Source organism: Aquarana catesbeiana, linkage group LG02 (genome assembly GCF_042186555.1).
Source record: "Aquarana catesbeiana isolate 2022-GZ linkage group LG02, ASM4218655v1, whole genome shotgun sequence".
In the NCBI taxonomy this organism is placed as follows: Eukaryota; Metazoa; Chordata; class Amphibia; order Anura; family Ranidae; genus Aquarana; species Aquarana catesbeiana.
In genome coordinates, this window is record NC_133325.1 from 323,278,959 (window position 1) to 323,351,047 (window position 72,089).

Genomic DNA, 72,089 nt, shown 5'->3' on the forward strand with positions numbered 1-72,089 from the left:
AGCGCAACAGTTTATGCAGTGCTTTACAATGTATAGGGGGGACAACACAATTACAGTACAGTTCAATACAAAAGGTACAGGAGGGCCCTGCTCATAGAGCTTACATTCTAAAGGGAGGGGGTGGTGGTACAAAAGGTAATAGCTGCAGAGAATGATTTGATGGGGGTGGCTCAGGGACAGTTAGGTGGGTGTGGGATAGGCTTCCCTGAATAAATGAGTTTTCAGGGATCTCCTAAAGGTGGACAGGGTAGGGGCTGATCGGACATACTGGGGCAGGGAGTTCCAGAGGATGGGAGAGGCTCTTGAGAAGTCCTGAAGGCGAGCAAGGGAGGTGATAACAAGGGAGCTAGAGAGCAGGAGGTCCTGGGAGGAGTGGAGGGGACGATTTGGGCGATATCTGCAGATAAGGTTGGTGATGTAGATGGGGGCGATGTTGTGAATGGCCTTGTAGGTTATGGTTAGCATTTTGAATTTTACGTGGTGGGGTAGGGGAAGCCAGTGAAGGGATTGGCAGAGAGGAGCAGCAGACATGATTTGGTTAGTGAGGTGTATAAGTCTAGCAGCAGAATTCATAATAGACTGAAGGGGGGATAGCTTGCTTAAGGGTAGGCCATTAAGGAGAGTGTTGCAGTAGTCAAGGCGGGAAATAATCAAGGAGTGAATAAGTTGCTTTGTGGTGTCATTAGTCAGGAAGGGTCGAATTCTGGAGATGTTGCGGAGGTTAAGGCAGCAGGATTTAGCCAGTGATTGGATATGGGGGCTGAAGGAGAGGTCAGAGTCAAGGATTACACCCAGCACCCTGGCATGTGTGGAGGAACCAATGGTTGTGCTGTTGATATTAATGGTGAAGTCACAGGGGGGGACCGTGAAGGAGGAAATATAACAAGCTCAGTTTTGGAAAGATTGAGTTTGAGGAAGTGGTGTGACATCCATATCGATATGTCATTTAGTAAGTTTGAGTTTTTGCAGCTACATCTCACTGCAAGCCAATAGTATGTCTGGAAGGCCAACAAGGAGAGGCAGACAGTCACAAGCCAATAAAAGAGGGCAAGTAGGCTCTGTGTCTAGAGGCAACAGTACTGGTCATGGACACGGTGCATCATAATCAACACATGGCCGTGGGACACGCTTGGCCTTTTTTCGGCAGCTGGCCATGTTGAGCCGCAATATGCGGAAGACTTGGTGGAGTGAATGACTAAGCCGTCCTCATCCTCCTCATTCTCTCTCACCCAGGCTCAGGGTACGTTGTCTGGCAAAGCAGCTGCTAATGCGGCCTCTTCCCTCGGCTCAATGGCATCAGTCACTCCTTCCCTAGCCCCACCCTGTCCTCCTGAGGAGTCCCCCGAACTGTTTGACCACAGTGTTGGGTACATGCTCCAGGAGGATGCCCAGCGTTTTGAAGGCTCCAATGATGGTACTTAGCTAGAGGAAGGTAGTAACATGAGCCCAGACAGAGGGGGTGCCCAAGAAGGACAACAATCTGGCAGTCATGTTCCCCCTGCTGCAGCATACTGCCAGGTTTGCTCCAGTGATGAGGAGGGAGGGGATGATGAAGTCACTGACTCCACGTGGGTGCCTGATAGAGGGGAGGAGGAGGCACATCACCAATAAGGCAGGATGCCCTCCAGGGGCCAGCCTAAGGGCAGCACATTGACTGCATCACACCGCAGAGCTCCGCATGTGCAAGGCGCTGCTGTCTCTGCACGTTATTCCAAAAGTTCTTTGGTGTGGGCCTTTTTTGAGACGAGTGCATTAGATCACACCGCTGCTATTTGCAACGTATGTCTCAAGCGTATCTTGCGTGGCCAAAACATCTCCCACTTGGGCACCACACGCTTGACCAGACATATGTTGACCTGCCATGCAGTTCGTTGGCAAGCGTACCTAAAAGACCCACACCAAAGAACAAAGAGGACCTCTTCTTGCTCCTCATCAGCTGGGATCTCCAACCCCACTATACCTTCAGTCCTCTCTGAGACCTGCACTGAGAGGAATTAAGGTGTAGAATTAGGTGTGTCACAGCCAAGTACTTGCGGGCAATTTGCTATCGGTACACCGATGTCAGATTGTACCAGGCAAATTTCCCTGCCCCAGCTGCTGCACCGCAGAAAGAAGTTCTCTCCCACCCATCCACATGCCCAGCGGTTGAATGCTAGCTTGGCAAAATTTCTAGCACTTCAACTGCTACCTTTTCAGTTGGTAGACTCTGCCCCCTTCCGTGAGTTTGTGGAATGTGCGGTTCCTCAGTGGCAGGTTCCCAAAGGCCACTTTTTCTCATGGAAGGCAAATCCGGCTCTCTACTGGCATGTGGAAGGCAATGTCTTGGCCTTGCTGGACAGGGCGGTCTGCGGTAAGGTGCATATTACCGCTGAATTATGGTCCAGCAGGCATGGACAGGGACGTTACCTAAGTTTCACGGCGCATTGGTGACTCTGCTGGCAGCTGGGAAGGATGAAGGACAAGGCGCAGTAGTGTTGGAGGTTGTTCCGCCACCACGCCTCCAAAATTCCACTACTGGTGATTCTAACACACCTCTCTCCTCCACCCCCTCCTCTTCTTCTTCCTCCATGGCCTCTTCCTGTGCTTTGTCCTGGGAACCAGCAGTGCTCCGTAGGCATTCAAGGGGCTACGCAACTACGCAGGCCAAAAGATGCCATGCGGTGCTTGAGCTGGTGTGCTTGGGGGACAGGAGCCACACTGGGGCAGAGATTCTGTCAGCTCTGCAGTGGCAGGTTCAGAAGTGGTTGGTAATCTGTGACATGCCCACCAGGTGGAACTCAATGTTGGCCATGCTGCAGCAGCTGCACAGGCAGCAGAGGGCCATCAATGAGTACCTGTCCTGGCACCAGGACAGGGTCAGGAGAGCTTGTTTTTTTCCCCCATGTCAGTGGGCCATGATCAGGGATTCATGCACTGTCCTGTCACCATTTGAGGAGGCCACGAGGATGGTGAGCAGTTACAGTGCATGCATCGGTGACACTGTCCCCCTTGTCCACCTGTTGGAGCACACGCTGTGTGGAATAATGGACAGGGCACTTGAGGTAGAACAGAGACAGGAAGAGGAGGACCTCCTTAGCTCTCAAGGCCCCCTTTATCCAGACAGTGTTCCTGAGTGCCCGCCGATCACACAGGAAGAGGACGAGGAGCAGGAAGAGGGGGGGAGAATTGTGTCAGCATGGAGGTGGAGCCTGGCACTTAGCATCAACGGCAGTCTTTAAGGGATCATTTACAGTCCCAAGAAACCCATGGACTTGTACGTGGCTGGGAGGAGGTGGCTGCGGATCATGTCGTCCTTAGTGAAAGAGAGGACTCTGGACCGAATGCCTCAGCAAACCTATGCTGCATGGCCTCCCTGATCCTGCAAAGCCTGCGGAAGGATCTCGTATTCGTGGTATCAAGGAGGGGGATCATTACTGGCTGGCAACCCTGCTTGATCCATGTTACAAGGGTAAGGTTGCGGACCTTATCTTGCCGCCGCAGAGGGAGCAGAGGATGAAACATCTTCGGGAGGCCTTGCAGAAAGGTCTGTGCAGTGTGTTCCCAGAGACTGGGAGGTTACAAACTCCTGTTCCTGGATAATGTGTTGCTGAGGCTTCGGCCAATCAAAGAAGGAGCGGTGGAGAAGGTGGCCATCTGACTGATGCAGTCAGACAATTTTTTAGTCCACAGCCCCAAGGTATGTTCGGTTCTAGCGTCTGTTTTACATGGTGCAGGATTACCTGGGGCAAGATCTGACTTGGACACCTTTCTCACCGAAAATCCTCTGGGTTACAGGGTCTTGAGGATGGATCACTGGCCAGAGCTTGCACAATATGCAATTGTTCTTTCGGAACGCACATTCAGTGCTGCTGGAGGCTTTGTAACCGATCACAGGATGCACCTGTCCACCGACTCGGTCAATCGACTGACCTTCATAAAAATGAATCAGCCTTGGATCACCACCAGATACCAAGCACCTGATGCTGATGTAACCGAATACATTTTTTTGAAATGTCAGATCCCTTCAAGACTGCCTATACTGATGCTGAGTGACTATCCTGTTATGCTGAGTGACTATCCTCTTCCTCCTCAATGACCATGCTGATAGCTTATAAGAATATTTTTGTTTCTGAGAGCCGCCACCAGTGGCTAAGGCCCAATTTTTCAGCCCCTGTTTAACAGTGGGCGTGTAATTACAATTTTTGATGCAATTCTTTGCAGCAGGGCTCGTTCCTGCGCTCCAGCTAGAGTATCTGTGAAGGGTTGCAGTGTTGTGGCACCAACACCAGTGCCTAAGGCCCAATTTGTCTGCCCCTGTTCAGCAGATGCACGTAATTAAAATTCTTGATCTAATACTTCACAGCAGGGCCCTGTGAGGGCTTACAGTGTTTTGGTAACACCAACACCTAAGGCCACAATTTCTGCAGAGTATATAGGGCAGGCCACTACTTTCAAACATCCAACTTACAAACGACTCCTACTTGCAAACGGAAGGAGACAACAGGAAGTGAGATGAAATTTACCCCTAGGAAGGGAAATTCTCTCCTGTAAGAGTCAATATGGGAAAAACGTTTCTCCTTTCCACTGATGCTTTATCACCAATCCTTGTTTCACTAATACCCCCAAATTTTCTAAAAACATTTGTCATTGGGACAGAAAGTGAGGTGAAATCTTCTGAAGAGGAGCACAGACAGCAAAACAAATGTCACAGGGGTGATAACCCTTCCCTATGTTTTCCAAAAAAGCTTAAAATAGATTTTTTTGGCTGGAGCTAAACACGTTAAAAATGTACCAGTTCAAAATTACAAACAGATTCTACTTAACAACAAACCAACAGTCCCTGTTTTGTTTGCACCGCCTGTATACTGCTGTTCAGAGTGTATAGGGCCTGGGGGCCCCACGCCTTTCTTTTTTTAAATTCGGGGTTCCCCTTAATATCCATACAAGACCCAAAGGGCGTGGTAATGGACAGGGGGGTACCCATGCCGTTTGTCTCTCTGATTTTCATCCCTATTACTGGGACCCGACATTACATTAAAGCCGTAAGCAATTTTAAATGACTTTTATTCCTTTAAAAATGTAATTTTGTTGCAGGGACTGTACTAAGTACAGGAAACACGCGCCACTTTACAGACATACAATAGACACCCCCCAGTTACGATATTTAAAGGAATATTTCACTTTTTTTTTTCAGTTGAAGCAACATTAAAATCACTGCTCCCGAAAAAACTGCCATTTTTAAAACTTTTTTTTGCATTGATACATGTCCCCTGGGGCAGAACCCGAGTCCCCAAACCCTTTTTAGGACAATACCATGCAAATTAGCCTTTAAAATGAGCACTTTTGATTTCGAACGTTCGAGTCCCATAGACTTCAATGGGGTTCTAACGTTCGTGCGAATTTTCGGTCCGTTTGCAGGTTCTGGTGCGAACCGAACCAAGGGGTGTTCGGCTTATCCCTACTAAGGACATAGATTACTGGAACCATGTCCTGTGGTCTGAAGAGATCAAGATAAACGTATTTGGTTCAGATGGTGTCCAGCGTGTGTGGCGGCAACCAGGTGAGGAGTAAAAAGACAGGTGTGTCTTGCCTACAGTCAAGCATGGTGGTGGGAGTGTCATGAGTGCTGCATGAGTGCTGCCGGCACTGGGGAGCTACAGTTCATTGAGGGAACCATGAATGCCAATATGTACTGTGACATACTGAAGCAGAGCAGGATCCCCTCCCTTCGTAGACTGGGCCGCAGGGCAGTATTCCAACATAACGACCCCAAACACACCTCCAAGACAACTACTGCCTTGCTAAAGAAGCTGAGGGTAAAGGTTATGGACTGGCCAAGCATGTCTCCAGGCCTAAACCCTATTGAGCATATTTGGGGCATCCTCAAACAGAAGATGGCGGAGCGCAAGGTCTCTAACATCCACCAGCTTCGTGATGTCATCATGGAGGAGTGAAAGAGGACTCCAGTGGCAACCTGTGAAGCTCAGGTGAACTCCATGTCCAAGAGGGTTAAGGCAGTGCTGGAAAATAATGGTGGCTACACAAAATATTGATGATTTTCACTTAGGGGTGTACTAACTTTTGTTGCCAGTGGTTTAGACATTAATGGCTGTGTGTAGAGTTATTTTGAGGGGACAGCAAATTTACACTGTTATACAAGCTGTACACTCACTACTTTACATTATAGCAAAGTGTTATTTCTTCAATGTTGTTAGATGAAAAGATATAATAAAATATTTACAAAAATGTGAGGGGTGTACTCACTTTTGTGAGATACTGTGTGTGTGTGTATATATATATATATATATATATATATATATATATATATATATATATATATATATATTCTACTAAATGGTGTATGTTGCTCATTTGTCACAGCAATTTGCGGGTCAAGGGGTCTTTGGGGAGTCAGTAATTACATGGTTACAAAAGTGTGGGGCCCATCTAAGGTATGGCACTCCCAGGAGCGAGGTCCCCTAGGGGAGAGGAATATGGAAGTATGTGTAATGTCGGAACGTCTTCGAGCTGATTGGGGCGTGGCTGAGGACATGGACGATTCCAGTTAAAATTGTGCCTTAAGAACACCCAAAGACCTCTTGTTGTTGGGCATTATATTGTTGAAATTACATTTATTAGTATGTTTTAATGTTATGTTATTTTATTCTTTGGTTAACAAAATTGGCTGCTGTGGCCGTATAAAACCCATGTCACTCAGTCCATGTCTTTATTCTATATTTGTAAGGACCTAGGTTGACGAATCGTTTAGTCATGTATTTTTTAGTAATACTAAAGTAACACTACAGTAATAAAACTAAAACATTACTTTTATTTGTTTTGTTATTTATTTTTTTTATTTTTGATTGAATTGGATAAGGATGGATCGCATAAAGTATAAATCTTTTTTGCAAGACACCATAACCAAAAGAATGCATTGTTTGTCCTAAAAAAGCAATATATGCATTACTTTGCACTTTACACTGCAGGGGAGTGTGCATTTGTTGAAGCTGAACTGGTAATATTGTTCGAGCTTCACTTTGCAAAGAATACCCAATTACATTGAAGAGTGTTTTTTCTGGCACATGATTAAATGATGGATGTCAGAAGAGCGTCCCCTCATTTATTAAGCTCTGGAGAAATTGCACTTGCAAAGTGCACAGCCCATTTGCCTTTAGTAAATCCACCTCAATGTGTAACCATATAAATTAACAACTTCACATCCAGGCCAATTCTGACATTTCTCTCCTTTTTTTAGCAAAGACCCTAGAGAATAGGCGGTCGTTGCAACTTTTTATCTCGCACGGTATTTGCGCAGCATTTTTTCAAACACTTTTTTAAAAAAAAAACCCAAAACTTTAAAGTTAGCCCAATTTTTTTGCATAATGTGAAAGATGAAGTTATGCCGAGCAATTAGATACCTAACATGTCACGCTTAAAAACTGCACACGTTCGTGGAATGGCGCCAAACTCCGGTACTTAAAAATCCCCCTAGGCGATGCTTTAAAATGTTTTACTGGTTACATGTTTTGAGTTATAGAGGAGTTTTAGGGCTAGAATTATTGCTCTTGCTCTAACGTTCATGGCGATACCTCAAATGTGTGGTTTGAACATCGGTTTCATATGTGGGTGGGACTTACATATGCGTTCGCTTCTGCGTGCGAGCACACGGAGACAGGGGCATTTAAAAAAAATTTTTTACTGTTATTTTACTTTTCTTTTTTTAGTTTGACACTTTTTAAAATAATTAAAAAATGTGATCACATTTACTCCTATTACAAGGAATGTAAACATCCCTTGTAATAGGAATATGGCATGATCGGTCCCCTTTACAGTGAAATATGGGGTCAATAAGACCTCACATCTCACCTCTAGGCTGGGAAGCCTGAAATCAAAAAAATAAATAAAATGATCTTGGCTTACCAGCTGAGGCGGTGCCATTTGTTTGAATGCAGAGGCTGGGCGTGACGTCATAACATCGCACCCGGCCTCCGAATGATCATAGAGACTCCAGCAACCATCATGTCCTTTGGAAATATCTATGATCACCATTTGGGGCCAGTGGATCCTGTCTCCAACTCACCGATGGAAGCGGTGAGTCGGTAGAAGCACCGAAGGGCGGTGGGAGGGGGGGCATCCCCTCTCGCCGCCCGTAAGAATGATCAAGCGGCAGAACAGCCGATATGATCATTCTTACGGTGTAGGGAATCGCTGGCTGAAAAAGCCGATATTTGAATGATGTCTGTAGCTGCAGGCATCAATTCAGATATACCTGCACAAATTCAAGGACGTCATATGACGTACCTTGTTTGGGAAGAGGTTAATTAACAGTATTAGATGACTGAATTCTCTGATAAAAGCATGCATGGCTGATAAAAGTACAAGGAAAAGTCACTCCTTTGCCTGCTGACCCTGACCCTGCTTTCACATGCATAGCTAAAAAAAACAGTAAAAAAACTCTGTCATTATCTGTTTTTAATAAAACTAAAACTACCCTATAAAAGAAGAGAACACATACTTGCCAGCTGATTGTATTCATCACTTACTAATTTCATGAAATACCTGATCCTGGCTGTGTGCTGTGATTTTTTTCCTCCAGTCCCCATGCCTATACAAATTGGAGAGGAGATTTGCTTTCATTTACTGTAATGGAAATGCAACAGTAAGCAAAAGAAAATCTCTACAAAATGAGGTGCATTCCCCCTTAGACAGTTGTCATTAGAACAGGAGTCCCAGCTGGAAGGTCCCCCCACCTCTTGTTGATGGCATCTGTACACTTATGGATTTCCTACTACCTTCTGTCTTTGTGACAATGGTCACTAGGACAAAATGAGAGAGTGAATCTACCAAGTGGGGGCACAGACAACAATGCAAACCTGACAGTGGTTTAATCCTTCCCTGCTCCATCCAAAATTAAAGAAAGATATTTTAGCTTTACTCACACTTTAACTACAGTTATTACTAGACTAAGAAAGAAAGCATGTTACATTGTATCATACCTCTTTGCACCATGTTGCCAAATACCCACCTAGTATACAGTAGATGTACTATTTTATAATATTAAGAAGTTCTGACATGTTGTCAATGTTTAGCTCTTCCTGGTTAACATATTTATTGTGCATTATGGGGCTAGAGGCTTCAGTCACTTTCCCCAATTATTTTTTCACAGGGATCTAGGTTAGTAAACAAGAACCTGATTAAATTGGCAACTAAGTGCTTTTGGTCTGTAATGAATCCTCTTAGAAAGGCTAATATTAATCCCAAGCATTCCTTGCTTATAGAAAAGTGTTTTGTTAACTACAGATTGATTTATCAAGTGATTTTAGTATCCGTTTTGAAAGTAATCTTACTTCATCTGCCAGTTAAACAAATGCTACTTTTATTATCAGTACAGCAGAAACATTCCAATGAATATGATTGACAATGCGTTACTTAAGTAATATTACTTTCTGTTAATGAGTAGATTATGACTTTCATAGAGTGCAGATTTGATTAGAAAGTGCCATATGTCCTTTAATCTAGTAGTCTGTATACAGACTCATTAACCACTTCAGCCCCTGAAGAATTTACCCCCTTAATGACCAGAGCATTTTTTGCGATACGGCACTGCGTCGCTTTAACTGACAATTGCGCGGTCCTGCGATGTTGCACCCAAACAATGCAAGGTAACAGGTGGGGCAGGATAGGGATCTGGATAGGGAGACAGGATCAGGTTCAGGGCACAGGATCAGATCGCTAGCAGGTCAGGAGGCAATGAAGAAATCAAGGCAAACATATGAATGCTTGCCGGGTATTTATAGGCCTGTGATTGGCCTCAAGTGACACCTGATTGTAGGAGGTACTGTCTGCTCCACACTGCCAGGATCCATCCACTGGTGGACGCCAGTACTGCGGCCCAAAGATGATATAATATTAACAGGGAAAAGCTCTCCTGACAGTTCCAAACTGCCAGGAGACACCTGCTGGTGGACCTCAGTACTGCATGCCAAATAACAGGTATTACCAGCGGATGGAACATTTCCTGACAGCAGGAGCATTCGTTTTTCTTTTACGGGTAAAATAGAGGCTTTATACACATCCAGTGGGTCCCTTGTGTGCATGCAGTAGAACCATAACAGCTGAAATATGGCCACATTTTCTTAATCAATATAACTTGTAAGTGAAATACAAATTTGCTAGCCATGCAAGAGTTTTAAAAACCAGTATTCCACCATGATTCCACAAGTATTCTAACCATAGATGAAGGTTCCACAGCCTAGATAGCAATTATGGCAATGCGTACATCATTTGGGACTGTGTATCCTTGCCACTCAGTAAGAAGATACAGATGCCATGCATAATATCAAGGTTTACACTTCACCCTTTGCTGGAAATATAAACAACTAGGAAGCTCCATATCCAATATTCAATTTAAAGAGTTCACTGTATTCCAAAAGTAGAAAGTAAACCATAACAAAACACAAAAATAAATGAAAACATGCCAAAAACCAGAGGGGTTGTGTTTGTTTTTGTTTTTATCATTTCCATTTGTTTTCGTTTTGTGTTTTTTATGCTTGTTGTTGCTTGTGTTTTGGTTTTCATTTTGTTCCTTTTTCTTGTTTGTTGGGAGTGTGTTTGGTTACATGGGTTGTTTCAAATGTGGAGGTGGGGGTCACTTTCTCCACGGCCTCCTCTTATATTTCAGAGGGTGGTGGGCGCACATTTGTGCTCGTCACTTCTGGCACACTGCTGGTCCAGATGTGTGGTTGCAGGATGTTGGAACTCCATCCCGCCATTTCCAGACATGCACGCCCCTGGGTTGGGCCACACATGCCCGGAGACATACCCTGCCCATGCTCCTGCCGGGACCGCACACTGGTGTGGCAGGCACGGGGAGGAGCCCCATGATGGTGGCCATTTTACTTTCCCCTACAAATAGGGATGATTTGTGATGCTCTGAGAAAGCATTTTTTTCTCATGGGGGCCATGGAGAAACACAACTGGACCGGCTGTTAAGACCTTTTCATTTTTCAAAGTTAGTAAGGAGATTTGTTACCCCGCGAGTATGGACATTGGTCTCTGTCTTTTGTGCTGCTTGTTCAGGACCAAAGTCCCTGTAATCAGGGTTTGGAGGTTCTTTTACACCCGAAGTCTCTCCGAACCTCCAAATTTTGGGTCCCAAATGAGAACTCACCAATCCTAAGAGAACTGTAAATCAGCCATCTTCTCTCCAACTGGACTTCCCTAGAAACCCCTCAACCTGCATGGGTGAGAACACCTGACTACTCAAAAATGCACACAAGTCTCCCCCTTCTTGAAGGGACCTCAACCCAAATAGCTAGGAAACATATCTCCTGTTCAGGGCCCATTCCTGGCATCCTGTACCATATATATAAGAAAAAAAACGTACATTTATAAAATATAAGACTACATTTTTCAATTACATTCTATTTAAAAACCTTGTAATGTTTTCCTTTTATTTATTTTTCTTTTTAGAAAAAGATAAATATATAATAAACTATGTTTATTAAAGTAAGATTATTTACAGAAAGTTTTGTGTTTTCTGTGAAATTAGAAGTCACTCTTGGAGGTAGCTAATTATCTTCCTAATCCCCTAAAGCTTATTTCTTATTCAGTAAAACTGCAGATATTTTGACATCAGTTTTTACTCTATCAGTGTACCTGGTTTTGGGCTTTGTCAAAATCTCCTACCTAGGGAGCTTAGTTGCCATTATCCTCTTCCTAATTAGGTGATATTTTAGAATTAAAAAAAAAAAGCCTATTTCAAAGTAAACGCTGACTGTAAAAGAAAACTGTCTATTTCAATGTCAGGTAATGTTATAGGAAATTGCATGGCAGCCTTTTAAATTGTGTTGGTTTCAACTGAACTAGAATTGGAACTGAATGTAAGAAATTTAAGCTGGTAACGTAAGGCAATGTAGGACTAGTGAAATAACTCATCACTTCTTTCTTCATAGGAAAGTTACAACATATCTACTCTGGTCTGAGCTGCATCAGCTTAGCATAGTATTAGTGGAAATCACTCCATAAATATGAGAATGGGGGTAGAAGTATTTAGCCCCTAACACACTTAATGAAGCATGTCAGATAATCTTTCAAACAATGCCTTACTAAAGGACTTTTCATTTCACAAATTCAGTTAGTTTAACCATTCACTTGCAGAGCCATTTTTTTCATTTTGCACACACATACTAAAATGCACATTCTGTACATGAAAATATACTTAAACATCCCAGACAGTAAATATTTTCTGAAAGCAGAACCCTGGAAGTATAAACTGGCTGAGCTTTTTATGTCACACAATATTTTTGTTACTGTTTTTCAAATCTTTATGTTATGGATAAATGGATATCAAATATGTTAAAGTTTTAAAACAGACTGAGAGTAGGCAGGCTAATATTGCAGAAGAGACACACAATGCCTCTTATGTGATAAAATGCACTGACCTGCCTGCTCACAGTCTTTTACGGGACATAAACTGAGCTGTGCATATACAGCTCAGCCTATATCACTGGCATGGACCCTGTATGTGTGCAGGATGACTGACTCCTGCACACATGCAGGAGTTACTGTATTATCCCACGCCAGCCAATGAAGAGGCCTGAAGACGGGCACTTGGGGAGAAGGTGTCAGCACCAGCAAAGGACACCTTGAGGACTTTGGATGTTAGAGAGGAGTTGAGTATACTGACTTTAATTCCACTTTAAGCTTCAAAATTGCATTATGACTGACTCAAACAGCAAAAAAAACTATGGTACTCAAATTTGTTTTAAAAACCTTTATACCTCATCATTTACTCATGAATGATGGCTCTAGAATTATTGGTTTAATGCCGGCGTGCATGGCAAAACCTAACATGTGTGATGCAAATGACGTTTTCACATGTGTGTGTACCCTACATGTGTTTGCATTTATATATATGTGCACCTGGATGCGGGGGTGTTTAAAAATATTTTTTTTTCTTATTTGCTTTTATTAAACTTACATTTTAAGCTAGTTTTTTTTTCTTTAACTTAACTTTATTGCTATGATGTTTCCCTGCTATCTGTTGTTTGTGGCTGCCTGACATGTTGATTTCAGGCAGCCACAGTTTTCTTTACAGGCTTGAAGAGGGTGGCCTTAAGCAGGGCAAAGCCAATCATTGCGTTACTCCTCTCAGCACCGCCACCCACAAGCTTTCCCATCGGTAAGAGCAGTTTAAGGGGCAGCCAACCATGTCACAATCTGTGCTGACTTATGAAGGCACTCTTCACTTGATGTCCATTGACACTGAACTTTAAGTTATTGTTCATATACTGTATACCTATTTGCAAATGGGTGCTTATTTTATTATTTTTCTTTTTTTTAAAAGGCACCAAACTCTGGAAGCTGTGCCCCAAAAAGGCAGAAAGAGGGCAAAGGACAGTGTTGCCAACCTACGAGATTGAAATTAACTGACAACACCCAACATTTACTGGCACAGCAAAATTTTTACTGGCATTTCCAAAATTTACAAAATTACAGTTTTAAGTGCAAACTTCAGTATTTAGACTACAAACAAGTACAATATGCAATTAGAAATGTGATTTAAGGTGGATATTAAGGCAAAAAAAATATTTAATATTTTATTTTCGAAATAGTAAGTAAGTAGCTTAAGGACAGGACAAGAATTTAGAATGGGCAGGGACTGTGAGCTGACCATATTTTTACTGGCAATCCTTTCCTTTTACTGGCAATTACTGGCAGGAGAAAAATGCCTGTATTTTACTGGCTGCCAGTAAAAATACTGGCGGTTGGCAACACTGGCAAAGGAGCAGTTTCACCTGTGGTCTCCCTGCTGCTGACCTTTCCCCCAGTAATGACTTACCATACCTAGTTTTGCATGATGTGTCTGTGTTGGGAATGTGGCCATCTTAGCAGGTAGGGCCTTTCTTCCTTAGGTCAGAGCCTCCCGCCAGGGGAACAGTGAGCAGCACAAATCACACGAGACTAGCAATCAGGTCAGCAGTGACTTAGACCTCACACTGCAGATATAAAGCTCTGAGGCTGAGGACATCCTAAGCACACTCACATACCAGGAATAACATTGCTATTTTTAAAGGGTTAGTTCACCTCTGTTGATATCTGCCACAAAAATCTTGATGGATTACAGCTCCCTCAGTACATTTATGTTTTGTAAAGAAAGCTTACTTTTTAAGCTACCTATTTAATATCACTCCTCTCTCGATCCTGCCTAGGTGGCAAGATGTACCAAATATTGGATATGTGGCCCTGGCAACTCATAAACGAGTACCCAGCTTTGTTCCCGATCCACTCCATTTAACTTTTGCAGAATGCTGAGCTAAACGAGGGAGAGCAGACTGCACATGAATGGAGAGAGGATAAGCCAAGCTTTTGTGAGTTGCCTGGGTTGTGAATTTAACGCTTGGTACGTCTTTCCAGCTAGGCAGGACTGAGAGAGATGTTATGAGCAGCATGAAAAGTAAGCATTCTTTTACCAAATAGAGGATTGTCTACTAATGTACTGAGGAAGCTGTAATGCATAGGGAGGTTTTTGGAAAATGTCATTAAAGGTGAACTAACCCTTTAAGGAGGAATTCAAAAGAAAAGGTAATTGTTTTAGGGTACTGCTTAAGGTTAATCAACATTTCTAAATATTCTCTACAACATAAAAAAGTTCAGGTCCAATTTAAAGACTTGACCTCTGGAAGATTTACCCCTCTTCATGACCAGGCCATTTTTTTTTTTATATGGCACTGCGTTACTTCAACTGACGATTGTGTGGTCGTGCAACGCTATACACAAATAAAATTGATGTAAATAGCGGTTTCTTTTGGTAGGTATGATCACCTCTGCGTTTTTTATTTTTTGCGCTATAAACAAAAAAATACTGACAATTTAAAAAAAAAAAAAACCAATATTTTTTTCTTTCTGTTATAAAACATATCCAATACAAAAATGTAAAAAATCAAATTTCTTCATCAGTTTAGGCCAATAGGTATTCTGCTACATAATTTTGGTAAAGAAAATCCCAATAAGCGTATATTGATTGGTTTGCGCAAAAGTTATAGCACCTACAAACTATGGGATGTATTTTTTTACTAGTAATGGCGGTGATCAGTGACTTATAGTGGGACTGTGATATTGCGGCAGACAGTTGGACACTGACACTTTTTGGGGGACAAGTGACACTAGTGATCAGTGCTAAAAATATGCACTGTCACTGTACTAATTACACTGTCTGGGAAGGGATTAAACATCAGGGGCGATCAAAGGTTTAAATGTGTTCCTAGCTAGTGATTTTGTGTCTTGTGGGGGAGGTGCACTTTCCAGGGGGAGGCATGGATCTGTGTCCCTGCTTTACAGGACCAGAGGATCCATGCTTTGCAGGATTACAGGATCCATGCCTTCCCTACTGTCAAAACTGCAATCTGCCTTGTTTACATAGGCAGATTGCCGTTTTGCCTGTGTACTGAAGGATCGGCAGGTGCCAAGTCCGCAGTACCCACAGATCAGCTCCTGCTGTGTATAATTACAGTGGGAGTGGGTTGCCGGTGGCGCGCATGCACGCCCCAGACCCAGAAGTTCAGGGTCACTTATATATACCTGATCCTGCACACAACGGCCGCCCTGTAGCAGTAAAACTGCTACAGGGCTGTCGGAAACTGGTTAATACTATGCTGAACGATTATTACCTAGAAATTACAGCACAAAATATAGTAAAAATACAAATTTAGGCCCCTTTCACACGATTGGACCGTTCAGGTCCGCCTGTCAGTTTTGACGGCGGACCTGAACGGGCGCTCCATGTTAGCCTATGGAGCGATGGATGTCAGCGGAGACATGTCTGCTGACATCCGACCCCGTCCGATCTGCTAAAAGCAGACGGATGACCCTACGTCCAGATCCGTCGCTGGCAGATCGGATCGGGTGAGATCTGACGAAAACGGACATGCTGTCCGTTTTCATCCGATCCCTCCATAGGCAGCAGCGGCGCCTGACAAGCCCCTCCCCGCTCAGTGAGCAGAGAGGGACCTGTCATCAGCAAGGATCAACGGAGAGATTTCCCGCTGAGACGGCGGACCGAGGCGGGCTCCGTGGAAACGGAGTCTGCCTCGTGTAAATGAGGCCTAAGTTGGTACAACAACTTACTTTATATTTTCATGAAGGTGGAGTGTTTGTTGCAGTGGGTCAAGTAGTACAATTTCTGTGTGCATAGACTATGAAAATAAAGTGTTTTTTTCTGTGAGGCAGAGCGGAGATGGAGTGCGATGATAAGGTACTGATTGCTGGTACTGTGTACCATAGGCCAGAAGTTATCATATCTGTGGTACAAAGATGTCCTGGAAGATGGGAGAGCAACTTTATGAATTAAGAATTCAATTAACTTTATGAACTTTATAAATTAAGGATTTTATGAAACAATAAGCACCCATGTAGTAAGTGGTTTAGAAAAATGTTGGTACAATTTTAGGAAACTCTAAGCATCCAGTAGTGTCATTTTTTTAAAGCGGAAGTAAACCCATCGATTTGATAGTTTAAAAAAACAGTTAACATTCCCGGCATGCCAGAAATGCTAGCTGTCACATTGGTTGTGCTCTCAACCAAACTGTCAAACCAGTGTCTGGTGTCATAAAGGATCACATGTGCAGCATCATGGCAGATTAAATAGAGGTCAAGATGGCAACTTCCTTGGCTGAAAAATATAGGAGGGTTTACTTCCACTTTAAATGCCTTTTTTGTGAGTAAGGATGATTCCAAAATATCATCTGCTGCATGGTAGCTCTTACTGTCAAGGATATGTAATCAACTGTAACCGCTTCCCGACCGCCTCACGCAGATATACTGCGGCAGAAGGGCACGCCCGCCGGGAGCTTCGCGAGCGTGATTGCGGGTCCCGCGGACTAGATGTCTGAGGGAATACCCGCGATCGTCTCACGGAGAGGAAGAATGGGGGAAATGCTAATGTAAACAAGCATTTCCCCGTTCTGCCTAAGGACACTGACACTGATCACTGCTCCCTGTAATTGGGAGCGGTGATCAGTGTCGTGTCACACATAGCCCATCCCCCCACAGTTAGAATCACTCCCTAGGGCACACTTAACCCCTACAGCACCACCTAGTGGTTAACCCCTTCACTGCCAGTCACATTTACACAGTAATCAATGCATTTTTAATCGCACTGATCGCTGTATAAATGTGAATGGTCCCAAAATAGTGCCAAAAGTGTCCGATCTGTTCGCCATAATGTTGCAGTCATGATAAAAATCACTGATCGCCACCATTACTAGTAAAAAATAATTATTAATAAAAATGCCATAAAACTATCCCCTATTTTGTAGAAGCTATAACTATTGCGCAAACCAATAATGAACACTTATTGTGATTTTTTTTACCAAAAATATGTAGAAGAATACGTATCGGCCTAAAATGAGAAAAAAAAAATGTTTTTTTTTTAATATATTTTTTAGGGATATTTATTATAGCAAAAAGTAAAAAATATAGCTTTTTTTTCAAAATTGTCGCTCTTTTTTGTTTATAGTGCAAAAAATAAAAAATGCAGAGGTGATCAAATACCACCAAAAGAAAGCTCTATTTGTCGGGAAAAAAAGGACGTCAATTTTGTTTGGGAGCCACGTCGCACAACCGCGCAATTGTCAGTTAAAGCGACGCAGTGCCGAATCGCAAAAAGTGCTCTGGTCTGGTCTGCCCTTTGGCCAGCCAAATGGTCTGGGGCTTAAGCGGGTAAGGTACAGAAGTTTAAAAAAAAAATAAAAAAGCCCACAGACTATGACATCAAGTAATATGCACTCTTATCAGGCGCCCAGGCTTTTTGTTCCTGAATCAATTCAACGAGAGGATCAGAAAGATTCTCCTTCCTGAATTCTGCAACAGAATCTGAGAATTATGATATTGTATTATTGTATAGTCCAAGAAGAGTAACTTCTCATTTATTGTGTAGAATAGCTTGATCTTGAAAACTACATTACAATTTTTTTTTTTATATTAGGAATGCTGCTGATTGGGCTGAAGCCTGTTTTTAATGTGAAAAGAGACCCTAACAATCAGGATGCTTCTCTCTCTGTACTCTCAGCATAGAGACAATACGAGCTGTCAAAAACATTTACTTCCTTCCTAATTCTTTTATTTTTTACAGCAGTTGATGCTGGTTTACTTGGCTTTGAAGAAGTGATGTGGGTGTCATCTCCACTGAGGAACAATGAACACACATCTTAAGCTCCTTTCCATACTCTAATAATTTCTCCTGTGCCACTTGATCAGGCTTATCAGTCAAGTGGTGTCACAACTTTCACGTTTTCTTTAGCATTCATTAAAGCAGGACTTGCTGTCTTTAAATCTTTATTATCCAGAGTTTTTTTTTTTTAGTAGCTGGTGTCTTTTGTTATAATTGCTTTAGCTGCAGCAATAAAATGAAGCTGGATTGTGCCTTGATTGAATGCTCATGTTTAGATTGCTCTCACAAAGTATGTTTCAACAGTGTCATCAATGTTGCTTTGTATGCTGCCAATATAAAAAAAAACTCTGTATAATCCCTAATTTGGAAGTAAGCCCTTTGTAAATTAATATTATAGTCCATATTCTCTTAACTATTGGGTTGTAGAAAATCCAATAAAATGTAGTGGCTATAAAGAACACTCTTCACAGGCTCTGATCCATTTTTAATTTCTTTTCTTTCCACTGTTTCCATTTATAATCCTTCATGTTCCTCCACCCTGTTTTCCAAATCTTAAGTGGTAAAAAATCAGATTATAAATATTTTTTCTTCCCATAGGTTTCTTGCTTCAGCTACTACTACTACATATCACAAACTTTGAATTTAATTTGCAGTTATAAGTAAAATGGTTTGGCTAATGGTAATCTGGAAAAGCCTCACATTTATAACCTGTATTGGGTAGGTCTTCCCATGTCTACAGTGATAAATATACAATATAGCATGTTTTTGTTTGAAATTGGGTCTGGCACTGTTTCCAGTAAAGACTTGCAGGAGTTAGAGTTTTTAAAATGCAGCGAGTGATTTTCTCTGGGGTCAGTGATCTATTTTCAGTAAGGTTCAGTATGTGGGCACTGCCATCAAATGTGGGAGAGGGTACCAGGTTCCAGTCCATATCTCTTCACATTGGAGAAACTCAAGTTTCCCACTTACTCGCACTGGGTCCCTGTTTCAAAGAACTCTGAGTTTAGAGTTGCTCTTTGATATATTGATAGAGGAAGTATGAGGTAAAATGATTTTGGAACAGTTTGATCAGAGAAGGTGTTAGATAATTCCTGCCCCCAGAGGGCCAAGAAGGACAGATAATTTAAATGTACAACTTCTAGAAGTACAACAGCAAAATGCTGTGAGAGGGACCTGGTGTAGTCAAGAATATTTTTTTTAATCAGATTAAGGGTGTCTAGATGTTATAATAGTTTTAAGAGGCTCTTCACAAATTTATAGAGTTGAAAAATTTGCCCAAAAGTCTAGGGGTGTGCATACCTATCTATTTCATTCTTTTGGGGGATATCAATCGTGTGGTAACATTTTAAACTGTAGTTGCAGCAGGCTGCTATAGACTAGTTTTTGAAAGCTCTCTCGTCTAGATCTGTAGGAAATTGGGGGTTGTCTAATAGTGGCTTGGGGGGGGGGTTTGGTTGCCAAATCTTAAATTCTAATGCCGCGTACACATGAGCGGACTTTACGGCAGACTTGGTCCGGCATACTGGATTTCGTCGGACAATTCAATCGTGTGTGGGCTCCAGCAGACTTTGTTTGCTCAAAAGTTGGACGGACTTAGATTTGAAACATGTTTAAAATCTATCCGACGGACTCTTCTTTCTAGCGGACAAACCGGTCGTCTGTGTGCTAGTCCGACGAACTCAAACTGATGCATGCTCTGAAGCAATTACAAGACGGAAGCGCTCGGTCTGGTAAAACTAGCCTTCGTATTGAAGCTAACACATTCCTCTTCTGTGATCTTTTAATACAGCGCTTTTTTTTTCTTTATAATGCGAGAGGAATGAAGTTGTTTTTCTGCTTTATATTCACACAGAGTTTTCACAAACAACTTTCTTCATGATTTATCCTCATGCCATGACTAATATGATATTTTGAAAAAGCCAGATCTCCATAAATAAAGTATTACATTACATTTTGGACTCATCTTTTTTTTTTTATTGATTTCAACACTTATCTATTTTACAATGTGTGCTAAATTATACAAACATTCTTTTTGTTTTATTTTATTTTTGTATTTTCAAGTTACCACAATAACCTTAATATTTTGTGTTGTTTTAATGAACCTTAATGAGGTTGGTGTCCCTTGTTAATTAGACATAGGGGGGTTTATTTTCCAAAGGCAAATTCATTTTTCACTACAAGTGCAAATTCTACTTGGAATTGCACAGAAAGAGCATTTTAAAGTGCCTTCGCTGTGGATCCGAGGGGCACATGCAAGGAACCCCCCCCCCCCCAAAAAAAAAAAATTTTCTTGCACATGATTGTATGATAAAATCTGCAGAGCTTCCCCTCATTTCAGCTCTTCACCTCAGATTTACAGCGACTGCACTTCCAACAAGTGCACTTGCTGTGCAATTTCTAAAGTTCACTTTTCACTAGTACTTTTCACTTGATTTTAGAAATGATTTAGCCTTTTGGCAAAAACACACATAGGGGTTGATTTACTAAAGGGAAAAAGACTGTGCACTTTGCAAAGTGCAGTTGCCCTCTGCAAGAGCAGTTGCTCCAGAGCTTAGTAAATGAGCAGAAGCTCTGCTGACTTCCATCATCCAATCATGTGCAAGCAAAAATGCTGTTTTTTTAATTTTCCTTGCACAGGATTGGGTACTCTTTGCAAAGTCAAGCCTTACCTCATTTACTAAGCTCTGGAGTAATTGCACTTGCAGAGGGCAACTGCCCTCTGCAAAGTGCACAGTCTATTTGCTTTTATTAAATCAACCCCATAGTCTTTTTGACCTGTACCTGCCTACTCCCAAACAAAATGTCTTTTTGGAATCAAAACACATAGACAATAATGTAAGATAACCCAAAAATCCATTTATTTTGTTAAAAAAAAAATTAGGAAGGCAACACTGGAGACACTTTTAGAATCTGTGAAGCCTTTCGTCCCCCAGGACACACATCAAGTTTTAGGACAAGAAAATTGATATCTTGCGACTAGGGAGCACAGGGAGCACAGTCAGACCAGACAGAAGCCAGGCAATCACTTTCGACTCTTCCGTGGAGCCTTCCCTGCGCGCTTCTCTGCAGCCTTCCCTCCACGCTTCGCTGCAGCCTTCCTCGGAGGCTGGGCCTCTGGTGGTGTACTTGGGGCAGGAGGAGGAGGAGGAGGAGTGGCTTCATCGGCCCAGATACGTGGTAGCAGTAAGCTCCCCTCTCAAGCCCTTCTGATAGGCCTGAAAAATCAAACCCTCACAGAGGAGGCTTTGACCCTTTTCCAATTCCAGCAATCTGGTGGCCATATATGTCCCATACGCCTCCTCTGCATTGGGTGGTGTACTCAGGATTTGGCTTGCTTCACGTATGAGGGCTAGGGATTCCTCCTCAGTTTGGGTCATTCTCCTGGGCATTTTGGTGAGAATGCGGAGGGGAGGCACCTGACACTCCGTGTGGCTTCTACTGGGCCCAGCCACAGCCTCCTCCTCTCTCCCACTGGGCAAAGCCTCCTCCTCTCTCCCACTGGTCAAGGCCTCCTCCTGGCTGAGGTCATCCTGTGTCAAAAAAAGGTACATAGTTGTAATTTTGTGTTACGCAATCACACACAATTTTCAGCTCATGACTTGCAAATATAATTCTCCACAAATAGTAAAGGCTATCTATTTGACACCACCATTATTTCAGGTGATCAACAATATCTGAAGTACATAGGCGTACCCACAGGGTGTGCCAGGTGTGCCTGAGCACACCCTAATCGCCTTGTGTGGTGCATATTCCCCCCTGTTTAGACCACTGATATTTCATCCCCCAAAAAAATGTTACAAAAGAAAATTATTTTTTCGCAAAGAAAATAAACAAAATTACACTGTCCACTGCCCTACTGACACCATCAGTACATATACACATGCATATGTATTTGAGCTTTGGGGTGCACACCCTAATGCAAGAGGCTGCGCACACCTATGCAGAAGTATATTTTTGGCCACTACTGTCTAGTGATATGTCTACATATTAATATTTGTGATAAAGTCATTTTTTATTAAGCACTTCAAAATTTAACACGTTAACATCATTAATAACATTTATACAATCACAAATTCAACAAAAAAGGATACCTGGCTGAAGCTGGGCGCATCCACTTCATCAGGGATGAAAAGGCCCAGTTCTTCCTGGGACTCTTCAGCTGGGGTGGAGGTGGATGGAAGGCTGGAGGGAAGAGTGGGGGGAAGGCTGGAGGAAAGGATGGGGGGGAGAGGTGGGGGGAAGGGTCGAAAGTGATTGCCTGGCTTCTGTCTGGTCATCCAGGAATCGCATTTTGTGGTAGTACCACAACTTGGGTACATAAACTTGGTCGGCTGCTGCACCGGATCTGAGCGACTCCTGGATTTTATTGTGTTCCCGCTTGTACATGTTTCGCAAGATACCAATTTTCTTGTCCACAAACTTGAGGTCTGCCTGGGGGACTCGAGACTTCACAAATTCTAAAAGTGTGCCCAGTGTTGCCTTCCTTACATCTTTATTGTAATATAGTGTGTGTTTGACCTCCCACAGGTTATTCTTTTCCTGATATAGGTCAATAAATCGCGACAAAAAATCTGCCTCTTTAAAGGGATTCATTGTTGCTGAAAGACAAGAAGCAAGATCAAAACTGTAATGTCAGTCAGAACTCCCAGGATTATTTGGTGAAGAATCTAGGGGACACATATACACACACACACCCCCACGTTTAATCTTACCTTCGTTTCTGACGCTCGCTACTTCCGCACGGACATACGTAGGCCATCGTAACAGCTTTATATACACTGCGCATGTGTCATGCTCCGCCTGCGTCGCCCACCCCTGACGTTCTTTAGTACGATTTGTCCCCGCCGCTTCACTCTTCGTTGCGCAGTGGGAGTATATCGAGAAAGATGGCGGAGAGAATTAGTGGAAGTAGCGCGGAGGAAAGCCCGGAGCCACAACCATCCACATCCCGGAGGAGATATAAGGCCACCAAAGTGGCTTTTCAAGAGATGGTGGAGATGGTGTCCATATTGAGAAGGGAGGACTACGATGGGAAAAAAAGACCGTACACACGACCGAATATGCGCAAGGACAAAATAATGTCCTCACCGCTCTAGAAGCTAAATTTGGCACAAAACGGTCTAAAGAACAATTGAGGAAGCGGTGGTCTGACATCAAAAGTCAGGAGCCAGAACAATATTTGCGAATAAAGAAGCTGCTTAAAAAAAGTAAGTACTTGTTGTGTTTTCCTATTGAGATACTTAACTTGCATGCTCATCCATATTTTTTTCCTTTATACAGCATCGTTCATAAAGACCGTTCTTTGTAAAAGACATATGATACAAAAGAAACTGACGGTTTTTTTTCGACAAATATGATGGTACAGGGTTGGACATATACATTTATGTCTTGTTAATTTTTAGTATTCAAATAACTTGTGGATGTGGTGTAGATGTGTTGGAAAATATAATGCTTCTTCAAAAATGATTCAGTGTAATGTAAGGACAGGACACAGCAGCTGGTTCCACATGTGGACTCACGAGCACTAGTGTACTATGTGACCATAAAGAAATTTTAGAGGGGTAATACACATAGGAGATCATTGAGGTATCTTCATCTGTGAAACTTGCATGAAAATGTGTATTTTTTAGAATTGTTGTTCAGAGGAAATGTTCATCCTGTCTTCTAATTTTTGGAGGACAAAAAAAGGCAATTGTCCATAACTCCTAACCAACGTTTCAGATTATTTTGAAAAATCTAAAATAACACTGTGTATGGATTGAAAAAAAAATAAAATTAATATAAGGAATTTAAAACATAACTTGGATATCAGATTACACAAAAACATTAGTGAACAACAGCAGTCAAACATTATTAATATGTGTGTTTGTTATTTAAATTAGAAAAAACATAAGGCCCACTTATAAGATTAATCACCCCCTCTGATGGCCCATTGATCAATTCTAATGTGGGGGGAGGGGTTATAATTAGGTTAAGAAACACACCTGACATTTTAAAACATGTGAGGGGTGGGGGAGGGGGTCTAATTAGGGAGAAAAAAACACCTGACATTTTAAAACATGTGAGGGGTGGGGGAGGGGGTCTAATTAGGGTGAAAAACACACCTGACATTTTTAAACATGTGAGGGGTGAGGGAGGGGGAGGGGGTCTAATTAGGGAGAAAAACACACCTGACATTTTTAAACATTTGAGGGGTGGGGGAGGGTCAAACAGTACAATGGAGCTGACAATATACATTGTTCAAGGGACTATAGGCTAGAGATATAAATGGACCCAGGATTGCATGGTGGGGAGGTTATTGAATGTAAATATGCATGTAGGGCAATAAATGATTAATGTCCAAAAATAGGCATTCATGAAGATAAAGGGACATTCACAGCATATTCAAAGCATGGTAGTTAGGTAAGGAGGACATTTAGACTATACATTAGCAAACATTTAATACATATCATGTAATGTTAAAGGATAAAACTTACCTTCATATAGTCCTTCTGCAGGACCTGAATGATGGCAGAACAAGTCTCTGGGATTATTATCCCCAGAGCCTGGGGGGAGTTGCCTGTCAAGTCCTGAAGACTTCTCCCAGTCGCCAAGTAACGTAACGTGGCAACTAGCCTCTGCTCTGCACTGATGGCTTGCCTCATGCAGGTATCCTGCCTGCTGATATAGGGGGTCAGCATAGCCAGCAGACGCTCAAAAACGGGGTCCGTCATCGGGAGATAATTCCTGAAATCCTCAGGATTATTCTCACGGAGCTCACGGAGCAAAGGCATATGCGAGAATTGGTCACGCTGGCGCAACCAATTCTTCATCCATGAACTCCTCCTCGCCCTGTTCATGGACTGGACTTGGGTCAAAGTATTAACCCCAACACCAAGTCCCCACGCAGCATGAACTCGAGAACGAGTACGTCCACGCGACATGGCTTTAAAACGGTCGGCTGGTCAAACAAACAAACTTATAACAAACGCACTGAAGAACAGCAAGGCCTATGAAGAACGACCTGAAAATCAGGAACGAGCGGACCAGAACGTCCTGCAAGGCAGGTTACGAACTGACCAACACGAACTGAAAAGCAGATACAAACCGCACAAACTGAACCGCAGAAAACAATCGAAATAAGCTGAAGTGTGAAAAGCGCGAATTGTCTCTAACCAAACTTCTACTAACACGAGATAAATACGAGATTAGCAGAAGGAGCCCAAAGGGTGCCGTAGTGGGGCTTGAACTTCCTTTTTATAGTCCCGTCGTACGTGCTGTACGTCACCGCGTTCCAAACCAGCGGACTTTTGCAGTGATCGTGTGTGTCCAAGTCCGTCCCTTTTTAAGTCCGGCGCAAGGAGCCGACAAAGTCCGGCGAAAAGTCCGCAGAGCAAAGTCTGCCGTAAAGTCCAATCGTGTGTACGCGGCATAAGTGTAGTGATAGTTGTGGGGGCAGTTATGATAGGTAGATTTCAGTGTGACTTATACAACCAGAGCATTATGCTAAGTTTTTGGTCTGCGTGAGCTTCTTTAATAACCACCTATTGCTTTTGAGATTTATGATATGTCCAGTCTAAAGTCTTGTGCAGTAATGAGGCCCTGTAATATTTTGCAATATTTGGGAGGCCCAGGACTCCATTAGCTTTATTTCTAGTTATCACTTGGAACTGAATTCTGGGCAAAAAAAAAAGTTGAGTAATAACTGTTTTTTAAGTGCATTACTGTTTGTTCTTGTAAAACCCCTATAATAAAAAAACTTTTGGAAATAAAAACCTTTTTTCTATTTTAGAGAATAAAAAAAATGTATCTAAAAAAAAAAAGTTGGGTGGACCCACTCTGGAGATCCTTGGTGTGCTGGTAAAAATTATTTTCTTTTTTTTTGCTTTCACTTGAGGCTAGTGACTTCTCTGGGTATATTTAAGGGTTTATAACCACTTTAAGGGCCTCTTGGGGCATAACATATGCTGTATATGATGATTATATGATGTATAACTTTGCAATACATATGACCAGGGCTTTTTTCCAGCGGGAAAGTGGGGGAACGCAGTTCTGGCACCTCTCGCACTGAATGTATGCAGTGGCAGTGGATAGTGGTGTGTGCTGAAGGGTCCAATGATGCTAGCTGCCAGGGGACCTATTGTAACAATAGACCCCCCCACCAATAATTGACCCACTAGCAACATAAGACTGTTGCTAGTGGGTCAATTGTTGCTGGGAGGGATCTACTGTTGAGGGAAGGGTCTATTGTTGCTTGCTGCTGGAGGGTCTATTAATGCTGGCTGCCGAGGGATCTATTGCTGCTGGCTGCTAGGGGATATATTGTTGCTGGGGGCTTTATTGCCGAGGGAGGGATCTTATGTTGCTTGTGGTCAATTGTTTCTGGGAGCGATCTACTGTTGAGGAGAGGTATATTGTTGCTGGCGGCTGGGAGATCTATTGTTGCTGGTGGGGTCTATTGTTCCTGGGGTGGGTCTGTTGTTGTGAGGCGGTATTTTATTGCAAGCAGTCTATTGTTGCTGGGGGGATCTATTATTGCGAGGGGATCTATTTTTGCTTGGGGGGAGGGGCTATTGTTGCTGGCTGCAAGGGATCCATTTTACTGCTTTACTTATTTTAATTATACCAAATTCCATACAGATTACTTAGCACCAAATAACAATACGTTTTATCTAAAGGAGGTGGTACTTGGAGGTGGGTAGGGGGTAAAAACAAGGGACCGTGGATGGATTTGGGTAGGGGGTGGAGACAAGGGGTGACTTGGGAGAGGGGAGTTCCTGCTCATATTCTCTGAGGAAAAAAAACCCTGCATATGACCCTATATAATGCAATCACTATTATGAAGGCAGGATTTGTTCTCCATAACGAGAAAAAGACAGGTACAATTATGACCATACAACGTACCATTCTTCAAATGAAGCAGAGTGAATTGTAATGGGAGGGCAATTGAGATAAGCACCTTAGATTTTAGGCTCCTTGGTAGCAGGGACTGATGTGAATGTACAGTATAGAAAGCTGTCAGAAACCAAGAATCAGACTGAGACAGAAGTGCAGTAAAAAACACACTATTCAATAAAATGGTAAAATGGTATTAGCAGAGCAAACGTAGTCAAAACATAGCCAGAGTTCAGTAACCAGGACAGGACGGGTAGTCAGAACAAGCCAGAGAAACAGGAATCTAGAGATCAGCGAAGTTACAGGATCAGAAACCAGAAGGGAAGTCAGACAAGCAAAAGACTTTCACAGAAAAACACACCAGAGAGAGTCCGGATAAGTTGACCAAGGCAAAGGCACTGAAGATCTGATCCAAAGAGTTTATATAACCAGCAGCTATAGCTGACCAGCAGGAAATGAAGAACAGGTGAGTCACTGTGGAAGGAAGAGACTTATTTAACTTAATTAGGCAATTAACTGACAGCTGAGCACAGAGCTCTGAGAAGGACAGGCTGAGTCCAGTCCTGACAGTAGCTCCTCCTCAACTACCCCCCCCCCTCGAAAGACCACCTCGTTTAAGGGGGAAAACATCTATGGAAGGCACAGAGGAGGACAGGAGCATGTACGTCCCAGGATGAGACCCAAGAGGGTTCCTCCGGACTATACCCCTTCCAATGAACCAGGTACTGTATACGCCCACGGAAGCTACGGGAATCAATCAAAGATTGTATCTAATATTTTTCATGGGTAAAAGCCTTGTGAGCTGCCACGCTAAGCCTAAATTAACCTAAAATAAACACAGGTGATATAACTATAATCAGCTGCCCGCACTTCCCACACTTCCCCAGATGGTGATAATGCAATCTATATAACACACTGTGCAGCGCTGATAAATATAGAAACAATACTATATAAATATATGAATCAAGTAAATACTATATGTAGCCAAGGTTTTGCTACTATAGTTATTATAGTTGAACAGTTTGTTGTTGTTTCAAATGAGTTTGGCTCCCTCTAGTGTCCGCTGAACTCTGTTAGGATTTTCTTTACTCCTTGAGAAGGAATGCAGCAAAGTATTGTGGGAGATGAAGTTTGGAGGAGAAATTGACTCTGTTAGCTGAATCAGCTCTGAACTACATGACAGCCAATGCAAAGCACGCAGAACTGCCTGCTGGGAGGAGGGATAAAAGGACAGGCGCGGCTTGCTTTCAGCCTCTCTGGACGCCATTCAACACCTTCCAGCAGGAGGTCTGTGTGTGACCAGGAGTGAGAGACTGCGGCCTATACAGCGGAGAGCCGGATCGCCCGCCTCTGAGGGATCTCGGAGTACAGCCTTGCTGTCCTAGCAAGTGGACCGGCTTGCGCTTCAGAGCAACTGGAAGCCCCTGCACTTCAGCCCATCGAGAGTTGTAGTACGGCACGGCAGCGTCATCTTCACCAGAGGAGACACCAGGAGGGGATTCCACACGAAGCCTCACAGCCATTGGAATACATTGTGGTGAGAGGGCACCTGCCCATTCCAGTATTGAGTACAGTATTGCTGAGTGAGTTCTTTTACAGACTGCTGGTGAGACTTGTAGTTCCACGGAGGTGAATCTACTTCTTCACAGGCATCATACTGCTGGACTTTGGGGCCTTGTCTTTTACCCCTGCGCTGTAAGGTCAGTACTGTATTGCACTCACATGAAAGGAGAAATCTACAAGTGGTGATATTTCTTCACTTAAGCAGTCATCAGCATATCGTTTGTTCTACAGTCATTTCTTTCCCTTTGTCTTTGTGGTTTAAACATCAGGCTAGCTGAAGATATCCGGAGTTGAAAGAACTTTCATCATCTTACTCTTTTACCAAGCATTTCTGCTCTACTTATAAGTTTAACTCTGAAATATAGCCTAGGGGGAGCTATTGAGTATATGCTAGACTATACATTGTGTTTTTGAATGTAAAGAATACATACTGCATTTTGGTCTGTGTGTTGAGGCCTCAGTGGGAAGGTATTTAATATATGTCTTGAAGATATTCAGTACCTATCTTTCTGTGCTCCTGTTCACATATACCCCCTTCAGGTGAATATAAGGTTACATGTTCTATATATGTGTGTTAAGTGATAACTGTTGCCAATCATAACTTGTGTTCATTCATGCTTTTCATTGTGTTCCATTACTTATCTCAGTAAATCTTTCTGAGTGGTTCAGTGATATCGTGTGAGTTTCTTATTGCTAACACCACATTGCAGAATGGAACCCAAGGTGTCAGAGGGAAGAGAGGATCTGCAGAGTCGTGGTAGCCAGTGGGGTATAACGTCAATCAGCAGCGCCCATGAGGGTACTGCTACATATATATATAACATAAATGTCTAAAGCATAGCAACATATAAACAGTATAAATAAAGTGCTTGTGCTCCGTGATACTGCACTCAGTCCTCAATGAGGTTATTAAACTAAACAACAACAGTCCATATATATGAAAATAAAGTGCTCGTGGTCCGTGACTTTTAATTAATCCTTGATGAGTGTTTAAACTAAACAGCAAAAGTCCATATTAACATCAACCATGTGATAATTGTGTCTTCGTGCATTGTGCACACACATCCCCTACCAGGTGATAGCAATAGCCTGGAGAGATCTTTCTTTGCTTCCTTTATCCTATGCAGGTTTATGGGACACTTGTATGGAACACAGGCCACCTGCTACTTCTGATAATAACCCAGCTCAGAGGTCACTATTTTCTCCTGGTATGTTCAGAGACTCTCCTCATATACATCACATACGGTAAATGACAGAGGCATGCAATAGCGTGATAATGTTTAAAACATTTTTTAATTGCAAACAGAACTCCACATATATACAACTCACATTTCAAATAGATAAAAAACGCCTTTTAAGGTGCTATAGTGCTGAGGGGTGATAGAGTCACCTGTGGTCCGGTTCTGCAGCCCCGGTTTACATGGCGTTCCCCCTGTCCTATGCCAGCTCTGCAACACTTCCTGGTACCTCTCTTGTCAGTTGATCAAGCTCCTCCTACTGATTTCATCACTGTCTTGTGACTTCATCTGGGAATACTTTTTTTTTTTCTGGTCATATCAGTCAGGGGTTTGACCAGAGATGAGAAGTTAAGAATAAACTTCCGATGGAGACTAACCATCTGGTTGTAAACCCACGAGAAGGAAAAAAAAACCTGCAAGACAAAGGCATAATGAGATAGTATGCTATGCATACTAGCTCATTATGAAATACCTACGAAGCCCCTGCAGCGGTCCCAGCACACTGTTGTGGCCGGCAAGCCGTTTCTTCAGTGCGCATGTGCCGATGACGTTGGCACATGCCGATGCAATGAATATCTCCTAAATAGTGCAAGTTTAGGAGATATTCACGGTATCTACAGGTAAGCCTTATTATAGGCTTACCTGTAGGTAAATGTGGTGCGTAAGGGTTTACAACCACTTTAAGGCCTGGCTAGTAGCTCAGGACTTGAAATTTTGAGCCCTGATTTGGGGTATATTTCATATTTATTATACATACACATTCTTCCTCAATAAAATTCTATAAACTACCTTTCTTCTTTGATTTTTTTCTGTTCCTTCTAAAAACACATTTGTATATTAAGTAATTGAGTTGCCATGTGACTAGAGAACCTGCATCTTCTAAGGTGGATACTGATGATAAAAAGCTTCCATTGCAAAGCTGTAATGTGTCCTGCACTCACTGTGTTTTCTCATTGAGTACTACCAATCCCTAATTAGAGCCTATGTTGTAGAGATGAGGAAGTAGGGATGGACAACCAACGCTATTCAATTCCCAAAACTGTTGTGTGTTGTCAGCAAAACTGAGTGCATTTTTGTAACATGAACAGGTATTTTTTTTGTACTTGCAGGATCTTTAAAAGGATACAACATGGGGAAATGTGTACATAATCCAGTACACAGATCTCTTGCACTTTTTTTTTCTTTTAATTTTGCTGTGACATACACTTTACAACCATATTCAAGCTTAGCAAAACTGAATAAAATCCAGGGTAATTTTTTCATTTATTCAGAATAATGTGTAACAAATAAATGATTCAAATGAAGCATTTTAGCGGCAATTTTGCAGAAATAATACATTGCTATGATATACAGTAGGTCATGTATGCATTGAATGTTTTGACTGAAAATGTCTGATGAATAATTTATATTATTGTAATTTAGTTTTGGTACCTGCAATGTTCTGGGAGGATGAAGTTTTGAGTGCCATCCAGTGTACTTAGAGTGAAGAAGAAAAGAAGATTGGGAGACAGTGACAGATACAAGCTTGTGTTCCTTAATTAGTTAAGTGCAATTTCTCCTTTTTTTTCCAAGCAACATATTATAGATCTCACAAAGAACCATGTAAGCACCATGTAAGCTTTTCTAACAAAAGCAAAGCTTTCATAAGATTAAAATACCAGAGACATCAGTTTGGGCTGTGTGTTGTGTTTTTCTTTCTAAAACGCACAAGGGGGGGTATTTACGAAAAGCAAATCCAATTTGCACTACAAGTGCACTTTCAAGTGCAGTCACTGTAAATCTGAGGGGGACATGCAAGGAAAATAAAAAACAGCATTTTAGCTTACACATGATTGGATAACAAAATCAGCAGAGCTTCACCTCATTTCAGATCTTCCCCTCAGATCTACAGTGACTGCACTTCCACGTGTACTTGTAGTGCAAAGTGGATTTGCCTTTCGTAAATAGCCCCCAATATCTTCGTTTGTTCAGCTACCAGTTTTGTAAAATATTGATTCAGGGAGGCATGAACATATTCAATAAAACACAAAAGTACTAGGTATAGTAGTTCTTGACAATTCATCATAATTCCATTAAAAATATAAATAAATATAATAGATATAAAAATCTGATTTGAATATGAATTGCAAGGTGGTCATCATAAATTAGTGCACCTTGCATTTCAACTTTGTCCTTTGTATTGCCTTAAAATAACCCATGCACGCAGGACCTCCCCATGGATGAGTTAGCTGATGCAGTCATGCAAGCGCTTCACAACTTCCACAGTCCTGCAATGAAAGATTTACTTTTAGCAGGGAGGAGAGTGTCTAATCCCAGTGACCTATTAGGTTTGAAAATGGAGAGAAGAGAATTAGATTAGATACTGGCCATGTCACTTTTCAAGTATAAATCACATTGTGATTTGATCCCACAGTGGACAATATTTTGGTTGATTGCAGATTTTCATTGCAGTTACTTTCAAAATGATTAACCTAAGTACGGATGTGGAACTCCCTTCCACAGTTGGTGGTGTTAGTGATTGCAGATAAATAATAAAACCTTTTAGATGTGCTTCTTTGCAAGTGCAATGTAAAGGGATATGGAAAATGGTAGTGACACACACACAGCTGTGTTTAACTGGTTGGACTGGTGTCCTTATTCAATCTTGCCAACAATTTAAAGTCTTACTAAACCCACAACAGTAAAATCAGTCTGTATATCCAGTACATCATGCTTTTTATACTCACAGTGGAACCTATGGGGTTAATCCTCTGCATTGTGTAAAAAGGCTTTTCGATCCTGTCTTCCCTGATTCCCTCTTTCACTGTCCAAAATCCATCTCCTGATAGTACAGTGTCTTGGGGGCACTCTGCACATGCTCAGTTAGGTATGTGTTGCTAGAGATTTTTTTTTCTTGGGAGGGTGCGTGTGATCAGCACAGGGCCAATCCGCACTGTCTCCAGAGAGAGGACCAGGGGTCCAGTAGCTTCATAGGACAATCAGAGTAGATTGAAAACTCCTCCTACAAGCTTTAACCAGACTCTCACATAAGACTGTTGTATACTGCTGGTGAGAAAAGGTATTTAGCAGTTTAAATTCACTAAAATAATTGCATTTCCATGTTCTGTGTACTGTGGGAGACCAGATATAGTGAATGCAGGGTCCTGGGTTTAGTAACACTTTAAAGTGATTGTAAAGTCTCCTTTAAAAAACAAAATAAAAAATATAAGAAAAATGTTATACTTACCTCCTCTGTGCAGTTGGTTTTGCACAGAGCAGCCTGGATCCTCCTCTTCTTGGGTCCCTCTTCGTTGCTCCTGGCCCCTCCCTCCTGTCAAGTGCCCCCACAGCCAGCAGCCTGCTATGGGGGCACCCAAGCCAAGTCACAGCTCCATTCAGACACAGAGCTCCAACCCCTCTCTCCCCTGATTGGCTAACTGACTTTCATTGACAGCTCCGGGAGCCAATGGCACCGCTGCTGTGTCTCAGCCAATCAGGAGGAGAGTCCTGGACGGCTAAGATACTCGTGGACATCGCTGGAGAGAGATGGGTCTCAGGTAAGTAATTAGGGGGTGCTGGGGAGGCTGCTACACACAAAAGGTTTTTTATCTTAATGCAAAGAATGCATTAAGATAAAAAAACCTGCCTTTACAACTCCTTTAACTATATGCAACTATGTAATTAAAATGGAAGTAGAATGAATGGCAATATTTAGCAGCTTATGAGTTGGCAGGCTTTTTATTGCAGAAGACATGCAATCTTCTGTGGCATGTACATGCTTGTGCATGCATGCAGCACGGTCCTTTTGTGTCATGACAACAGACTCCTACACATGCAGAGAAGTTATTTAATTCCATGCTAGCCAATCAAGATGACTGAATACTGGCACCCAGAAAGAAGTGGGGAGAAGAAGCCCCTTGTAAACAAACCTTTGGAAAGGAGGTAAGTATTGTGACTTTAGTTCTGCATTACAGCATCCAATACAACTTCTACACACATATATAAGTGAATGCTTCTGATTTTCTGTCCATCACTAACAATAGATTTCTCTGTGTAGATAGAGGATAAGGCCATAACAATTAAAATAAAGCTTGAAGATTACAGAGAAAGCCAGTCTAATTACAAAACTGCCCTAATCAAAGTTTGCTACTATACGGGATTGAAATTCTTATTATTTGCTGGTTTTCTTCGCATCAAAGGTGACGGTGTCACGTCAAATATATCAAAACATTATCTTTTCACAGAGCTATAGGATTACTGGTACAATGAGCATAGAAAAACACATGCTCTGGTCTTACCTTTCTTATATCATACCTCAATTATGCTGTATCCTATTTATCAAGGTGTCTATAGGATCTAATGATCTTCCTGTCATTTTCCAAGTGTGGTAAAGTAAAATGAAAGTGAGAATCTGAATATGTGTGTTATCCTATTATGATTGATATAGCAACAAGAACAATGATTCCTGATACCCTTTGCTAAAAAAAAAAAAAAAAACTGTACATGGATTATTATAGTGCCATGAAGTTATAAAATTCCAAGTAATGTAATTCATTTTTATGTAATTCATTTTTATGTTAAAAGAATTCTAAATCAAATAAAATGAATTTACTTTACCTAACTCTTTAAGCTGGTGTAAAGACACATGTTGCCAAAAAGAATGTCTGGGATAAAAAAAAATAAATAAATATATATATCTAGCTATATAGATAGATATATCTATATATATATATATATATGTATACACACAGTATATATGAAAAATGTTTTATAAATAAACATAAAATGTATGAAAAAGGATTGTCAGAGCTCCATGGGTTAGCTATAGAGCAGAGGCTGCAGCCTTCTTACAGGCTTGAGTTTTGTAAACAGCGTTTTTTTTTTAAAGTCTGTAATGACATACATAGAAATCTGTGAAAAGATATCAAAATCTGAAAAAAATTATTCTACAACAATGATATTATTATTTCATGTTTACTTGATTAAAATAAAAATGAAAGCTGTTAAGGAATTTCAAATACGTTTTTAGAAACAGACCTTGCTTACTTAATCAGCTGATCACACTCATACAGACTTTTTTTGTGGCTTATCTGGCTTTAACAGTAATGGAAGCAAATCTTTATGAATTAATGTCTTAGAGCAAATAAAATCTGCAATGTTAAGAGAGAATTTATTCCAGCATGCTTTAAACTTTGTGTTGTCTGAAAATCCCAAGCCACTGAAATCCATGGATGTACATAACAATTAGTCAAGTTGCTAAGAAAAAATCTTTTTTTTTTTTTTTTTTTTTTGTGCAAGCACATATCATTTTTAAACTAAAAGGCATTTTGATATTGAATTTGACCACAAATGTATAATTACAGCAACTTCTCAACTATTTTAGGACTTGTTTACATTTGCAGGAAGGACTGCCGCCCCTTTCAAAAGCTATCCACACTCGGATCTCCTTTTAGAGGCACCTGACAGGGGGTGTATTACCAGTGTGGCCCAGTAATGCCTGCCGCACGTGACATTGTGTACTGTATAATTCCCGCTGAAAAGCATAGCAACTGCAGCATGAGTACACCCTTCTCTGCTACTTTTAGGGGCAGCAGTAAAAATGTAGCTCAACTGCATGTTCTTACCTCCTCCCAACTGAAAATGTAAACAAGCTCTAATGCTGATGTCACAATCTGCTGTTTCTGCAATAAAGAATTCTCATGGAAAAAGCAACTTCTCCCTCACTGCTGCATGTCCGTGTTGTTAGTAGCATTTTTATGATCTCGTAAAGTCTAAATATTTAAAGCAGTACTAAGCTCCCCCATGTTTTTTTTTTTTTGTTTGTTTTGTTTTTTTTTTTACTCCTCTTATCTGTATTGCTGGATTATCTTCAAAATCTGCAATGCCAACTTGGTTCTCTTCAGCTGGCTGCCTCTTTGAGGCTCAGGAAGCCGCTCTCATACCTCCCAACATTTTGAGATAGGAATGAGGGACACCTACTAGCAAACGTATGTAGGCATAGGACACACCCCCTGCCACACCCCCCTTAAAGGAGAATTAACCAAAAAACAAAAAGGTTCATTAAATCCACAAGTGCTTTTTTAACCACTACTATTATATTGGCTTTTAAAATTTACAAATGCAGCAATTTAGAATTTGAACGAAAGGTTTAGCGCTGGGAAACACTTTTTGAAACATAAAAAGTGCATTTTATATCCAACTATATAGATCAGACCAAAATGAGGGACAAATGAGGAAGAAAGAGGGACAGAGGGACATTGCTCCAAATCAGGGAGAGTCCCTCAAAATCAGGGACAGTTGGGAGCTATGCGCTCTGGATGATATGTCGGACCCGCTCTCCAGCTGCCCTGTTTCCCTGGTCCTGCAGCCTCCTAGGAAATGTGATGTTAGTATCCCTGGAGGCTGCAAGACCAGGGACATGCCTAGGCCAGAATCACGGTAGGGAGCAGGGTCAGAAACAACAACAGCAAAAAAAAAAAACAGCACATTTGCGACTGCTGATATTACATTTGACACTAGAATAATTGTGCACATTAGATTTGGCATCACCTATGTTCATACTTTAAACTTCCCATTGTTGATAAGCTGCCATTGCTCCCCCATGCTAAGATGATTGGTGACAGGATAGCCTAACTAAGAAATGTAAAACAAGGGCCCTTGCACTAAAGACACACATAAACATAAGCCATTTAAATAAGCTGGTGCCTCAGCTTTCTTGCCTACCAGACCAGAGGAAGCCGTTCAGGTGCTGGTCTTCTGCTGATACCCTTACCTCTGTGACTGGTTGTTGCTGAGGGGTGATGCTGGGCTGGACCCCTTGGTGTCCATCGGGCTCATTTTAGGAAGTAATGCTGCTGCTATGAAACTGACACTAGATGGAACCCAACATAGGACTAATGTGTGCGCTGCTATGGCCTCTGGGTGCCATTTTGAGGATGCCTGTGTCTAATTTATATAAAGAAAAATTGTGAGATTTCTGTGGCCATGTGCAGATGTGTTATAAATAAAGAAATCTGAACCATAAGGTTCCCCTTTAGTAGGAATTTACTTAGGGATAGGGTCACTTTTAGAACAGCTTTGCCAACCTGCTGGGCTGTATTGGGAAAGCCAGCTAGCCCATCAAATGCACATCTGTCCAGCTTCCTTCACTACAACAAAATTCTAAATTCTGCAGCACTCTCCCATTCTGAGTAACCTGTTATTTTTGGATCACCACAAAGGGAAATATTACAGGAGAACTGCAGGTAATAGGGAACTCTGAGCTTAAGGCTGGGTTCACACCTATGAGAATTGGATGTGGCTTACACCAAATCCAATTCGCAGAACATTTTATAATCTATTAGTTTGAATCAGTCTGGTTCACATATGTGCGTTGCATTCGCACTCCGCATTGCCCATAAAACATGTGTGAATTACAGCCACATAATCTTCGCAGATGCGTTCCGTTCTGAACACAAATTCTCTTCCCCTCCTCACTACACCTCCCCCTCTCCCTGCTCAGCTGATCCTCAGCTACAACGGAGAAGAATTGCTGAACAGCTGCTTTTTCTCTTCGCACAGAGAACGGAGCTGGAATTCGCACCGGACTAGTGTGAACCCAGCCTTAAGAAATCATTTTTGGGTCAATTTGGTTTGTATTCAACAATTAAAATATACTGCTGTTTTAACCTTTTTTGTTAACCTGCTAAACATTTTGATAAAAGTGGCAAAGTGTTGTAAGAAGAACTATCACTTGTTCTGTTTTCCATGTTTTCCTTGCTGATGAAAGATTCCCTTGGCAATCGGATCCATTTGAATTAACAGTGTATTGATTTATGCCTCCAGGAGTGATATCAACTTTAGACATGACAAACCACCTATTTAGCCTTCGTGCACTGAAGATGAACTGATTGCTAGTAAAGTCGTGAATGAAAAAAAAAACATAACTTTTCCCCTGAAAGTTAAAGGAGAAGTCCAGCCTGAGTTTTTTAGGCTGGGCTTCTCCTAAGGGTCACAGGAGTGCAATTAGTATTGCACTTCCATGACCCATCGGGATGACGTCACTGCAATCAGTCGAGGCGCCGCGTCATCCTGACTTAGGAAGTCTGGATCCACCAGCTGCCTTGACTGATGGCAGTCTCAGCCTCTCAGCGAGCCGCTGAGAGGCTGAGACGGCCGCTCCCCCCCCCCGCTCCACAGCTCAGCGCTCCAATGAGCATGGAGGAACAGAGCAGGAGAGATGCTGACTCAGCAGCTCTCCGCTCAGGGAGGAGTGAGAACCGAGCCATCGGCGGTGTTTAGTGGCTCTGTTCTCAGTTCAGAGATGCCGGGGGACAGCTGCAGCATCGGTCTGATGCTGCATCCACCTAGGTAAGTATGCACAGCATGCTTAAACGATGAGCTATTTCTTGTACTTACAGGTAAGCTTTATTATAAACTTACCTGTAGATACTAGTGTCCAAGCAGTGTTTACTACCGCTTTAAGCCTGCATTCCTTAAAGTTATTGTAAAGTTATTCCTAAAAGAGCAAACAAATGTTATACTTACCTCCTCTGTGCACAGAGCGGCCCGATCCTCCTTTTATGGGGTCCCCTGGCGGCGCTCTTGGCTCCTCCTCTACATCAAGTGCCCCCGCGGAGAGCTGCATTCCATGGGAACACTCATGTGGGCGTGCTGACGAGTCCTGCTGCTGTGTCCATTGACAAAGACAGCAGGACTTGGCCCAGCCACCGGCTCCCGTGTCACTGGATTTGATTGACAGCAGCGGGAGCCAATGGCTCCCGCTGCTATCAGTCTATCCAATGAGTACCACGGCTGAAGCTTCTGGGCTCATTCTCATTGCTGGAAAGATTGGGTTCAGGTAAGTCAAAGGGGGGCTCTGGGGGGGCAGCTGCACCACAAAAGGTTTTTCACCTTAATGCATAGAATGCTTTTAAGGTGAAAAACCTCAAGACGTTACAACTCCTTTAAACACTTCAGCCCCAGCAGGATTTACCCCCTTCCTGACCAGAGAACTTTTTGCGAAACAGCACTGCGTCACTTTAACTGACAATTGCGCGGTCGTGCGACGTTGCACCCAAACAAAATTGACGTCCTTTTTACCCACAAATAGAGCTTTCTTTTGGTGGTATTTGATCACCTCTGCGGTTTTTATTTTTTGCGCTATAAACAAAAAAAGAGCAACAATTTTGAAAAAAATGCAATATTTTTTACTTTTTGTTAAAATAAATATCCCAAATAAATGATAAAAAAAAACAAACGAATTTCTTCCTCAGTTTAGGCCGATATGTATTCTTCTACATATTTTTGGTCAAAAAATTGCAATAAGCTTATATTGATTGGTTTGCGCAAAAGTTATAGCATATACAAAATAGGGGATAGATTTATAGCATTTTTATTATGATTTTTTTTTTATTAGTAATGGCGGCGATCTGTGATTTTTATCATGACTGCAACATTATGGCGGACACATCGGACACTTTTGACACAATTTTGGTACCATTGTCATTTATACAGTGATCAGTGCTATAAAAATGGACTGATTACTGTGTAAATGACACTGGCAGGGAAGGGGTTAAACACTATGGGGCGATCAAGGGGTTAAGTGTGTCCTAGGGAGGTGTTCTAACTGTGGGGGGGATGGGCTACCACTGACATGACAGTGATCACTGCTCTCAATGACAGTTTCAGGTCGCTCTTCACAGGCCTTGCTGCTCTTCAGTGCGTTCTGTTACTTCGTTCTGAGCAGCCGACCGTTTTCTAGCCATGTTGCGTATACGTACTCCTCGTAGAGTTCGTGCTGTGCGGGGGCTTGGTGTTGGGGTCCTGACCTTGACACAAGCCCAGTCCATGAACAGGGTGGGGAGGAGTTCATGGACCAAGAATTGGTTGCTTCAGCGTGACCAGTTCTGTCACATGCCTTTGCTCCGTGAGATCCGTGAGAATAATTCTGATGATTTCAGGAACTTTCTCCGGATGACGGACCCCGTATTTCACCGTTTGTTGGCTTTGCTGACCCCCTATATCAGCAGGCAGGATACCTGCATGAGGCAAGCCATCACTCCGGAGCAGAGGCTCGTCGCCACCCTGCAGTACTTGGCGATGGGGAGAAGTCTGCAGGACTTGAAGTTCTCGACAGGCATCTCCCCCCAGGCTCTGGGGATCATTATCCCAGAGACCTGTTCTGCCATCATCCAGGTCCTGCAGAAGGAGTATATTAAGGTAAGATTTTTATCCTTTAATATCACATTTTATTGTATATAATGTTTGCTAATATTTTGTATTTCTTTCCTTATTTCCTAATTACCATGATTGTAATATGCTGTGAATGTCCCCTTTGTTCTCATGCATGCTGGATTTTTATGTAATTTTTTTTTGTCCTTCATACATATTTGCCTTCACTTACCTCCCCAGCATGCCCTATATTCACCTCATGTATTCACTTAAAAATGTATTTTGTCAGCTCCATAGTAGTGCTTTACCCCAAACACCCCCTAAAATGTTTTTAAATGTGATTTGTGCTTTAAATTCAGGCAGAGTGCCAGAGGCTTTTTTGGGGGTTCCCCAAATCATTTGGAACCCTCCCTCCCCCCAACTGCTAAGTCAGCTGATAACAATTCTCTATCTATCCTCAATCATCTATCTGCTGACTTTGCCAAGCCCATACACACTATACCCACCTCTTTAGTGGTCAGATTTATGGATGAATTCCCCAAAGCATGTAGTGCAAGGGCCTGCCTGTATACTTTCAAATGGTACTGTTTAAAGTTTTTGTATACCATTATTATCTTGATAGGTAATAGCAGAATTTCCAAATGTGCTCAAATGTGTACAGTGTGTATTTATATCTTTGTCTTATGACACTTCTTACCTGTCCAGTGGGCTGTCAATAGTGTAAAGTAAGGAGGGGCTAGCCAAAGTAATACCCATTATTTAGGCATTCATCTCTCAATGAAGTGGAGAGGGTTACCTGTCCAAGAGCCCCCCCTCCATAATGTTAGAAATGGCCCATGAGAGGGGGGGAGGGGGAATATGATAGGTGTACCTTATACTTTGGTCTTTAAAAACTCCCTCCAAAAAATGTTATCTTGATGTTGGCCAAGAATGTTTGTGTGTAATCTGCTTCCCCTGTTTATGTGCAAAATTACTAGTTTTTTTTTGTTTTGACTCCACAGTTTCCTTCCCCACCACAGGAATGGCAGACTGTGGCCTCCTACTTTGCCCAGCGGTGGGACTTTCCTAACTGCGGAGGGGCAATTGATGGGAAACACGTCCACATCGTCCCACCACCCAACTCGGGGTCGTACTATTACAACTACAAGGGGTTCAATAGTATTGTGATGTTGGCGGTGGTGTCGGCTACTTATGAGTTCCTGTATGTGGACGTGGGGAAGAATGGCCGGATGTCCAATGGTAGAGTCATCGCCCAGACTTCTACAGAGTTCTACAGGCGTCTCCAGAATGGCAGCTTGGACTTGCCACCTCCAGAAGACAATGTGGAAGGACTCCCATTCGTCTTCGTTGCGGATGAAGCATTTGCGCTGGGGGACCATCTTATGCGGCCATTCCCGATGAGGACCCTCACCCCGGACCAGAGGGTTTTTAATTACCGGCTGGCCAGAGCCAGAAGAGTGGTGGAGAACACGTTTGGAATCATGGCCAGCCGGTTCCGTCTATTTCTTACACCCATACATATGGCGGAGTACAAACTGAATCACATTATCCTGGCGTGCTGTGTTCTACACAACTTTTTACGGCAACATTCTGCCAACTATGCTGGCTCAGTTGGGCCTGAGGCCGGAATTCAAAATGAACCAACCCTGACGGCGCTTGAAAGTGGCCGTCCTGGCTTGCCCCCCCTGAGTGCCCGTGATGTCCGGCTAAGATACCTGCTTGTGTTTGTTTTAGCTGACCCTGAGAGAAATGTGGTGAGTCCTGAAAATGGCGTGATTGTGTAACATTACAAAGCACTGTTGGGTGTTATTTACTAAAGGCAAAGACACTTTGCACTACAAGTGCACTTGAAACTGCACTTGTAGTGCAAAGAGCATTTGCCCTCAGGAAATAACACCCATTGTCACAGAAAACAGCAATTAGAGCACCACAAAAGTATTGTAGCGTTGAGACAATAATCCACACATTCTTGATTAACAATCTTTTCAATACCAGCACAATCACATGTGCATTAAAAAAGGTTTTTAAAACAAATCAACTATAAAAATTTTTGGGGTCACATTAGAAAAAGTAGAAATGTCCATTTAAGATAAAACAGGCATGTTTAAAAGCAACAAGAAAGACACAAATCTTGAACTTACAAAGTTCACATTTGGTAGAATTTGAAGGCAATATCAGACATGAGTATTTACAAACTGTGTTTGATATTGCGTTCAGATGAAGTCACCCCAGGAAAAGCCAAATTTTGAAGATGCACACAAATAGCCGAATGTCAACATGTGCTAGCTGCCATCATGGGGGATCAAGGGACGTGTTTTGGGGGTGCAACCCCTTCCTCTCAGCTACTTTATTATTGAGGAAGGGGTTGCACCCCAAAAACGCGTCCATTGTTCTCCCGTGATGGCAGATAGCACATGTTGACACACTGTGTGCATCTTCAAAATTTGGCTTTTCTCCAATTTGTCAAAAAATGTAAAAAAATTGTAGCACACCAAAAAACAAAGGGATTTGGAGGGGTTTTAAACTCTCCCTAAAACATCAATGATGTTCTTATTTTTTTGAAGAACATCATTGATGTTTTTCTTGATGTTTTCCAAGTCCCTATTACACCCCATGATCTCCCCGATCAGGATCTGTGCACTTTCCGAGGTGAAAGGATCAGGATCCACAACATCACGATCACCTAAAAAGATAGAAACCAAAAAAAACCATGTATTATAAATATGCAGGCATCCATCTCTTACCTGAGCCTGTGGTCGCAGACACTCACCTGCTGTGGTGCCAATTTCCTCCACGTCTTCCTCCTCCTGCTCTGTTTGTCTTGGGTGGATTTCCCCTTCTTCCAGAGGTGGGGGGTCTCTGGTCTCCTCGGATGAGGGGTGTCCTCCGAGTCTTTTCTCCCCTATGTAAAAAAAAATGGTATACTTAGCACACAGATATTTGATGGCAGAACTATAAATATGAAACATTGTTTGGAAATGGGGTACAATTTTTTTTGTGGGCAGAGTTCCAAGATGTAGCATTTTTCTTGCTCTTTGTCAAACTTGAATACTTTACCTGTCTTGTACAAGCTTCACAGATGGAGACACCCCTATAGTATACACTGGAGCACTTGTGTGGGCCCCCTAATAAAAAGGGTGTTCTTGTGTCCCCCACTAGTGCTCCAGCATCCAGATGTGAAAACTGCTGCTGAGTGTCCTCTCCTTACACAGAATCTAGTTTGCATTTCATTCTAGTTACAAACCCATCTACCCAACCAAATTAGTTTCAGACAAGTAGGCCCTAAAAATGTGGCCAAATGCATATGGCCAAAACCATGGTGTTTTCTAGGCCGGACGAACAATGTTTGATACGAACGAATAATGTGCCCATGAACATGAAAGTTGCTATTTTAAACTGGACAACAGTTAAGAAAAGCACATGGAGCAGCACTAACGTAATACAAATAAAGAATAGGAACACAGCACAACTACTTACTTTTTTGCAGCACTCTCCAGATCTTTCTGTACTGCTCATGCTCTTTTAATTTGAGGTCCAACCACCGCTTCCTGAGCTGATATTTCGATCGTCGTACCCCGAGATTCCGGTGCAGACTCTTGACCACTTTTGCCATTATCTTGGCTTTTCTGACGTTGGGGTTGGGGTAAGGTCCATACTTCCCGTCATAGTCGGCCTTCTTCAGGATGTCCACCATCTCCAACATCTCCCCAAAGGACATATTTGAGGCCTTAAATCTTCTCCTGGATCCAGACGTTTCTGGCTCCGGGCTTTCCTCCCCCTCCTCCTCGTTGCTGTAATTAGCACGCACCTGCTGTGTCTTCGCCATGTGCTCTTCCCCTACTGCGCCGAATGAAAAGGGGCGGGGAATAGACTAGAAAGAACGTCAGGGGCGGGCGGAGTGTGTATAAAGAGATAAAATAGGTATAGCGCTAAAAACAAAAACACAAACCAAAAAAAATTTTTTTAAAATACAATAATCCAGGGATGAAGAAAATAACACTAGGGTGATGTCTCCTATAAATAATGCAGAGCACAGAGAATGTCCAGATATTAAACATGAATCCACCAGGCAAACGTGATATTCACAGCAATGATGTGTGGCTGATAGAAGGACCCTTCATCAAAAACCGGATGGCCTCTCACCTGGTAACCAGGACCCTTCACAGAAAAGTCAAGCGAGCATTCCCATAGGGATCAACAAAGTGAAGATAAAGGTCCAATGGCAGGAGACTCCTCCAGATAACCACGTAGCAGGGGGTCAGCGTGATTCATATAAACAAAAAGGGGACAGACATAGTGCTCTCCGTATAGTATACTTTATTGAAGGAATATAAAAAACTCACTTACATAACCGGCACTTCACAAGTGCCAGAACGCTGACATAGAATACACACAGCAGAGTGAGTGCGAGCGGTGGAGCATGCGCAGTAGCCGCAGATGACGTCACGACGTCACGTTCTGGACGCATTGCGTCCCAGTGGGCGGGGACTTCCTCAGCAGTTCTGCGTGACGTCCTCCGCGGCTACTGCGCATGCTCCACCGCTCGCACTCACTCTGCTGTGTGTATTCTATGTCAGCGTTCTGGCACTTGTGAAGTGCCTGTTATGTAAGTGAGTTTTTTATATTCCTTCAATAAAGTATACTATACGGAGAGCACTATGTCTGTCCCCTTTTTGTTTATATGAATCACGCTGACCCCCTGCTACGTGGTTATCTGGAGGAGTCTCCTGCCATTGGACCTTTATCTTCACTTTGTTGATCCCTATGGGAATGCTCGCTTGACTCTTCTGTGAAGGGTCCTGGTTACCAGGTGAGAGGCCATCCGGTTTTTGGTGAAGGGTCCTTCTATCAGCCACACATCATTGCTGTGAATATCACGTTTGCCTGGTGGATTCATGTTTAATATCTGGACATTCTCTGTGCTCTGCATTATTTATAGGAGACATCACCCTAGTGTTATTTTCTTCATCCCTGGATTATTGTATTTTAAAAACATTTTTTTTGGTTTGTGTTTTTGTTTTTAGCGCTGCACCTATTTTATCTATTTGCTTAGAGGGATTTGATCGTTTGACCCTGGTGTTCAGCTGCTTTCAGGTCTTGGCATACATGCGCTGATACAATTTCTACATATAGAGTGTGTATAAAGCGAAACACGCGTGCGTAGTACGTACGATCTGTGAGCGGAGGAAGAAGTATCGGAGGCGCCGATCGTGATAACGAAGGTAAGATCTAAACTTGGGCCTATACTGCTTCTACATTGAGGCCTATATTGTAACAAGATTAGGAGAGTTTTGCCTGACATTAGGGTTTGTCTCGTGTTGTGTCTTGCAGATAAAATGGATGGCTTCAATGACCACAACTTTCTCCCCCTGTTCATGGACAAATACAGGGAGCTGCCCTGTCTGTGGCAGGTCAAACACCCACATTCCAATCATAAACAAAAGAGGCAGGCAGCGCTGGAGAAACTGCTGGAGTTGGTGATGCCAGTGGTCCCCACAGCAACCATCCCCTATTTAAAAGCCAAAATTGGTGGCCTGAGGAGCACTTATCTAAGGGAGAGCAAGAAGGTCACAGATTACCAGGGATCTGCAGCAGATGACATTTATGTCCCCAGGCTGTGGTACTATGAGAGACTGCAATTTCTGTCAGACCAGACTGGAGTCAGGGAATCCCTCTCAACCCTTCCTTCCACTCTTCCTTCCACCCCAGCTGAGGCTTCCGATGTCCAACATGGGACTTCCAGCCAGGAAGAAGTGGAGGAGCCCAGATGGAGTCAGGTATAGCATTCTTCTACAGATTTCTGGTCAATAAAGAAATTATGTTTACTAGATGTTATTATTGATCACTAATTGCTGATTTAAGAAAGTGTTTTACATATCAATAGACAGTAGTTTTGAAAAATAATTGGGACAAGACTGAAAAATGCTGGGCTCAGAATGATAGTATTTTATATTTGTTAACATTCAATTTGCAACAATCATGAGATGAAAATTGTGTGTGGTTGATGAATAAAAAACTAAAACGATGTCCTTTTTTCATACACAGGAAGACCTCAGCCAGGAGGAGGCTGTGGAATGTGGCAGCCAGGAGGAGGCTGTGGAATGTGGCAGCCAGGAGGAGGCGGGGCTAAGTGGCAGCCAGGAGAAGCCTATGACCAGTAGGAGCCTGATCGAATCGCAGGTTCCTCCCCTCCGCCTTCCATACAAAAGACCGAGGAAGGGGAGTCACGTTCAGGATTCAGCGCTCAGGCTCATTCAGGAGGCTTCTGCATCCCTCAGAGCCACCCCCACTCCTGAAGAGGCCTTTGCCTGCATGGCTGCCACCAAACTGCAGGGCATGCAGGAGGGTCAACGCAAGCTGTGTGAGGACCTTCTGTATAAAGTCCTAACTAAGGGAGTGAGTGGTGAAATCACACCCAATACCCACCTGAGTGAGTTGGCCCATCCCCCTCCTCCTCCTCCTGCTGCCACATCTCCAACACCAGAGCCACAGCGTGAAAGGAAGCGTGGAAGGAAGACCAGAGAGTGATGGCCTGGGTTCAGTCTGGTCTGGCCAAAGATGCAGTCTCTTGTATGACCACAGCCTGGGGACACAGATGTCATCTGCTGCTTTCCGGATCTCTGGGACTTCTGAACCAGACTGCACTCCCTTAGATATGGAATCCTCAGGCCACCAATTTTGCCTGGAAATAATTGATGTCTGCCCTGGTGGCCAAAGGCTTCACCAATTTCTGCTGTTTCCCCAGCGTTGCCTCCCTCTTTGTTTGGTTGTGAGCCCTTAATAAAGGAATTTTTTGTTTCAATTATACTTGCCTATGTGTGTTTTCCTTCAATAAGGACAGTTTGTTTGTGAGGAGGCAGGTACATTTCGAATATACAATGTGAAATTAACAAGAGACACCAACACCAAACAATCTCCTTGAGATTAAATAATACAAGATAATAATGGTGTTGTGGTAACTTGACACACAAAACACACACAAAAATATAGTAAAACACAAAAAAACACAAAATAAAAACAGCCTTTGAAAAAATACAAACCCAAAAAAATAAATAAAAACAGCCTTGAAAAAAATACAAAACAAAAATAAAACAACAAAATAGAAATTTGGTGAGATGTGACAAATCAAAATATATTGAGGGAATTCCGATAAATAATAAAGAAATAAGTTTGTGAGAAGTCTGTGTGAATATGAGCAGCAAAACTACTTCATTCTTCTCACATTATAAAGAAGAAGAGAGTGCGCTGTATTAAACAATTTAAAACATTGCAGCGTGACGAAAGTTCTGTATCCATTCCGAACGCTAATTTTACCAGACCGAGCTGTTCCGTCTCGGAATTTCTTCTGAGCATGCGTGGCACTTTGTGCGTCGGAACTGGCCACACACGGTCGGAATTGACTTGATCGTATATTGTTGTCGGAAAATTTTATAGCCTGCTCTCAAACTTTGTGTGTTGGAAAATCCAATGGAAAAAGTCCGATGGAGCCCACACACGGTCGGAATGTCCGACAACATGCTTCGATCGCACATTTTCCGTCGGAAAATCCGACCGTGTGTACGGGGCATTAGTGTTCATTAGAGAGTCTGTTAGAGCCCCCACCAGGCCCTATTAGAGACTACAACGGAGTCTAATAGGTCTTAGGCTGGATTCATACCTATGCAGTTTTAGTGCTTTTTGTATTTTGCAGATTTGCACTATAGTCCATTTAACATGGTTTCCTATGGAACAAGTTCTGTAGTGCAAATATGCAAAATGCAAAAAGTACTAAAAATGCATAGGTGTGAATCCAGCTTTAGAGTGGGGTACATCTAACAGTGGCCCTCTCTGTGACCATTGGAGAGTATCTGACAGAAAGAGTCCCCTCCAGGCCCCACTAGAGACACTACTGAGTGTCACTGAACAATAGTAAAAATAAATAATATTATAATTTATTAACAGCACTTTGATGGCCTGGCCCAGCCCTAGAAAACTTCACTTACCTTAAATAATGGGTACTGGGGCTGGCTGCTGGTCCTCCTGGGGCTGGCTGCTGGTCCTGATGCCTGGCTGCTGGTCCAGGGGCCTGGCTTCTGGGGCTGGGCTGCTGGTCCTGGGGTCTGGCTGCTGGGATCTGCATGGTCTCATTTCTCAATGCAGTTCTTTGCCCAGTTCCACTTTAGAACCCTTCAACTGAAGATCTTATCCAGATAAGATATCTTACTGTTTTACTGGACAGGGAACCTTGTCTCACCCCTGTTGTGGTGGCTGCGATCTCCAGTGTTAAAAAGGAAGTAAACTCAGAAGAAATATTCCCAGTAATCATATGACCACTATGTATAGAGTTTATAAACTCACCAGGATAAGAATTAGCATTCTAGGATCTTTCCCGCTGTTTCTGCAGTTTGGTATCTTTTTTATCTTTTCCTGCCTAAGCCAGCGCCATGTTTGCAGTTGCCTTACGATTCCAGCCTCATCTGTACTTCCGCCCTTTTCTCTCTGAACAAGCCAGAATCTCGGGCATGCTCAGTAAAGATTAACCAAGCCTTGTTTTAGTATACCGTTACCATGGCAACGGCCCGGCAAACCAATAAGAGCACACATGCAAATTTCCTCCCAGTGAAAGAATGAATGTCCTTGTTCACACCCCCTGTTGTGTAGCTGGTCACATGGAGAGTTTCAAGAACACTGAGATCTCGTGGGATTGTGATGCTGTGGAGCTCTGCTATCAGAGGCAACGGCACATAGATGAATAGACACATCTTGCTGGGTGTCCTGTAAATGAGGGACAAAATGCGATTGCGCGAGTGACGTCACTAAAACGTATATCGACGATATCTCCCAAACAGAGCAGTTTGTGACATTATTAAAGCCACCTACAAGTAAGTGATTGCAAATTGCTTTACATGAGGTAAAGTTGGGCAGGGGGGTTTACAACCACTTTAACCCTGGGCAGGTTATTCCTACCTCACAATTATGCAGTCCTCACCACAGAAGTAAGTCTCTGCAGCTGGAAAGGCGTTCTGAGCCCTCAATCAGTAGAGGGCCATTGGACACAGGAAAAATTCAGACCGCCTGACAGCTTGCCTAAAAAAGAGCCAAAGGGCTTTCTCTGATGCGCCAAGCCCATCACTTGTATGGTCATCCAGCAAAACATCAGTCTGACAGTGGTGGTGTAGATCAATCAGCAGGGCAAAAGGCTTGGAGGCAGTTCAAGAAGTGGAGCAAATATATCGGGGAGCCATCCCAGTCAGAGACATCTCCCAGAAGGAAGGGGGTGGGCACCGGGCAGAGGCAGAGAGAAGACTGGATGCTGCGATCTGCAGGCTATAGCAATTAAAAATAAAAAAACCTTTCCCCAGCCAAACTGACTCTTTCTTTACTTTCGTGTACCATCGTGCAGTAATCTCCTGTGACAAGTAAGTGACAGTCCCGGCCTGCCCAGTGGATTGATATAGAAGAGGACTGCACCTGAAAGTGCAAGTCCGCTTGGCTGGAGAAAGTTTTTTATTTTTTTGAAATGCTACAGCCTGCCGATCACGGCGCCCAGTCTTTTCTCTGCATCTGCCCATCCCCCTTCCTTCCCTGCTGAATTGGCCAGGCCCAACCTAGAAAGTAGTCCCGTATAGCAGCCAAACCAGCCTGGGGACAGCAGTATGGGCTGACCCCCCTGATGGCGGCCCTGCAAATCCGTGCGAGATTCGGTGCCCCCACTCTGCCTCAGCTCCTGGGGCCTGGGTGCGGTTCACCCAGTGCATCCTCCCAGGATTGGTCCTGTTGGGGAAGCCTGTGTCTAATTTAGACCCAGAGTTCCTGTGGGATTTCAGCAGCCAGTTTTGGCACAGATGCATTGTAAATAGAACGATCTGTGCCATAAGGGGACCCTTTAGTAGGAGTAACATTACGGATAGTGCCTCTTGAATGGGGAAGTTCCAGATTTGGCTCCATCTCTCTCCTGTGTACACCGTTTGCACTGTCATGCACTACACGGAGAAAATCAGCTACCTCATAGAACGTATGCCAGCCCTGTTCCCATCACTACTAGAAAATTCAGAATTTTGCTAGGTCTGTCATTCTAAGTAACCTGTTATTTTTGAATTATGATAAGGGTAAAACCCTCTTCCAAACGTCTGAGATTACTGTGATAGATAGAAAAATTCGAGCTTAGGGAAAGCATTCTCAGGTTGATTTGGTTTTAGTAATAGTGAACTCTCAAATTTAAAAACTAAAATGTACTGCTGTTTTATTTTTATTAACCTGCTGAACTTTAAGAAAAATGCAGCAACATGTTGTAAGAACTTGTTGCTGTTTTCCATGCTTTTCTTGTAGATAAAAGATTCCCTTGGCAAGATTGTAGAGATGTGCTCACGTGCCTCTCTGTTCTGCTAGTACTCCCAAAACACCTGGTGATTATAAGATCCTGCGAGCAATACTCATTTGAGAATAAAGCAAAGCAAACACTTTGTTAATTATTTCTGTGTTTTGAATAATTTAGTAAAGTATGCCCTTACATCCTCTTATTATCGGAGACTCAAAAGTGTTTGGTGGGTGTGAGTGATACACGCAAGCCCTTTTTAATGTAGCAAAGTTCCAGGCCTCCTTTGATCTAATGAGAACCGCCAGGGATAGCTGACATCCTTCCGTATGTTGTGAGGCATGGTGGGTGCAAAGTAGTTAAAGTTATTGGGTGCCAGACACTTCTTGAATGCTAAAGTTTATTTCTCTTAACAAACTTTTTTGGGGGGAGAGGGTTAGGGCCAGGACACCCTTAGGTAGTTGCAAGATTAATTGGTAGACTCAGAGACTTCAATAGGACAGCCATGCAGAGAAAGGCATCCAGCAAGACACCACATCTGCATGTGCAGGAATGCTGTCTCCTATGGCAACAGCCTTTAACAGTTCCTAACACAAAGCGTAACAGTTCTTTCACTTTCACTACAATTGCTCCTTGTAGTTCTTCAGCCCCCTGAGCAACCAGTCTCTCACTAGACAAACTGATTCACTGCCACTGAATCCCTTAAGCTCCTCCAATCTTCACGGTGGTATCTTCCTCAAGCGTCACCCCCCCCCCCCCACTTCTCTGCTTCACCCCACTGGCCTGCTCGATCCCTGGCTTGACACATAAGGCTGCTCTGCAAGCGTCACCTCTGCTGGCTGGGTCCCTGGCTTGATACCCACTGAAGTTTCCCGATTCTTCACGGTTCCCCGGTTGGTGAGAATGCTGCTCCAGTACTTGCTTCAGTTACTCACAGTGGTCTCTGGTAATTAGGCGGATAGTCCCTTACTGGCAACACCTTCCCCTCTACCTCCGACCACGACAGGTTCTACTGCCGGCAGAAACATCACTTTTGGTTGGACTGCAAGCCGCAATCCCAACCCTGCGCTGCTCTCTTGCTTCTGGATAGGCCCTCAGACAGCCTAGCAGCCAGATGTGTCCAGGATAGGCCCACTCTCCGGCCTAGCAGCCAGGGCAATACAACACACATCCACCCAGACAGCCGTCCAGGTGGCACAGAACACAGATCACCTGACTCCACGCAAATATATAGGTTCTTCCAGCAGGCCAAGGGATTCAAGAAAACCCCTGCCCATTAGCTGAGATGCACCCATATACCCATAATCTGACCTTGCATTGCCCTTCTCATATCTAGTACCACCAAGTGCCCGGCCACCTAGTGGTAGAAGAGAAAAGTGCAACAAGGTCAAACTTAGGGAGAAATCAATGGATCTCTAACAATCAACCAGGATAATTATTGCTGGCAAGTAAATTTGTGAGGAGCAACCCTGCCTAAACTCCAGGGTGCTACATCAATAACCTGTGTCTACAAGTTCTTACCAGAGATGAATTAAAGCAGAACAGAGTTCAAGGCACGGTATCAGCTTTGACTTCTCCCATCCCTTTGACATTGATAAAGATAGCTATATTTGCATTGTCTGCACTTGCATGGGCCCTCCCTATCAGACACCAACTGCCTACAAGTTATTCCTCCTTTGTAAAGTGACAGGTGCAAAGCTTTAGCCAGTTACACTACTCTCCTGGTTGCAATTTGTTTCGGTCCAAATGTTAATTCGGATGAAATTTGGAATTCGTTAGAAAACAAATAAACAAAACAAATTTCAATTAAATTTATCCGAATCTCCAAATGAAATAGTAACGAATTTCGTTGAAACTCGGGTTTGTTTTCTCACGAAATCCAAATTTTCAGAACGTTTCGCATTCGGATTGGTCGAAACATTATAGACCGATTTGAATTCTGTGTGAAGAATAGCTGATTGTAAAGGAGCAGGCCGGGAAGCCGGCCGCTGCATCCTTAACAACCGATGACTTATCAGCTGAGAGCTGAAATGTAAACAAAAGAATGTCGGCAATAGAAAATTCTGAAAAAGAACAGCTTGGGGTCCCCCCCAATCCATACCAGACCCTTTGGATCTGGCATGGATTCTATGGGGAACCCCACGCCAAAATTTAAAAAAAGAACTGTGTGGGGTCCCCCCAAAATCCAAACCAGACCCTTATCCAAGCATGCAGCCCAGCAGGCCAGGAAGAGCTCCCCCCCTTCTGACCTTCTAAACCAAACCAGGCCACATGCTCTCAATATGGGGGGGTGCTTTGGTGTGCTGACGTCATCAGGTGACTCTGCCCCTTACCTATTTAAAGCGGTGTTCCGCCCCCAAAAAAATTAAAGCCAGCAGCCCCACATACTGCACCTTCCGGCCTTCAACAATAGGACACTTACCTGTCCTGGAGTCCCGCCATGTCGGCACCACAGCTCATGTTTCCATCAGCTGTTGGGTGCTGCCGCCGCCATTGCGGTTAAGGGTACCTGGCAGTGTAGCCTTATGGCTTCACGCTGGGAACCCTACTGCGCATGCGCGAGGCCCCGCTCCTCTCTCCTACTGGCCTGATGACAGGGAGAGGAGGAGGGAGGAGGAGGAGGGAGCCCCGCGGTGATGTCATGGGCGGGGGCCCGGACTTCCGGATGTGGGAACAGGATACCTGTCAAAGACCCCAGAGGGGGAGAGGAGACAAATGAGTGGACGTTCCACTTTTGGGTGGAACTCCACTTTAAGAAATGTCAGACAGAAGAGCAGGCAGTAGGCGGGGAGCCTTCGACGAGGCCGGAGGTTTTATTTTTTCTCTTTGGATCCGGCAGTGCAACAAGCAGCATGGGGCATGCATTGTTTTTTATTTTTTATTTAAAAAAAAAGAAATTGTTAATAACTCGTGTACTGTTTTTATTCACTTTTTACACTTTTTTGGTGAATGGATAGCGGTACTATGTACCCCATACTCAATCATATAGGGGGGACAGGATCTGGGGGCCCTCTTGTTAAAGGGGGCTTGCAGATTCCGATAAGCACCCCACCTGAAGACCCCCACAACTACAGCCCAGTGTTGTGGGGAAGAGGCCCTTGTCCCAATCAACATGGGGACAAGGTGCTTTGGGTTGGGGGGGCAGAGCCCCCTCTTTCCCAAAGCACCCCCCATGTTGAGGGCATGTGCCCTAGTGTGGCTCGCTCGCCTCCCCCCCCTTTCCTGGCCTGCCGGGCTGCATGCTTGGATAAGGGTCTGGTATGGATTTTGGGGGAACCCCACGCTGTTTATTCTTAAATTTTGGTGTGAGGTTCCCCTTTAGAATCCATACCAGACCCGACATTCTTTTGTTTACATTTCAGCTCTTAGACGGGAAGCCCGCTGACAGCTGATGAGTCATCTTTTGTTAAGGACGTGGCGACCGGTTTTCTGGCCTGCTCCTTAACAACCAGCTATTCTTGACAAAGAATTTGAATTCAAATTGTTCAGAAAATTTGGAATTCATTAGAGTATTAACAAACGAAACGGAATAAAATGAAACAAAATTAATTTTGAAACGAATCATTAAAAAAAAATCAGTAACATAGCGAATCTATCTGAAACAAAACAAATTCATTTTTCCATTCTGCACATATCTATTAACGGCAGTGGAAGGAAGGTTGTAGCTGGGCTCCTTGGACATCCCCTGGGCCATAGGCTCCTACCTAGGTTACCTTGTGAATGATTTGGCTCTACCTGGAGAAGGAGAAAAAGAGCTTTGGCCCTACTTCTGTGGGTCACAGGAATGCACTTCGTTCTGCACTCCTATGACCCATATTCACCCAAAGGCTAGCAAAAGCCTGCTGATGGCTGATGTCACTAAGCCGGTCCAGGCTCTGAAGGGATCACGACTTTAAATCAGAACTTCACCCAAAAGGAGAAGTTCTGCTTTTCCTCCTTCTCCCCTCTCTTCTCCACTATTTGGAATGATTATTTTGGGGGGATCGGGTACCTGATTTTGACAAGTACCTGCTCCCACTTGTGGTTGAATCACTGTGGCAATCCTAGCAGAAGTTCCATTCCCCTCCTTCCCCCACAGCTTCTTGGGACAGGTCACAGGTCCCAGGAGACTGCAGAACCATTCACGGTGCTTTCGCAACTTGCTCATGAGCAGTGGGCAACCGGTTGTGTGAAGCGGCTGTAAAGCCACAAGGAGTGACAGTCGGCTGCTCACAGTTAAGATGCCAGCCCCTGGACCTGAAGACCAGCAAAGAGCTGGATCTGGGGGGACATTGCTGGATCCTGGCAAAGGTAAGTGTGTGTTTTTTTAAAGTCAGCACCTATAGTATTTAGAGCCCTTGCACACTGGGGCGGTTTGCAGGTGCTATTGCGCTAATAATAGCGCCTGCAAACCGCCCCGAAAGTGCCGCTGCTTGTATTCCAGTGTGAAAGCCCCGAGGGCTTGCACACTGGAGCGATGCGCTGGCAGGACGGTAAAAAAAGTCCTGCCAGCAGCATCTTCGGAGTGGTGAAGGAGCGGTGTGTATACCGCTCCTTTACCGCTCCTGCCCATTGAAATCAATGGGACGGCGCGGCTATACCGCCGGCAAAGCGCCTCTGCAGAGGCGCTTTGCGGTGGTATTTAACCCTTTCTCGGCCGCTAGCGGGGGGTAAAACCGCCCCGCTAGCGGCCGCATACCGACGGTAAAACGCCGCTAATAATAGCGGCGTTTTACCGCCGACGCCGCCCCAGTGTGCAAGGGCTCTTATGGCTGCTGACTTTGACATTTTTATTTACAGGGTTAAGATTTTCTTTAACCACTTGACCGCTGGAACATCTCCCCCCCCCCCATGACCATTTTTTTGCAATACGGCTCTGCATTATTTTAATTGACTATTGTGCTGTAGTGCGATGCTGTACCCAAACAAAATTGATGTCCTTTATTTCCCACAAATAGATCTTTCTTTTGGTAGTATTTGATCACCACTGTGGATTTTATTTTTTGCCCTATAAATAGAGACCAACAATTTTGAAAAAAAAAAACAATATTTTTTACTTTCTCCTATTAAATATATCCAATAAAAAAATATAAAAAAGCCAATGTCTTCATTAGGCCAATATGTATTCTGCTACATATTTTTGGTAAAAAAATCCTTAACTACTTCAGCCTCGAAAGCCCCCTTAATGACCTGAGCATTTTTTGCGATACAGCACTACGTCGCTTTAACTGACAATTGCGCTTTCGTGCGACGCTGTACCCAAACAAAATTAATGTCTTTTTTTTCCCACCAATATAGTTTTCTATTGGTGATATTTGATCACCTCCGCGGTTTTTATATTTTGTGCTATAAACAAAAAAAGTGTGACAATTTTTAAAAAGAAAACAATTTTTTTTTACTTTCTGCTATAATACATTCCCATAAAAATAAATAAAAAAACACATTTATTCATCAGTTTAGGCCGATATATATTCTTCCACATATTTTTGGTAAAATAAAAATTTCAATAGGCGTATATTGATTGTTTTGCGCATGGGATCGATTTAGGGACTTTTATTTATTTTTTATTGTTTTTACTGGTAATGACGGTGATCTGTGATTTTTAGTGGGACTGCGACATTGCGGCAGACAAATCTGACCTCAAATTACACTTTTTGGGGACCAGTGACATTATTACATTGATCGGTGCTATAAAAATGCACTTATCAATGTAAAAATGACACTGGCAGGGAAGGGGTTAACACTAGGGGGCGATCAAGGGGCTAAGCGTGTTCTAACTGTAGGGGGATGGGCTTACTGAAACATGACAGAGATCACTGCTCCAGATCACTGGGAGCAGTAGATCCCTGTCATGTCACTAGGCTAGGCAGAACAGGGAAATGCCTTGTATACATAGGCAGTTCCCCATTCTGCCTCTCCTCGCTGTGATTGCGGGTGTCGGCAGACATCGAGCTTGCGGGACCTGCTGGTTAAATGCAGATATTGATTGGTTTGTGCAAAAGATATAGCGTCTACAAACAATGGGATTTTTTTTTCTTACTAGTAATGGCACCAATCAGCAACTTATAGCCAGACTGCTATATTGCGGCAGACAGTTGGGACCCTAACTGACAATTTTGACACTTTTTAGGGACCAGTGACACTAATACACTAATACAGTGATTAGTGCTAAAAATATGCACTGTCACTGTACTAATGACACTGGCTGGGAAGGGGTTAAAAATCAGGGGTGATCAAAGGGTTAACTGTGTGCCTAGCCAGTGCTTGTGCACTGTGTGGGAGGTGCTTTTACTAGGGGAAGGCATGGATCCATGTTCCTGCTTTACAGGAACACAGGATCCATGCCTTCTGTACTGACAAAACGGCCATCTGCCTTGTTTAGTAAGAATGGGTGCCAATCTCTAATAACAGAATACAAGAAGACAGCACTATGGAGGGGACATTGTAGGCACTAAAGACCATGACAATATATAAAAAATGCAAAATTTTATATAAGCATAAGCTAAAACATGAAAAGTGGTAAAAACACATTCAGTAACGGAAAAGAACCTGACATATAATGCTCTAAATCTGCCACAAGAGCGACAAATCCCAGTGGTGACTCCTACGCATTTCAACTCATAGAGTCTTCTTCGGGGACTTCTATAACGAAAAAATAACTACATATAATAAATACAAAATATATTCATACAAGGAATAAACATAAATGGTTACACATAGTTTGTATAGACTTCATAGTGATAACTTACAAGGATCAACAAGAGATTGAGCATCTAATAACCCGCCAGGAGGCATCCAGGTGCTCATGCACTAATAAATAACTCAAGGGATAGGAGCCTAATAATATGAAAATCAGTACAAATCAAAAAATGCAACCACAAATGCAGGCACACCACATATACATTGAGACACCACCAGTCCTCACTAGGTTAAAAACTAAAAGCAAGGAAGATCCAAAGGTTTGAGTCACTGTTGTTGTACGCAACTTGGCAAAAGGCAAATATAGTATACGGCTGTATCCTAGGTGTCATATGGCCAAAGCATGTATATCCAAGGGAAAAAAATAAAAAATTCCCAAAATGAAAGGGAGATTAAGATACAGGGAGACCCATAACAACCATGTAATGAGGTTTATAACATAAAAAATAATGAAGCCCCAGGGGTTAATAACACAAGGAATAATACAACCCCAGGGGTAACAGCTTGTATAACAAATTAATTAAGACAATATATATTTACCAGTAATCTGCCCAAAGGGAGATAAAAATATGGGAGAACAAAGAGGTCACCAGGTCCCAATTAAAAAATAAGACTTAGGGGATGTATTCCACCATCTATATCAATCATAAATGAGAAAAAATAGTAAAAAAAATATAGCATTTTGTATATATTGTCATGGTCTTTGGTGCCTACAAAGTCCTCTCCATAGTCCTGTCCTCTGGTAATCTGCCTTGTTTGCATAGTCAGATAGCCTTTCTGGCGGTTTGCATAATGATTGGCGGGTGCCAGACCCGGAAGTGTCAGATCATGTACCTAGTACATGATCCGGCACAGCAGTGCCAACTTGCTACAGTATATCTACGTTCTGTTCACTCAATTCTTGGTCTTAGAGGCACCAGGGGACCGATGCAGCAAGGTTAGGGGTTAATTATCATTTATTTATGAATTATTACATATTATTCAAATTAGAGGATGAAACATAAGCGTCACAAGTAAAAAATATTGTGATGTTTAAATAAGATAACCTAATAATAAACGTGCACAGCTGCTAAACATTCCAAGTGGTACGCCACACTAATTTCAAAACAGATAGAAAGTAAATAAATGTAGCGCTATGTGTAAAAATATATATATAAATATAAAGTGCAAATCTCTAAAATAAATAATCCTACATATACATGAATAGTCCATAAAATGAAAAAATGAAGAAATGAAACACAAAAATATTATTAATACATATTATTAATTTATTTAAGTTATTGATGATGATTTTTCGTTATTTGTGAATTTAGTTTACATTTATTTATTCGTATATTTTTGCTAAGAATTAAATAAAAGAAACTGGAATGTGACCCACATACACCCAAACATAGAAGAACAGAGACTCACCTCCATCCCTGGGACATTATAAAAGCATAAAAGAAACAATTTATGGGACTTTAAATGAGGTGTATGTCTCTGCAAATATGGAATGTCAACTTATTGGTAGTAGCCAATCCCCTAAGGGTAGTCCCTATAATGAACAAAACCAAATATTTCTTGTGTACAATATAGACACGATATAGACATATTCAATGCACAATAGTCACATATTTAATATTTATACATAAAAGGACATGATTGGTACAGACAACAATAATGAAGAATAATGTACAAAATTGGTAATAATAAATAATTATAAACAACATGGTAAAATTATTTCATAATGTTGAAACACGCTGTAAACCTGGCACCCTTGAGTATGGACTCAACGCGTTTCATGGCGTTTAAAGCCAATCATCAGGAGTAGGATGCTAAAAAATAATAAATAAAAATGGAAAATAATTAAGTAATTTTACCTACGTCAGATACCTATATAATGTATTAGGCTCTCTAGTTAGAATAAAGAAAGGTAATGATAGTACTAACCTGTAGGGTATCCAATGGGTATATACCCATTGCTACTAAATTAGGGTGAACATAGCCTAGATATGTTTGTCTCCCCCGGGGTTGAGGCGGGGAAATTCAGTCCAGTACACTCCCTCCATCCCAGCGCCCAGATGGACAAGCAGGCTAGGTGGGGGGTGGAGGGACCAGCCAGCCAAGGATAGGAGGATGGACCATACATAGGGAAATAAGGGGCCCAGGATCAGGTATACTGACTATATAATGGGCATATCCAGGAATGGAGTGTCCATAGGAGTCCTATAATGCATACAAAAAAGGGAGCTAAGTAGATGTAATTTCATGTATTAAATAAATATATATACAAAAAGGAATAAGTGTCAAGTCCTGGAGAAGCTCTTACATACCTGGGTCAAAATGGAGATGAATATAATTGTCACAACCAGGTGGTAATGATATGTGAATGGCGCAAAGCTCCCTCCCGGCTGAAATACCCGCCAAGAGGGGCGGGACCCCGCCAACGTCATGCGTGCACGCTGAACGGCGAGGAGGAGAGATACGCTCCGTGGTCGCCGCAGCGTGAGAAGACAAGCATAACACCCCTCGATCGGCACGCAAAAGAGGGCCGTGCGAGAGGGTGTGCGAGCATGACGTCGAGGTGCAGAGGTCAACCCCTACCCCGTCACATAAGGGGCGGGCGAGGGGGAGGAACTAGGCACCTCGCAACCCCGGAGCGAGACCCCAAAACCCGTGGCTATGGACATCACACTAGGGGAAATAAGACAAACTAGTATAAACCCCTATAAGGAGAGCCTAAAACTAATAAGAACAAAGATGATTGTATGGACATAGGAATTGAATATGGATAGTCTTGCTGGAAAATTTGTAATAATATCATAATATAATGTATCCTATGTTAGAACTATGATAAGGTCTATGGATATGTATGGATAATGGATATAACTGAAAATAATATGTTGGGCATAGGGGGTCACATCAGGAAATGGGTGTCTTCCACCCTAAATATATTTGAAAAGAATTAAATAAAAGAAACTGGAATGTGACCCACATACACCCAAACATAGAAGAACAGAGACTCACCTCCATCCCTGGGACATTATAAAAGCATAAAAGAAACAATTTATGGGACTTTAAATGAGGTGTATGTCTCTGCAAATATGGAATGTCAACTTATTGGTAGTAGCCAATCCCCTAAGGGTAGTCCCTATAATGAACAAAACCAAATATTTCTTGTGTACAATATAGGCACGATATAGACATATTCAATGCACAATAGTCACATATTTAATATTTATACATAAAAGGACATGATTGGTACAGACAACAATAATGAAGAATAATGTACAAAATTGGTAATAATAAATAATTATAAACAACATGGTAAAATTAATTCATAATGTTGAAACACGCTGTAAACCTGGCACCCTTGAGTATGGACTCAACGCGTTTCATGGCGTTTAAAGCCAATCATCAGGAGTAGGATGCTAAAAAATAATAAATAAAAATGGAAAATAATTAAGTAATTTTACCTACGTCAGATACCTATATAATGTATTAGGCTCTCTAGTTAGAATAAAGAAAGGTAATGATAGTACTAACCTGTAGGGTATCCAATGGGTATATACCCATTGCTACTAAATTAGGGTGAACATAGCCTAGATATGTTTGTCTCCCCCGGGGTTGAGGCGGGGAAATTCAGTCCAGTACACTCCCTCCATCCTAGCGCCCAGATGGACAAGCAGGCTAGGTGGGGGGTGGAGGGACCAGCCAGCCAAGGATAGGAGGATGGACCATACATAGGGAAATAAGGGGCCCAGGATCAGGTATACTGACTATATAATGGGCATATCCAGGAATGGAGTGTCCATAGGAGTCCTATAATGCATACAAAAAAGGGAGCTAAGTAGATGTAATTTCATGTATTAAATAAATATATATACAAAAAGGAATAAGTGTCAAGTCCTGGAGAAGCTCTTACATACCTGGGTCAAAATGGAGATGAATATAATTGTCACAACCAGGTGGTAATGATATGTGAATGGCGCAAAGCTCCCTCCCGGCTGAAATACCCGCCAAGAGGGGCGGGACCCCGCCAATGTCATGCGTGCACGCTGAACGGCGAGGAGGAGAGATACGCTCCGTGGTCGCCGCAGCGTGAGAAGACAAGCATAACACCCCTCGATCGGCACGCAAAAGAGGGCCGTGCGAGAGGGTGTGCGAGCATGACGTCGAGGTGCAGAGGTCAACCCCTACCCCGTCACATAAGGGGCGGGCGAGGGGGAGGAACTAGGCACCTCGCAACCCCGGAGCGAGACCCCAAAACCCGTGGCTATGGACATCACACTAGGGGAAATAAGACAAACTAGTATAAACCCCTATAAGGAGAGCCTAAAACTAATAAGAACAAAGATGATTGTATGGACATAGGAATTGAATATGGATAGTCTTGCTGGAAAATTTGTAATAATATCATAATATAATGTATCCTATGTTAGAACTATGATAAGGTCTATGGATATGTATGGATAATGGATATAACTGAAAATAATATGTTGGGCATAGGGGGTCACATCAGGAAATGGGTGTCTTCCACCCTAAATATATTTGAAAAGAATTAAATAAAAGAAACTGGAATGTGACCCACATACACCCAAACATAGAAGAACAGAGACTCACCTCCATCCCTGGGACATTATAAAAGCATAAAAGAAACAATTTATGGGACTTTAAATGAGGTGTATGTCTCTGCAAATATGGAATGTCAACTTATTGGTAGTAGCCAATCCCCTAAGGGTAGTCCCTATAATGAACAAAACCAAATATTTCTTGTGTACAATATAGGCACGATATAGACATATTCAATGCACAATAGTCACATATTTAATATTTATACATAAAAGGACATGATTGGTACAGACAACAATAATGAAGAATAATGTACAAAATTGGGAATAATAAATAATTATAAACAACATGGTAAAATTAATTCATAATGTTGAAACACGCTGTAAACCTGGCACCCTTGAGTATGGACTCAACGCGTATGGAGGGAGTGTACTGGACTGAATTTCCCCGCCTCAACCCCGGGGGAGACAAACATATCTAGGCTATGTTCACCCTAATTTAGTAGCAATGGGTATATACCCATTGGATACCCTACAGGTTAGTACTATCATTACCTTTCTTTATTCTAACTAGAGAGCCTAATACATTATATAGGTATCTGACGTAGGTAAAATTACTTAATTATTTTCCATTTTTATTTATTATTTTTTAGCATCCTACTCCTGATGATTGGCTTTAAACGCCATGAAACGCGTTGAGTCCATACTCAAGGGTGCCAGGTTTACAGCGTGTTTCAACATTATGAATTAATTTTACCATGTTGTTTATAATTATTTATTATTACCAATTTTGTACATTATTCTTCATTATTGTTGTCTGTACCAATCATGTCCTTTTATGTATAAATATTAAATATGTGACTATTGTGCATTGAATATGTCTATATCGTGCCTATATTGTACACAAGAAATATTTGGTTTTGTTCATTATAGGGACTACCCTTAGGGGATTGGCTACTACCAATAAGTTGACATTCCATATTTGCAGAGACATACACCTCATTTAAAGTCCCATAAATTGTTTCTTTTATGCTCGTATATTTTTGCTATTTTATGTTTTATAACTTTTAGTTTGAGCAGAAAATCACATGCACGCGTGCGTCAAAGCACACGGATGCACACAAAAACGCGCAAATGGCGCATTTCTACTCATTTCTATAGGAATAAAAACACGTCAAAAACGCTCAAATCTGCCCAATTCGAGCTACAAAAAAAGCTCCAGAACTTTTTTCAGCTTCAGGCACCTTGGAGTGGAGATGTTAAACCAACTCCATCGAGAATAATTGATTTTTTTTTCTTCTCCTCCAGCATTTTGGGGCTTCAAGCTCCAAAACGCTGAGGTGTGAATGGGGCCTAAATGTAGGTGAGTGACAGGTTTGATTTACTGAAAATGATATATAAATCTTTCCATATATTATATTTACACCCTTGAATGCCATTCACTTTCATCTATTTCAGCTTATAGGACTGAAAATGTTTATAACAAAAAGTTAAGTACATATAAGTGATCTTAAGGTTGTTCTTATAGCTAGCACTCCTTGATTGCACGGAGTGTTGGCGATAAGCTCTGAATTATCCAGACTGCAATGGTTTCACTAGCATGGAAGCCTAGAGAAGCCGTACAGGGATGCAGATTTTGTGAATACTAGAAGGAGAGCTAACGGGCAAGGTGAGAATCTCATTCCATCCATGAAAGATAAATTATTACTCTGCCTCTTGACAGAAATGGTCTTTCTAGCACTATTGGAAAAAATAATTACCGGTATGTCTCCATTATAAATGCCTAGAGAGGCAATTAAAGTATACAGTGATGCTGGGTGTCTATCTGTATTGAGCCATATGCGGTTCTCATGAATTAAAGGAATGCTTGGCACATGACTGGAATGCAGGCTGCCCACATTATTTTGGCACACATACTGTATGTGCCTGGCCTAACAAGAAATGAAGATTGCTGATGTCTAAATGATGCAGCAATACTGATTTAAAAGGTTTCATAATCTTTACTCAGTAATTGTGGGAAAAGCACATTTTTAGCTTTGGACAGAGTGGAGATGGATTAGAACTCCTATCAGTTTTTATTGCGGTCTGTGCCCCGTTAAAGCTGAAAAAAACAAAGACAAAGGCATATTGTGCTAGTATGCATCGCATACTAGCACATTATGAAATACTCACCTTAGAACAAAGCCCTCTCAGTGGCACCCAATCGCTGCTGAGAGCACTCACATCTTCTCCCATTATTCCTTCCAGGATTGCCAGCTCCAGCGCTGTGAGGGGCCGGAGCCGCAATGACAGTGGCGGCTGGTGCTCAAAATTTTTTGGGGGGGTGCAAACAAACTGAAAAGTTCTGAAAAAAATCCCCATCAATTGCAGTCTCACGGTACCATCAATCGCAGCCACTGTACCATCAAACGCAGCCACTGGGCCCATCAATTGACGCCACTGTACCATCAAACGCAGCCACTGTACCATCAAACGCAGGCACTGTACCATCAAACGCAGGCACTGTGCCATCAAATGCAACTTCTGTGCCCATCAATTGACACCACTGTGACCATCAAACGCAGCCACTGTGCCCACCAAACGCAGCCACTGTGTCCATCAAATGCAGCCACTGTGCCAATCAAACACAGCCACTGTGCCCATCAAATGCAGCCACTGTGCCATATCAAATGCTCCCACTGTGCCATCAAATGCTGCCACTGTGCCATCAAATGCTGCCACTGTGCCCCATCAAATACAGCTACTGTGCCCATCTTATGCAGCCACTGTGCCCATCTTATGCAGCCATGGTGCAGCATTGAATTCAGCCACTGTGCCCATCATATGCAGCCACTGTGACATCATTTGCAGCCACTGTGCCCATCAAATGCAGCCTCACTGTGCTCCATCAAATGCAGCCTCACTGTGCCCCATCAAATGCTCCCACTGTGCCCCATCAAACGCAGCCAGTGTGCCATATCAAATGCTGCCAGTGTCTTGGGGGCGGTGGGACAGCTCCTCGATGTCTTTTCCCGTCTTTTCTTCCCGTCCTCTGCTATGATTGGATGCCTGATAGGTGTCCAATCACAGAGCCTGTCATTTCAGCCAATCAGGTGACGGGTAACAGATCCGAGCACCTGATTGGCGGAGAGGTGGTTTAGTGTTAGGAAAGCAATATTCGTTCGCTTTTCTAACACAGCTGAGTGACCTGCGAGCGCCCAGCATGGTGCTCGCAGGTCACTTTTTTTGACTCCTGTTAGAGCAAATGGCTCCAATCAGGTGCTTAAAAAAAAACCAAAAACCCTGCCGCTGTAATTCAGACGCCCGAAAAGGGGCCAGGCACTGAAAAGGGGGTGGCAGTGGTGGCCATAGATGGATTCATGCAATACATGAATCTATCTATTGGTGCTAGAGGGGGTGGCTGGAGAGAGGGGGCGGTGCCTGTGCGCCCTTATGGACGCACCTCCACTGCGCAATGACATCACTCCCGCTCATGCCCGCAGGAGAGCTCGGTTTCCGGCAAGAAGCTCTGAAGTTCTGGCACGGTACTTCATCAGCGGCTGAATGCAGGGTGAATATCTCCTAAACAGTGCAAGCTTAGGAGATATTCATTTTACCTACAGGTAAGCCTTATCATAGGCTTACCTGCAGGTAAAAATAAGAAAGCGGGGTTTACAAACGCTTTAAGGAGATTCACCCTCTCTATTTGTCTTGTTTACCATTATTATTGAAAGGGAAAGTAAAAGAAAATCCCAAATTTTGGGTTGTCCCCAGAAAAGTAATAGAAGGGAAACCTTCCAATGAGGACACTAGTTCTGGTGGCATGGGGGTTCCCAAGGAATTACCGTAATTTGCAGGGATTTCTTCTCACTTCCTGTTTGGCTATGTGACAGGAAGTGAAGGGAAATATCTGCAATGGAACACAGATGGCGAAAAAAAAAAATCAGACAGGGGTTTTAACCCTCCCTTACTCTAAAGTCTAAACTCTAAAATCTAAAGTTTTGCCTATAGTTCTACTTTAAAAGAAGAGAAAAAAAGCTGTGCGCATAGTTTGGCAAACAGAAAACATACTGTATATATGGTGAATGTTTATGAACATTGTAAAATGCATATACATTTTTTTTTTTTAATTACTGTATAATTATGTGAACGTGCCTCTTATGTTCCAGGTGTATACCAGACCAGACCTGTGGTGGACTTCCGGTCATAAGATCGAAGCCAGGTGGTTAGGTTTGGGGGATTTGTCAACTTGAGTTCTCCATCCAAGTTTGTGTTCCCAGTTGAAGACCATGGATGTAAGGAGTCGCCGCTACCATCAAAGTGTCTGTGTTACCTAGGAAATACGCCATGACAAATAAATGTAAGATACAATGATGTGTGCACATCATACTGGGCCAGAAGCAGTTTGATCACGGAACCGGAAATGATGTCCAGGGCAGTGATCAGATGGGGATTGAATGGCTAAATGGGGAACGGGAGCTCTTTACTGCATGGGTAGGGTAGAGGAAGCTCCCCTATTGAAATAATAATAATAATAATAATAATACATGCATACTTTAAATTGAGAGCTTTGAGAGCTTTGTGGTAGAATCATTAGCCAATTTTGCATCTTTAGAAATGTATTAGTTAATACGTGGATTATGTGTTAACTTATGATTTATATATATTTCTATAATTTTTTAGATTTTGACTGCATAATCCTGTCTACAAATAAGCATCCTAGATGTAAAAATGATGAGGATAATCTTCCAAAAAATGAGATTCTCATGTCTTGAAGTAGCAGGCAGGACCTGCAAAATGTATAGACATCTGGCTTATTTAATGAAATTAGTATATGCTGTAGACCGATGTAAACTCGTGTAGGGTAATAATTGATGTTGTTTAGATGTCATGTTTTAAATGTAAGGGAGGATGATGGGCTTTTATACATTTTTTCCATTGGAATAAAATTTTGTAAAATAAAAAAATAAAAAAATACAATTTTATTTTGTAACTGAGATGTATAGTATTAATATTTGCATGCATTGATCTGCATGACAATCCCTTTATATTTTTGGAGTTTTCATCATCAAAACAGGGTGGTAAAGCATAAAAGCTAAATTCAAGGTATTGCAAGTTTTACTTTTCCAGCTTGGATCGATGTATATCTGTATCTGCCATAGTTGTGGGATCTTAACAGTAGTCACTGCTCAAACAGTGGCTGTCACTGTCTGCTGGGTCCCATGCTGAGCAGCTGCCCTTCTGTTACTGAACACAGGTGGTTGCTCTCTCATCACGCATGCCATTCAGGGAACACTTTGCATTTTCCTCACAAACGCAATGCGTTCTCTGATTGTAACCTCACTGCTCTGCCTCTCCACCTCCTCCAAATAAAGAATGCTTTGCCTTTTTTTGAGTAAATACAAAGTGTTCTCTGAATGGCACCTGTGCCAAACAGGTGACCACCTCAATGCTGCTCGGCATGGGACCCGGAATCTTGTGGTGCCTACTATAGTGATTTCCAGCTTCCAGGGGGATCTCACAGGTATGGCACATACATACTTACATTGGCACAAGCTTGACCAATGTAACTATGCTATAAACCCAGTACCTGGAATTCAACTTTAAAGTGTAACTTCACCTTTACAGAAAATCTGTGAGTTGACCTTACACTGGACCCCCTCCCCATCCTACTCAGTCCCGCTGTACCAGATTGCCACAAACCCCCACTTTCAGACACCGATAAGCCACTTCACTGGTCAGGGGATTCAAAATCCCGGCAGCTTTCTCTGCTCTCCTCACAGTGCTGACAGTACAGGCTAAACAGCTTCTGATTGGTCACTACCCCTTTAAAGTCAAATTTAATATGCTACTTAAAGAAACCTGTAGTGGATCCACAGCAACAATATACAATAAGTATGCCCTAGCCAGAGAGCTAGAGTATCAATATTGGAAATGAAGAGATAAGCTAGCATCTGCCAAAATTTATATCACTTAACAGGTTAACAGAATGTGTATATTTCAAAAGTCATATGTTGTATTGGCAACATAGAAAGTAGCGAGGAACCATTTAAAAAAGCAGAAGATATTGAAAATATTCCGGATGAAGAACGCTGACCAAGCCACCATTTTAAGACAGTGCTTGGATAGTGCCTGTTGTCCAAGAGCTGTTTTAAAATGTTGGTCAGTCTCAGCTGCTCATCAAGCTCCTGGTGACACTAGAGCTAGTAACACGGGCTGTCAGTACTAAGCCCAAGTGCTGAAACTATCAGCTTCTGGGCTTCTGATTAATCTATAGACTAGACATGTGCACTGCCAAAAATTGTGTTCGTTTTCGTTTCATTCATTTATTTTTTTTTGTTTTTCGGGTCATTCGTTATGATCGCAATTCGTAAATTCATATATTCGTACATTCGTAAATTCGTACATTTGTACATTCGCACATTCATATATTCGTAAATTTGTACATTTGCACATTCGTACAATCATAAATTCATAAATTCGTACATTCGCACATTCGTAAATTTGTACATTTGCACATTCGTACATTCGTAAATTCATAAATTCGTACATTCATAAATTCGTACATTCGCACATTCGTATATTCGGAAATTCGTACATTCGTAAATTTGTAAATTAGAAAATTTGTATATTCGTAAATTCGTACATTTGTAAAATTAGAAAATTCAGAAATTTGTAAATTCGAAATTTGAAAATCCAAAAACTCGAAAATTCGAAAATCTGAAATAGTAACTATTAAATTATAGGTATTGTAATTTCCTTTCAAATTTGGCTGTTAGTGAACGTAACAAATACGAATTTATCCGAAGTTACGAATTATCCGAAATAACGAATGCAGCATCTAAACAAATGGAACAGAACAAATGAATAATAAATAATAATAATAAAAAGTTTTTTATTATTATTATTGTTATTTATTATTATTAATTCATTACGTTCCATTCGTTTGGATACGGCATTCGTTATTTTGGATAATTCGTAACTTCGGATAAATTTGTATGTGTTACGTTCACTAACAGCCAAATTTGAAAGGTAATTACAATACCTATAATTTAAAAGTTAGTAGTAGTTAAGTTATTATTAGTTAATTATTATTTCAGATTTCCGAATTTACAAATTTATGAATTCACTTATTTACTAATTTACGAATTTCCGAATGTACGAATTTACGAATATACGAATGTACGAATTTACGAATGTACTAATTTACGAATGTGCGATTGTACAAACTTACAAATTCGGAAATATTCGTTAAACAGGTTTTCGTTAATTTGGATATTTCCGAATTAACGAATTTGTCAAAATTCGTTAAAAGATGAATTCGGAATGAAACATATTGCACATGTCTAGTTTAAATCAGGTGGTGAGGAGGTAACATATCGCCTCCTCACCACCTGTAAAATACACTCAGATCACTTTTCAAAGGAGCAGCAGGGCTTGCTGCACTTGTGAATGAGCCCTTAGTTGCATTCGGCAGCGGCACCCTTAGGGCTCGTTCACACGTAAAGGTGGGGGGGTAAAACCTGTGGTTGAGTCGCGGTTTTACTGTCCCCAGTCCCTACCCCCTTTAGCTGTTGAGGCAGCAGCCAAAGGTGTGTACACATGCCACAGCAGGAATTAAGCCCCTTGTTGCTTTTGGTGGGTGCTACTGCCTGCCAATCGCAACCCATTCTAGTAATTGGGGCCAGGGCCGCTGATAGAAATCATGGGGCCCCGTACAGCCTACCTGACGGGGCCCCCTTCAGCTCCACCCCTGGTCCCCCCCTGGTCCCTCCTTCAGCCCCACCCCTGGCTCCGCCCTTGGCCCCTCCCCAGACTCCGCATTAAAACAAAGTGCAGGTTTCGTTTACAAGTGATATTTATTTTCTTTTGGTGGTATTTGGTCACCTCTGCGGTTTTTACTTTTTGCGTTTCTAAACAAAAAAATAAAAACAGTTTAGAAAAATATATATATATTTCTTACTTTCTGCAATAAAACACATCCAATAAAAATGAAACAAAATTCAAAATCAAATTTCTTCAATAGTTTAGGCCAATATGTATTCTGCAACATATTTTTTGTAAAAAAAAAAAAAAAATCCAAAAAAGCATTTATTGATTGGTTTGCACAAAAGTTATAGCATCTACAAACTATGTGATGTATTTATGTATTTTTTATTTATTTTTATTAGTAATGGTGGCGATCAGCGACTTGACAGCGGGACATGCCAATGCCATAATGTACTGCAGGGACAGTGCCACCCATGATGCCAATGCCATAATGTGCTGCAGACAGTGCCACCCATGCCGTCAATTGCATAATGCCATTATGCATTGGCGGCTTGGGTGGCACTGTCTGCAGCACATTACGGCATTGGCGGCACGGGTGGTACTGTCTGCAGCACATTACGGCATTGGCGGCATGGGTGGTACTGTCTGCAGCACATTACGGCATTGGCGGCATGGGTGGTACTGTCTGCAGCACATTACGGCATTGGCAGCATGGGTGGCACTGTCTGCAGCACATTACGACATTGGCGGCATGGGTTGCACTGTCTCTGCAGCACATTATGGCATTGGCAGCATGGGTGGCATTGTCTCTGCAGGCAGCACATGCGTTATGGCATTAGCGTCATGGGTGGCACTGTCTGCAGCACATTACAGCATTGGCGGCATGGGTGGCACTGTCTGCAGGCAGCACATGCGTTATAGCCCATAACGCATGTGCTACCTGCAGAGACAATGCCACCTATGCCGCCAATGCCATAGTGTATAGATGCTGCTGCAGTAGTAGTAGATCTCGAATCCCCCCCCAAGAAAGCACACACCTGTGTTAGCCGGGCCACAGGAGTCACTTCCTCCTGCTGATGCCTGGACTGGAGTGCGAGTGTCCACAAACTATTCCAGTCAGATGCCAGCTGCTTCTTTCTTCTCTTCTGCCACCAATGCCGCCACTCGCCTCACTGCTTCTTCTCTCAAGCCGAGTGAAGAACAGAGCACAGGGAGAGGAATCACTCCGTGGCGCCAGGGAAGGTCGTGCTGGCTGGGACTTGAGCCAGCATGAGGTCTCTTCCACGCACGAAATAGAAAAAATAGTCCCTCCCCCTGTCGCCACCTGCAGATATTGAGCTATCTCAAAAAGAAAACGCAAAAAGCAAAGGGGGGGGGGGAGATGTGGCGTCGGCTGATGACTCGGACTGACAATGTTTGGTCATGGTGGCTGGAGGATTTTTTTACATTATTAATTAGTTCTGTGTTCATGTTGCCCGAGCCCCCAGTTGTACTGGCCTATCAGCGGCCCTGATTGGGGCCACTCTGCAAGTGCCCCACAACTGCATGCTTCTGCGGGGTCCAAGGGGTTAAGGCAAGTGGTGAGAAAGCAACACAATGCTGCCAGGTTTAACCCCTTCTGTGCTGTACTGCACAAGGTTACAGGGCACTTGCAGAGCGGCCTCATTCACTTGAATGGGTCATGCTTGGCAGGTGCTACACCCACCAACCATGATAGGGTGTATAAATCCTGCTGTGACATGTGTGCAGCCCTGGCCACTGCAGCTAAAGGGGCACGTTTGGGGCAGGGGTAATAAAAAAAACATCTTAACTGTGGGGTTTTACCATCCCCCCAAACTGCAAATGTAAATGAACCCCTACTGTCCTGAGCCCCCTATAAGGCTGCTTTTACACTGATGTGCTGCGGTTTACCAGCACTCCGGGTGCAGTGCAGTGCATCTGCAATGCTCCTGGGAAAGCTGTGCTTTGCCATAGACTTCTATTATATCCTGCAGGCGTGGTGCACTTTCTGACTGCGCACCAAAACTCCTGCATGCAGAAAGCTTGGCAAACCCGCAGGAAAGCTGCAGGTACACTGCACTGCGGAAATAAAAAGCAAGAAGCGCCAATCTAAGTGCAGTATCAAAAGCTGACTTTAATAAAAATATAAAATCAAACGGCCAAGTGGCTACTCACAAGAACAAAGTGAAAATAAGGCACATAAGGACATGTAGCTGGCCCAGGGATGTCATCTCATCTGTTCAGGGTGCAGGCTCCAAACTGTGTTGTCAAAGGCGCTGGGGAGAATGTGGAGAGGCGGTCCGTGATGTAAAGGTCTCCGCTGATGGGTGCTGGACTGTGGGGCATCTAATCGGGCACCGAAAGCCAGGACCGGAAGCAGGAAACAGGAACCGGATGGAAACCAGCGTGAGGCGCACCATACACCAAGAACAAAGAAGCGGAAGTGACGTATGGATGTGTCAGATGACGCGTTTCAATGCATCCGCATTTCTTTTGGATTGGGATGGAGTTTGGCTGGGTGAGGGGATCTGAACTAAAAAAGAAGTAGGTATATCAAGGGGGGATGCTCGACTGTCCTTACATCTCTGGCGGGGTCATGACTGATAGTCGATGAGCAAATGGGATCGTGGGGGACGGGTCAGCGATGACAGAAATATGACCGGAAGGAATGGTTGCAGATGGGACCCATCTGATAGATCTTTTACAACCTTATAGATGGGAGTCTTCCTACTTATGGGTTTCTTTGGACGTATGTTCACTTTATACGTCTATACCCCATGAAGTAGGGCTTCAAGCCATCACACACTACCTACATTCCAATCCCCTCTTGAATCCATCACAGATAGACTTCATTATTTCTG